Here is a 71853-nt window from a genome sequence, read left to right as displayed (position 1 = left end):
AGTGAGATCAGCGCCCTGGACATTGTCGGGGGCAGGCCCCCCCCCCCCCCCCCCCCCCCTCGCCTCATTGAAAGTCCTCACTAGTAGTGGGCCTAACAGATCCATGTACTTCCGGTAGAATTCCACCGAGAACCCATCCGGCCCCAGGGCCTTCCCTGCCTGCATGCTCCCAACCCCTTAACCAGCCCTTAACTCCTCCAGCCCAATCGGTGCCCCTAGCCCAACCACCTGCTCCTCCTCCACCCTCAGGAACCTCAGCCGATCCAAAAATCGCTCATCCCCTCCTCCCCCGTTGGGGGCTCTGACCTATACAGCTCCTCATAAAAGTCCCTGAATACCCCATTTATTCCCACCGCACTCCGAAATGTGTTCCCCCCTTTATCCCTAACTCCCCCAATCGCCCTCACTGCCTCCCGCTTCTGAAGCTGATGTGCCAGCATCCGGCTGGCCTTCTCCCCATATTCGTACACTGCCCCTTGCGCTTTCCTCCACTGCACCTCTGCCTTCCTGGTAGTCAACAGGTCAAATTCGGCCTCGAGGCTTCGTCGCTCCTTGAGTAATCCCTCCTCGGGGACCTCTGCATACCTCCTATCCACCCTTAAAATCTCCCCCACCAATCTCTCCCTCTCTCTCGTCTCCTTCCTCTCCTTATGGGCCCTAGCGGAGATTAGCTCTCCCCTGACCACCGCCTTCAGCGCCTCCCAGACCACCCCCACCTGCACCTCCCCATTGTCGTTAGCCTCTAAATATCTTTCAATGCACCCCCCGATCCGCTCGCTCACCTCCTCATCCGCCAACAGTCCCACATCGAGGTGCCACAGCGGATGCTGGTCCCTCACCTTTCCCAACTCCAGCTCCACCCAATGCAGGGCATGATCTGAGATAGCTATGGCCGAATATTCCATGCCCTCCACTCTCGGGATTAGTGCTCTACTCATAATGAAGAAATCTATCCGGAAGTAGGCTTTATGGATGTGGGAGAAAAAGGAAAATTACCTGGCCCCCAGCGTGGCAAACCTCCATGGGTCCACTCCCCCCATCTGGTCCATAAACCCCGAGCACCTTGGCCGCAGCCGGCCTCTTACCCATCCTGGACCTGGAGCGGTCCAATGCTGGGTCCAGCACCGTGTTGAAGTTCCCCCCCCCCCCCCCGCATTATCAAACTCCCTGTCTCCAGGTCCGGAATCCGACCCAACATGCGCCTCATGAATCCAGCATCGTCCCAATTCGGGGCGAATACATTCACCAGTACCACCCGCATCCCCTGCAACCTACCACTCACCATCACGTATCCATTATCTGCCACGATGTTCAGCGCCTCAAACGACACCCGCTTCCCCACCAAGATCGCCACCCCTCGATTCTTCGTGTCCAACCCTGAGTGTAAAACCTGCCCTACCCACCCCTTTCTCAGCCTAACCAGATCTGCCGCCCTGAAATACGTCTCCTGGAGCATAACCACATCTGCCTTCAGTCCCTTCAGGTGAGCGAATACATGGGCCCTCTTGACCGGCCCATTGAGGCCTCTCACATTCCAAGTTATCAGCCGGATCAGCGGGCTCTCCCCCCCCCCCCCCCCCCCCCCCCGCCCGCTGCCGACTAGCCATCTCCCTTTCTAGGCCAGCCACGTGCCCGCGTCTCCAGCACCCTCCAGTCCCCCAGGCGGCAGATCCCCGCCCGGACTCTCTCTCCGAACTCTCCTGGCGGTCAGCGGGCGCTCCTCTCCAACACCGCCCTTCCCCCCCGGCCATGCATCCTTCCTTCCCTAGCGTGGGAAAAAGCCTGCGCTTTCCACCAAGCCGGCCCCACCCTCTCTGGCGCAGCTCCCTTTTTGCAGCCTTATCTCAGCTCCCCACCTTGGGCCTCCCATTCCCCCTCCCCCTCCCCCTCGGCGTGGCCCCGTCCTTCCAACCACCGACGCCCACACTCTCACACAACCCCCACTTCGACCCATTTACCCAGCACCAAAGAAAACAGAACTGAACATCCCGCAAAACACAATAACCCCCCCTCGACACCCCCTCCCAACAAACCCTCAGTCCGTGTCCAACTTTTCGGCCTGGATAAAGGTCCACGCCTCCTCCGGCGTCTCAAAGTAATGGTGCTGGTCCTTAAACGTGACCCACAGTCGCACCGGCTGCAGCCTCCCGAATTTCACCCCCTTCCGATGCAGAACCGCCTTAGCCCGGTTGTACCCGGCCCTCTTCTTGGCCACCTCCGCGCTCCAGTCCTGGTATATACGGACCTCTGCATTCTCCCACCTGCTGCTCCGCTCCTTTTTAGCCCATCTCAGGACACACTCCCTGTCCACCAAGCGGTGGAACCGCACCAATACCACCCACAGCGGCTTGTTGGCCTTGGGCCTCCTCGCCAGGACTCGGTGAGCCCCATCCAGCTCCAGGGGCGTCGGGAAAGCTCCCGTGCCCATCAGCGTGTTCAGCATCGTGACCACGTATGCTCCAGCATCAGACCCCTCCACTCCCTCCGGGAGACCCAGAATCCGAAGGTTCTTCCTCCTCGACCGATTCTTCATGTCTTCAAACTTTTCCTGCCACTTCTTGTGCAGCGCCTCGTGCGCCTCCACCTTCACCGCCAGGCCCAAGATCTCGTCCTCGTTCTCCGAGGCCTTTTGCCGCACCTCCCGGATCGCCGCCCCTTGGGCCTCCTGGGTCTCGACCAGCTTATTGATCAATGCCTTCATCGGCTCCAGCAGCTCTGCCTTCAGGTCTGGAAAACAGCGCTTGAGGAACTCCTGCTGCTCCTGCGACATAGCGGCCTCGCTGCTTGGTCTTCCCCCGCCGCCATCTTGGTTTTCCTCCGTCGCACTTTTCGCTGCACCAAAATCACTTTTTTCACCGCTCCACTCCTGGTCCAATCCATACAGTGCCGGGAGAATCGTACTGTCGCCTTCCCACACTGGGAACCGTCGAACAAATGCCGCTGGGGCCCCTCAAAAGAGCCCAAAAGTCAGTTTCTTACGGGAGCTGCCGAACGTGCGACTTAGCTCCGCATAGCCGCAACCGGAAGTCCAAAATGACTGTACCTTCAATGTGAGCCCTTGTGTTTTCTCTCCTTCCAATGGGAATAATTTCCTCCCTCCTGCACTGTCCAGTGTGGTCAGCGTGGGCGCAATACACCATTCGAGACTGAAACAGTTTTAGTACGTAACTCCCTTGCTTTTGTACTTTGTGCCGCTATTGGTAAATACCAATTTGCAACCTGTCCTGCCACCTTCAATGATTTAAGCAATGCATAAACCAAGGTCCTCCTGTTCCTGTATCCTCTATAGAATTGCATCCTCTAATTTACATTGTATCTCTGTGTTCCTCCTACCAAACTTAATCTCTGCACATTTTTCTGCAATAAATTTCCCCTGCCCTACGTCTGCCCGCTAAACCAGCCCCTCTCTGTCCTTTTGAAGTTCCACACTGTCCTCCACAAGGTTCACAGTGCTCCCAGGTTTTGTATCGTTAGGGGGCACGGTAGCACAGTGGTTCGCACTGTGGCGTCACAGCTCCAGGGGCCCAGGTTTAATTCCCGGCTTGGGTCACTGTCTGTGTGGAGTTTGCACGTTCACCCCGTGTCTGCGTGGGTTTCCTCCGGATGCTCCGGTTCCCTCCCACTGTCCAAAGATGTGCAGGTTAGGTGGAATGGCCGTGCTAAATTGCCCTTAGTGTCCAAAGAAAAAAAGGTTAGGTGGGGTTGCTGGGTTACGGGGATAGGGTGGAGGTGTGGGTTTAGGTAGAGTGCTCTTTCCAAGGGCCGGTGCAGACTCAATGGGCTGAATGGCTGTGGTAAACCACTGTTGCACTTGTATTAGGTGATGTAAGGTAGGACCTGTACTACAGGTTCGCCGGTAGTCCCTGCCTGCTGGCTCCGCCCAGTAGGAGGAGTATAAATATGCGTGTCCTCCATCCAGCAGCCATTTTGCCAGCTGCTGTGGGAGGCCACACATCTTAGAGCAATAAAGCCTCAGTTGTATTCAACTGTAGTCTTTGTTCAATTGATCGTGCCTCAATTTATTGCTCTAAGATTTTCTATCAGATGGACCTCCGAATCAAACCGGATCGCCTGCAGCTGGATCCGCAATCATTGCAGTGCTAATGTAAGCCTACTTGTGACACTAATAAAGATTATTATTATTATCGTAAATATCCGGAAGAGCAGGGGTCCCAACACCCCGATCCCTGGGGAACTCCACCATAAACCTTTCTCCGGTCAGGAAGAACAAGTGTTCCTCGCTGCTCCATCTTCCCTCTCGGTTGGCCAAATTCTGCATCTGCATCATTGGCTGTCCCTTTTATTCAGGGAGCTCCAACCTTGCCGACGAGTCTGATGTGTGGCACCCTACCAAATGCCTTTGGAAGTCCATGTCCTCTGCGTCAACAGCATTATCAATCTCAGCAGAACAACCCCAGCAAGTGAGTGAGACGATCTTCCCCCTGAACGGGTCTATGGTGGCTTTCTTTAAATAACCCTCGTGGCTATTAATTTTTACCCTAAACTACTGTTTCTCAAAGCTTCCCCATCACCAAGGTTAAACTGCTGGGCCCCTGGTTTATCTTTACCTCCCCCCCCCCTTCTTTTTAAACAAACTATCAGCTAAGGTTTTGGTTGGGACCAATATAAAGTAACAGAAATAGGCAATAAAACACGCGTACACACACAGGATATCAGCTGGCACTTGGAGAGTTGTTTGCAAATGGTACGTGATGCTGTTCTGCTCACCTTCCTGTGGAACTTTCCTGCACTGATTAACTAGCGATTGATGATTGATGCCTGACGCCAGTTAAACATTCAGCCAACACTCCCAGCACCCCGGCTCACAGATCTGTCAATGTTCCTCCTTCTCCTTCACTGAAGACAGTTTTATCAATGCGGTTAAAATTAGACGGCCACACTCCCGCTGCCAATATTTAGATTGCTGCTGTAGCGTTTTTGGGAGCCAATTTTGAGACTTTTAAAAAAAAAAAAAAAGTCCTATTCAGAGTTGTCAGCCTTGGCACTGTTGATGGCAGTCTTGACGCTGGGTCTGAAGGTTCTGGGTTTGTTGGTAGTTCTTTTCCTCTTCAGTGAGATGTCAGACCAAGAAGACCCTGTCTGCCCTCCCAGGTGCATGTAAAGATTCCACCGGAACTGTTCGGAAAAGACAGGGGCATTCTCTCCGGCGTCCTGGGCCAGAATTTCCTCTCTAACAAAGACCCCAAAACATTGGACGTCACCACATTGCTGCTCGTGGGATCTTACTGTGCGTGAAGTTGAATGCCGAGCCTCGGATGTTACAACAGTGACAGCTGCCTGAGGAGGGGCAATAAATGACTCCCTTATCCGACTAATCCAAGTCTGACCAAAACAAGGCTTTCTGTGAGTTTGGCGGGAATGTGCTTTGCCAGTACTGCACGAGTCCCATTATGTATGTAATGATATGTAGGTAACTAAAGGGTTAATTATTCCATCTCAGTGTAACACAACCACTAGAGGGCACCACTGGACCCCACTATAAGTTAGAACACCAAGAGGATCTTGGTCTCTCTCTCTTCCAACCAGGAGTGACTAGACAGTAGAGTGTAAGATAGATAGATCATAGCATAGTTTAACACGTGTAGTTTGAAATAGTTTTTTTTTTCTTTTAAAAACAAATAAATTTAGAATATTAATATTTTCCAATTAAGGGGCAATTTTGCGTGGCCAATCCACTTACCCAGCACATCTTTGGGTTGTGGGGGTGAGACCCACGCAGACACGGGGAGAATGTGCAAACTCCACACGGACAGTGACCCAGGGCCAGGATTGAACCCGGGACCTCGGCGCCGTGAGGCACTAACCACTGCGCCACCGTGCTGCTCCTAGTTTGAAATAGTTAATATTTTAATATAAATTACCTGATTACTAGTTATAGTTCTGTGGAGTGTGCAAACTCAATATTAATCAATCGTTACTCAATAAATTAGTTTGCTTTAAGCGGGAGACTCGTGGTTTCTTCAGAATCACACCATCAGATCGTTCTGGATAAGAAGCAAAGAGTGACGCGATATATTACCAGAAGAGTAATATAACAATGTACACTTTCAAGAAGTAGCCAGGCAAGTTTCCTCAGTTTGAACAAAGAACAAGAAAGATTTATTGACACTACATCCTGAATTAACAAAAAACTGGGTAAATCGCAACCATCATTCACAGGTCACACAGGTTCCCTGGGCACCCGTACACACACACACACACACACGCACGCACACACTTGCACAGATGTTAGAGTAAGACTTAAAAGATCTTTTACAGTATTTGAAGAAGAAAAACAATCAAAGAGATAGTGGCTGGTCTCGATGCATCAATTCCACATTGAGGCCATTTTGTTCAGTTGTGTCCCTGGGCGTAAGCTGTATGGAGCAGATTTCCATATGTTACTCCCAAAAGGTCTTGGTTTACAGTAGGTTCCTCTTCTCAGGGTGGTTACTTGGCAAATCCTGGCACAATGCTTTAGAGAGGGGGGGGGGGGGGGGGCGTAGAGGGGCGGATTCTTTGTAGCCTTTCAGCGCAACATTTTGATCTCTCCTGGTGATCTTTGTGGCTGGGTAAAACAGCTCTTCAAAGCCCTGCAGGCTGTATATTCCAGAGGAATTTTCTTACCATCTCTGCCGCAGTCATTGTCATTTTGTAGACTGGCTAATTGCGTTCTGATGTCTCGGCTCAGGAAGGTTTGAGGAGTTCCAGGATAGTGTCGAAGCCAACAGGGCAAGGGGTCTTCCACACTCCTCAGGGAGATTTGGCTTGGGTGGAACGCAGATCGTACATTCTGGCTGACAGAATTTCATTGCCTTAACAGGATTACAGTTTATTGTTTTTTTGTTCAATCCAGTGCATAAAAAGAATTAGAAAGTGTTTTTTTTCCAAATAAAAGCATATCCTCATCGTAACTGTACGCTTCAAAGAGCTACATTGGTTGTAATGTGCTTTGGAATACCTTGAGGTGATGAAAGGTTCTATATAAATGCAAGTTATTCCTTCTTAGCCGTGCTCTGCCGATTTCTTTCTCTGGTTCACTCTCCAATGTAGGGAATTCGATAACTCAATCACATTGGAAGAGTCACTGTTGTTTTCGTTGGAAATATTTTTATTGTAATTTTTAACAATTTTTGTATGAAACATGCAATAACAGAGAATAACAACTAAACAGTAAGAATCCCCCACCCATTACTTTCCCTTACAGCACTATAACCTCACCACTAAACCCTCCCCACCCACCCACCCTATCACCCACCCCCTCCCCTAACAGCTAACAGTGACCAACTCTTTAAAGTGCATTATAAACAGCCGCCATCTACGGTAAAACCCTTTCACGGTGGGCAGCATGGTAGAACAGTGGTTAGCACTGTGGCTTCACAGCGCCAGGGTCCCAGGTTCGATTCCTGGCTTGGGTCACTGTCTGCGGAATCTGCACGTTCTCCCCGTGTCTGCGTGGGTTTCCTCCGGATGCTCCGGTTTCCTCCCACAGTCCAAAGATGTGCAGGTTAGGTGGATTGGCCGTGCTAAATTGCCCTTAGTGTCCAAAAAAAGGCTAGATGGGGTTATTGGGTTACGGGGATAGGGTGGAAGTGAGGGCTTAAGTGGGTCGGTGCAGACCCGATGGGCCGAATGGCCTCCTTCTGCACTGTATGTTCTATGTTCACCGACCCTCTCATGGTAAACGTGACCTTATCGAGGTGCAAAAACTCCATCAAGTCACCCAGCTATGCCAAGGCGCTTGGCGGTGTAATCGACCTCCAGACCAAGAGGATCGGTCTCCTTGCGACAAGCGAGGCAAAGGCCGACATGTCTGCCCCGTTCCCATCCAGAGCTCTGGCACATCCGAAACCCCCAAAATCACCAAGGCTCTGACCCAATGCCCAGGATCGCCAACACAGTGTCAGAAAAGGACCTCTAGAAGCTCACCAGCCTTGAGCCCGACCAGAACGTGTGCGCATGGTGCGCTGGCCCCCCTCGAACACCGAACACATCTATCCTCCACCCCATCGAAAAACCCACCCATTCTAGCCTCCCTGAGGTGTGCTCAGAACCCTACCTTTAGCTGGACGAGACGCAGCCTCACAGAGGACGAGGTCGCGTTCACCCTCCTCCGTGCCTCGCTCCAATCCTCCTCCTCCAAGATCGGCCCCAGCTCCTCTTCCCACTTTGCCTTCACATCCTCAGCCGAGCCCGTCTCCTCTCCCACTCTCCGCTGGCATAACCGCACTGGCCACCTCCGACCCTGAGCGGGATAGAATCGGCTCGCACGCGGCAGAAAGCTGCTTCGCCGGGAAGGGTGGACAAGTGCCTTTTGACCCGGCTATGCACCTGGAGATACCTGAACTCATCGGCGTCCGTAAGCCCAGATTTCTCCTTCAGCTCCCTGAGGCTAGCGAATCGACCCTCTAAAAGCAAATCTCCCACCTTCTCCAATCCCCTTTCCTTCCATTCCCTAAACCTCACATCCAGCCTACCCGTCCCAAATAGCTGGTTTGCATAGATGGGAGCTCGCCTCGAGGCAGCCTCCAAATTGAAATATTAACGGAGTTGCCCTCAAATTTTTTACATGGTTACCAGCGGTGTAGTCGAGTGTTTCTTCGGCACCATCGGGAGCGGAGCCGTTATGAACGCCCCCAGGTTGTCCCCACCCCCCCCCCCCCTCCCCCCAATCACAGACACTGCTCCCAGCCAGACCCACAGCCTCTCAGAACCCCCGCACCACTCCAGGACCTTCTCAGCATTGGCCGCCCAATAATAACATTGCAAGTTTGACAAATCTTGTCTCCCCCTCCTCTGGAGCACCGTCCTCCTGATCCTCGAGGCCTTGCCCACCCAAATAAATCCAGTCACCAGCCGGTCGATCTCTCTGAAAAACGCCTTAGGCAGGAACACCGGGAGGCACGGAAATAACAATAAAAATCTCGGCAGAATATTCATCTTAACCAATTGCACTCGGCCCGACATGGATAGTGAGAGGCCGTCCCATCTGTGCAGGGCTGCCTTAGCCTTCCCTACCAGACACGTGTAGTTGAACTGCCGGAAGGTCCCCCAGTCCCTTGCGATCTGCACCCCCAAATACCGAAACTAACCAAGCCCCACTTTCTGCCTCGGTATCCCGACCACAAAGAGATAGGGGATTTTTTATAATTTTATTGTCACAAGTAGGCTTACATTAACACTGCAATGAAGCTACGGTGAAAATCCCCTAGTCACCACATTCCGGCGCCCGTTCGGGTCCACGGAGGAAGAATTCAGAATGTCCAATTCACTCAACAGCACGTCTTTCAAGACCTGTGGGAGCGCCCGGACGAAACCTACACAGATACGGGGAGAACGTGCAGACTCCGCACAGACAGTGGCCCAAGCCGGGAATCGAACCCAGGACCCTGGCGCTGTGAAACAACAGTGCTAACGACCGTGCTACCATGCTGCTTTTCACAGTAACTTCATTGCAGTGTTAATGTAAGCCTATTTAGAACCATAGAATCATAGAAATTACAGTGCAGAAGGAGGCCATTCAGCCCATCGAGTCTGCATCGGCCCTTGGCAAGAGCATCCTACTTAAGCCCCCCGCCTTCACTCTATCCCCGTAACCCCACCTAACCTTTTTGGACACCAAGGGCAATTTAGCATGGCCAATCCACCCAATCTGCACATCTTTGGACTGTGGGAGGAAACCGGAGCACCCGGAGGAAACCCACGCACACACGGGGAGGATGTGCAGACTCCGCACAGACAGTGACCCAAGCCGGAATCGAACCTGGGACCCTGGAGCTGTGAAGCAACTGTGCTAACCATTATGGACCGTGCTGTCCTCGTGACAGTAAAGATTATTATTATGCTCCACACCTCCTCTAACTATTCCTTCCCAAGCTTTCGAAGTCCTCAGCGCCATGGCTAGTGTCTCTATTGCCAACTCAAACGGCAGAGGAGACATCGGACATCCCTGCCTAGTGCCCTGGTAAAGACGAAAGGCGTCGGATGTCACTCTGTTAGTACAAACACTGGCAAATGGGGCCACATACAACAGCCGTACCCTACGAAGCCCGGTCCAACCCAATTTTCCCTGGTATCGCGAACAGGTAGTTCCACTCTACCCGGTCGAACCAAGCAGAATTATGATCTCCGGAACTGGGCCCTCCCCCGGGGTCAGCACCGGGTTCAACAGCCGCCTGGAAGGGTCACTGCGAATGTATTTACACTCTTCCTTGTTCTTCACGTTGGTTGAGACAGCCTACCCTCTGCTGGTGAAGGGAGAACTACATCTGCTCATTCACTCCGATCTGATCGGCACCATTCATTAATCCTCCAAACTCATCAGCAGCACATTGTCGACTTTACGACTTTATTGAACAGTTTCCAGAATTTGCCCCTCTCTAGCCAGCTTTGTGATGAGCGAGACCACAACCACAAGGAGACAGACAGAATCATAGAATTGACAGTGCTACAGGAGGCCATTTGGCCCATCGAGTCTGCACCGGCCCTTGGAAAGAGCATCCTATCCCCGTAACCCCACTTAACCTTTTTGGACACTAAGGGCAATTTAGCCTGGTCAATGCACCTACCCTGCACTTCTTTGGGCTGTGGGGGTGAGACCCACGCAGCCACGGGGAGAATGTGCAGACTCCGCACAGACAGTGACCCAAGCCGGAATCGAACCTGGGACCCTGGAGCTGTGAAGCAATTGTGCTAATCGCTATGCTACCGTGCTGCCCACGTCCTCATGAAGACAAGTCCAATATCGTACATCCTCAGGACGGACGTCAGGCTGATCAGTTACTCGCTGCACAAAGTGAGTTTGCAGAAACTTCTCAAGAGGTTCCTCCTGTAGAATATCTAGAGAGCTCTACTTTGGAACAGAGACCAAAGACAGTGGTCATAGAATCATAGACTATAGAGTCACTACAGTGCAGAAGGAGGCCATTTGGCCCAGCAAGCCTGCACTGGGGTAGCAGCCTATCCCAGGCCACTTCCCTCGCCTTATCCCTGTAACCCCACCTAACCTGCACATCCCTGGACACTATAGGGCAATTGATCGTGGCCAATCCACCTAACCTGCACATCTTTGGATTGTTCCAATTCTGTTTCTGAGGATTTTTCAAAGCCTATCTTGACATATACTGAAATGACTCAAGAAGTGCCATCTTACAGAAAGGAATGAGGCCACTTACAATGTCACAAGTAACCAAATTCAACAACTCCAAACTCTACCAAAAAGGGATAGACATCTACCAGAGACTGTCTTATTGAATTGTATACATGTATAAAAATTATGCATGAGGAAATTTGTATAAATGTTAATTGCTGTTGTGGCACTAATGAAGTAATGGTGGTGGAGGGGGGGGGGGGGGGCGGGTGTTATGTATCAAGGAATACATTCCTGCTGGTTATGCATGATAAGAACATAAGAACTAGGAACAGGAGTAGGACATCTGGCCCCTCGAGCCTGCTCCACCATTCAATGAGATCATGGCTGATCTTTGTGGACTCAGCTCCACTTTCCGGCCCGAAAACCATAATCCTTAATCCCTTTATTCTTCAAAAAACTATCTTCATCGTTAAAACATTTAATGAAGGAGCCTCTACTGCTTCACTGGGCAAGGAATTCCATAGATTCACAACCCTTTGGGTGAAGAAGTTCCTCCTAAGCTCAGTCCTAAATCTACTTCCCCTTATTTTGAGGCTATGCCCTCTAGTTCTGCTTTCACCCGCCAGTGGAAACAACCTGCCCGCGTCTATCCTGTCTATTTCCTTCATAATTTTATATGTTTCTAGAAGATTCCCCCTCATCCTTCTAAATTCCAACGAGTACAGTCCCAGTCATGTGGTGTGTAGTGACAGCAGCAGCGTCTTTACCTGGGCTTTGAGCAGATCAATGTCTTGATGGTGAGAGCAACACCCTTAATCAACCTCTGATCGTGTTTTATAACTCTTAAAGAGTTTCTTTTCTCTTTGCGGCAACAAAGAGATATAACATTGTCAAAAAACATGGCTTCAGTAATTCACAACTTTCTTGGGAGGAATATAGAGTAGTAGGTGAAGAGGCAGGTTCGATCATCTATTAGCACCAGCAACAACAGCGCAGTTTCACGAGCAAGATTTATGTTCCTGGTGATGTTCTTCGATTAATATCGATGCAAGATAATTGATGAAAAGAAAAAGACACAGGCCGTTGAAGGTTTTTACCATGCGATCATCAGAACAGATGGGCAGCACGGTAGCATTGTGGATAGCACAAATGCTTCACAGCTCCAGGGTCCCAGGTTCGATTCCGGCTTGGGTCACTGCCTGTGCGGAGTCTGCACATCCTCCCCGTGTCTGCGTGGGTTTCCTCCGGGTGCTCCGGTTTCCTCCCACAGTCCAAAGATGTGCAGGTTAGGTGGATTGGCCATGCTAAATTGCCCATAGTGTCCAAAATTGCCCTTAGTGTTGGGTGGGGTTACTGAGTTATGGAGATAGGGTGGAGGTGTGGACCTTGGGTAGGGTGCTCCCGCCAAGAGCCGGTGCAGACTCGATGGGCTGAATGGCCTCCTTCTGCACTGTAAATTCTATTTGCAAGAAAACCAAATCTCAAAAGGGAATATATATTGCACAAGGAGAGGGTGCTGATTGATTGGCAAGTGGACTCCGATTGGTGCAAGCATTGCCATGGAGAATGAACCAGGGAACAGTTAACTGCCAAGCTCAGTGGGCTAGACAGCTGGTTTGTAATGCAGAACAAGGCCAGCAGCGCGGATTCAATTCCCATACTAGCTTACCTGAACAGGCGCCGGAACGTGACGACTAGGGACTTTTCACAGTAACTTCATACTTGTGGCAATAAAAGATTATTATTGTTTAAATTAAAACCGGACAAGTAGACTCTGATTGGTCAAAGCATTGTCATGGGGAATGAAGCAGGGAAGGGCTGTCCCCAAGCAGTTGCTTAGTTTAAAAAGGCGCAATGTGTGGACGTGGTCCATCTGTCTTCAACGGGCAGGGCCGTGTGTGTGAACATATGTAGCTTCTAGCACATGGAAATGAGCTGCACTGAAAGCCCAACTGACGATCCAACCTGGTGAGTGCAAGGCAAAAAGCTTCAACAGCATGTCTCTTTATTAAGCAATACTTTAGCTCTGCACTGCCAAGCAATTAACACAAGATAAGTAAGTTTCTGGAAGGTTGTGATGACTTTATAACATATAGGAGTGTTTCAATAATGTTGTGTTCTTGTCCTATTAATTTTATAATTTTTATGGCTTTGTTTCTGGGATGCATAATTTTAAGATAATATCCAATTTATTGCATTTAAGTCGCAAAATATTTATAGTTTCCATAAATTGTGATGTCCTGTTTTTCTTTGTGGTGGCCAGTGAGAACTGCTGGGGTAGGACCAGTAGGTGGCGCAGGAGATCATTCATCCTGCAGATGATAAAAGGAAGAACTATCGAGCTAAAGGCAAAGAGCATCAGGTTCTTTTGTGAAGTTCGTTACCCCTGGTCCCATACTGGTCAGTTTTGTGCCATATTGGTCAGTTTGGCCCCATACTGGTCAGTCTGCTCTCAAAAGGGCCCGACCTCCTTCCAAAAAAAGCGAAGCAGAGAGAAGGATCTGACATATGAAGGTGAAGTCAAACCGTCGACATTAATGGTGGGCGTCACACATTGAGATTTTCTTCAAGGCCCCAACGTTAATGGGTCTTCCTCTGGGGGAGGTGGACGAGTAATCCAAAGACCCCGTGCAATGCTCTGTGGACGCGGGTTCGAATCCCACCACAGCAGATGGTGAAATTTGAATTCAAAAACTGGAATGATGACGACGATGACATCTGTGAAACCATTGTCAATTGTTGTAAAATCCCATTGCTTTAGCAAAGGAAATCAGTCAACCTTTCCTGGTCTGGCCTGGACTACAGGTGACTCCAGACACTCTACAAACCACTCAGCTGAAGGGGTGGGCAATAAATGCTGGCCCAGCCCACATCCCATGAATGAATTAGAATCAGAGTTTAACAGCACAGAGGCCCTTCGGCCCAGCGTATATGCGGCAGGCATCCAGCACCTAGAACAAAGAACAGTTCTGCACAGGAACAGGCCCTTCGGCCACCCAAGCCTGTGCCAATCACGTATCCTATCGAGGCCAATCGCCTGTACCCTTCTATACCCCATCTGTTCATGTGTCTATCTAGATAAGGCTTAAAGGTCGCTAACGTATCTGCCTCAACCACCTCACTTGGCAGTACATTCCAGGCCACCACCACCCTGAGAAAAAAAAACTTCCCCGCACATCTCCACTGAACCTTTCCCCCACGTGATGTGCATCAATGTAAATACATGTAGGCTAGCTAGACACGAGAGGGAGCACCAGTGACATCTCACACACACTCAACCAATAGATCAAGTAGATAGGATAGACCAATAGACATTCACGATACACAAGGAGGTGACACGACCACAGGAGGGGGGCATTACACCAACCCATAAATAAAGGACACCACCCACATGATCTGCCTCTTTCCTGTGGAGACGGTCAGTGAGTACAGACACAGGGTTGATTCAATATTACACCCACCACGTGGATTGCAGTAACTGGTTAGTCAGTCTGGGTAGCTATAGTAGGATTAGCATTAGTGTCAAACCCACGTAATAGAAGTATAAATAGTTTAATAAACGTGTTGAAGTTATCTCCATGTCTGAACCTTCCTTTGTCACGTGCACCACAAGGAAGCCGCTTATGTTACACCTACAACATAACAAATCACCCCCCTCACCTTGAACTTGTGCCCCCTTGTATCCTGTTCCAATCCCATTCTCCAGCACTTGGTCCATAGCCTTGTGTGCTATGATGTTTCAAGTGGTCATCTAAATTCCCCTTCATTGCTGCGAGGGTTCCCGCCTCTACCACCCTTTAAGCGAGTGAGTCTCACACCACCGTCTGGGTGAAAAGGTTTGTCCTCAAATCTCCTGCCCCGACCTTAAATCTACACCCCCTGTTTATTGACCCCTCTACTAAGAGGAAAAGCTTCTTCCTGTCTACCCTATTAATGCCCCTCATAATTCTACGGAGCTTGATCAGGTCCCCCTTAGCCTTCTCTGCTCCAAGGAGAACAACCCCATCCTAACCAGCCTCTCTTCACAGCCGAAACTCTCCAGCCCAGGCAACACCCTGATGAATCTCCTCTGCACCCGCTCTCTAGTGCAGTCAAATCCTTCCTATGGTGTGGCGATCAGAAATGCACGCAATACTTTATTTTTTAAAAAAAGTTGAACTTTAATCTCTCCTTGGGATACATATTAATTATCCCTACAACAGTTACATAATACAAGCAGATAAAGTATATTAAAAATGTACTTAATTATTTTGAACAAACATTTACAGTGAGGGGATGACACCCCAGCCAGTAAACACATTGTACCTCTAACTGTACATTAAAAGCCAGTATCTAACAATCAAGGCAAATGATTAAAATTATACAGGCAGAGAGCAGCGAACACCACTTACAGTCACTGTGCAAGAGGACTGTAAACACTGTTGCAGAAACAGGAGTGGAGCTGTATCTTATCATGGTGAGGGAGCTCCCATCGTATTGTGGAGGTGAAGAAAAAGGGGGTGAACTCCATTGCAGAAGACTGGCGCATACCTCGGACACACAGGAGGCAGCAATTTCTCGCAACCCGCCTCTCACGCGGGGGCAACCCTGGAGTCAACCTAAAGCTGCTGTCCGCAGAATTGTTGGAGACAATTTTACTGCCGTATTGCACCTCTGGACTTTCCGCGAGAAAGGAATTATCATTGCCTTACTGGAAGTGTGTGTGTGTGTGTGTGTGTGTGTGTGTGAGTGTGAGTGTGTGTGCAAGTGTGTGAGTGTGTGTGCAAGTGTGTGAGTGTGTGTGCAAGTGTGTGAGTGTGTGTGCAAGTGTGTGTGTGCGAGTGTGAGTGTGTGTGTGCAAATGAGTGTGTGTGTGCAAATGAGTGTGTGTGTGCAAATGAGTGTGTGTGTGCAAATGAGTGTGTGTGCGCAAATGAGTGTGTGTGTGCAAATGAGTGTGTGTGTGCAAATGAGTGTGTGTGTGCAAATGAGTGTGTGTGTGCGCAAATGAGTGTGTGTGTGCAAATGAGTGTGTGTGTGCAAATGAGTGTGTGTGCGCAAATGAGTGTGTGTGCGCAAATGAGTGTGTGTGCGCAAATGAGTGTGTGTGCGCAAATGAGTGTGTGTGCGCAAATGAGTGTGTGTGCGCAAATGAGTGTGTGTGCGCAAATGAGTGTGTGTGTGCAAATGAGTGTGCGCATAAGAATGAATGCGTAAGAGTGAATGCCTGAGTGCATCAGGGAGGCGAAGAATTGATGAACCCACCTTCATGAACCCACCTTCAATTGGTAATTTGACCAATTGTTCCTCAACTTGGAGATTTCCAAATTTCAGAGTTTTGTTGTTACGATATAAAAAAACCTCGGGGGGGGGGTTGGTTGGTTGGTTGGGGGGGACATTGATACTCTGCAGGATAGCTCCAGTCATTAGCTGAACTGGCAGCCAACGAGCCAAACCTCCCCTGCGAAAGAATGACAGCTGCCTACTCAGCCACTGAGGGAATCCCAATGTCTAGGACCGGGAGAGGAATTTCTTTCTTCGCCCGTTTTCCGAGATGGGACACTTCTGACCATCGCAGGGTCAGCAAGGGTCACCGGCGGCAAGTTGGACCCTTTCCATGAATCAAGAAATGTACGGCCATCCCCACAACATCGCTGCCGGTAGGAGTCTGTAGTGATTGTTGGGGGTCTGTGCCATGCCACTGTGCCTACACAAGTATTGTCCAATACAAACTGCTCATGTACCGCTTTCAGTTAAAAAAACACCTTGAACACAAGAAAAATGCACTTTACCCATGTACATTTACTGAATATTTCTCACCATTCAGCAACAAGGAGATGAAGCATTCACACGAGGTTGAGAATACACATTTTGCCAACAAATGCATCGAAAGGTTAATGTGAATACACCATGCAACCAGGCATTGACATCACATGGCCAACAGGGTCTGTTACTCATTTGGTTTTACGCTGGCCAATGGAAGGACTGGTTTTAGGAGCACAAGCAAACAAATTGCATTGCCCTGGAGCTCAGCAGAGCTCAAGATGTTGTTTAAGAGATAGTCCAGGAATGTCTGGAATTTGCACTGGGAGACTCCCCACTGACCTGTCCAGTCATACGTCTTTGCAGGCTCTGTTGGATCATCAGGGGAGAGCAACGGAAATAAAATTGCCCCATAGTGGCCTTACAAGAGCACAAACAGTACTGGAGAAGCGCGATTGGGCAGCGCAGTGGCACAGTTATTGGTGCTGCTGTCTCTCAGTGTCAGGGACCCAGGTTCAATTCCGGCCTTGGGTCACTGTGTGGAGTCCGCACGTTCTCCCCGTGTCTGCGTGGGTTTCCTCCGGGTGCTCCGGTTTCCTCCCATAGTCCAAAGATGCGCGGGTTAGGTGGATTGGTCATGATCAATTACCCCTAGTGTCCAAGAAGTTTGGTGGGGTTAGGGGGATAGGGCGGGGGAGTGGGCCTAGGTTCGGGTGCCCTTTCGGAGGATTGGTGCAGACTCCGATGGGCTGAATGGCCTCCTTCTGCACTGTAGGGATTCTACGACACCAGGTGTCCGAGGAGGTGGGGGGTGGGAAGCACCTTGCCCCCTTGCCCCCCCCCCCCCCCCGGAATGGGGAGACGAGAAGAGGTTCGGTACATGAAACCCGCAGGTTAACCGACAAACGGGTGTACGGTACACGGAGGTGGGGAACAGACAACTTGGCACAGAAAAACCCTCAATGGACAAATCACAGAAGAACATTGAGCCAATTGCTGAAAACCAGCAGCCCAAACCGCCCCTGTTGCACAGAAGGTTAACACAGCAAATAGCAGCAGCACTGGGTTGTACGGGGAGTGAAAAGGGAATCCATGTCATGTGGATTAACCGACTGGCAGCACACAACGGTTGAACATGAAGTCACCCAGAAATTCAGGAAGAGATAGTCATGGGTCACAGGACTGGGACAGCTCACCCCCTTCCCCAGAGCCACACTCCCTCAGTGATAACTGAAGCAAAAAGACACCTCTACCTCGTCGCCTGCACATGGTGGTCACCCCCTTATACAAAGCACATCTCGAGTCCCCAATATACTCGCACGCCAATCACCAGGTACAGATCGGGAGCGTCTGTCCCAAGAAGTGGAGGACAATCGGTGCGCCTCTGTCCCCACAACATCCTTGGCCAACATTCAGCCTGGCATTGAGCTCCATCAAACCAGGGAGCAGCCTGATCCTGGGAGCACCCACAACTCTCCTTTGAAGTGAGGCACTGATGGTGGCAGGGAATGCAATCATTTCAGACACCCAGGGCGGGGTTTTCTGCGCAACCCGCCCACGTGTTTTGGCGGGCGGGATGGCCAATCCTTCGGCACCTAATCCTGGTCAGCAGTCTTCTGGACCCATTCCCTACTGATTGGACATGTCCACTCTGTACAGTAACTGCACGCTTTCGTGAAGGGCGAGGTTAGTACACTCCCCTTGACAAAGACAAGTTAAAACACGATTAACCACCCACACCAGTAGTGTCAATTGCAGGCGGACAAGATTGACCTTGGCATATATGGCCTCCTCTCTCCCCCCCCCCCCCCCCCCCCCCCCCACCCACCACCACCACCCCTACCCCACCCCCCAACACAGCGCAAAAACTACAACTCTCTTCTGCCTGGTGACCATTTTCCAAAATAGAACCCCTGGGTCCCACCATTACACTAAAAAGGAAGATTGCATTTTAGAAGAGGCTTTTTTATATATAATATATATATTATACACACTTACACACACTCTCTCACACGGACAACAAATCAAAAAAAGACAAGTCAGCTGCAAGTCCAGCAGTGGGCCTTGGCCCTTTGACTGAGCTCTACAAGTCATTCAGAACAGGAGGACAAGTCTTCAGTCATTCCATGATGCCTTCTAGATGCAAGGGAGAGTGAAGTCAGTTGACGCTGTGGAGGAAGGAGAAGAGAACCAAATTCACCAGGGTCAGCTCGGAGCAAAGCTAACTCGCTGCCAGAAGAAACGGGGAGGCCTCACATGAGCACGCACGGGCAGCCGCTGGACTCTCCTTTCGATGCCTTGGGTTGGGGGCTGGGCGGACTCTCAAGTTCCTGAAATTTCCTGCGGTGGGGGGGGGGGAAAAGAAATAAAAGGACCGTTAAAAGTGGAGAGAGGGGAACAGTTGAGGAAGGCAAGGGGGGACGATTTATGAGTACGGGGAAAAGGCAAGCAGAATGTTAGCGCACCAACTCAGGAAAAGGGAGGTGGTCGGGGAAATAGGGAAAGTAAAGAATAGAGGCGGGAATACTGTCCTGGACCCAGCGGGGTTGACGAGGTGTTTAAGGACTTTTATAGTAAATTATATGAGGCGGAACCCCCGGCTGGGGTGGAGGGAATGAGGCAGTTTTTGGATCAATTGAGGTTCCCGAGGGTAGATGAGGATCTGGTGGAGGGGCTGGGAGCCCCAATTGAGATTGAGGAAATAATCAAAGGGCTGGAGGGCATGTAGTCGGGCAAGGCCCCGGGGCCTGACGGCTACCCGGTGGAATTCTATAAGAAGTTTTCAGAGATATTGAGCCCACTGCTGGTGAGGACATTTAACAAAGCAAGAGAGAAGGGAGTCCTCCCCCCAACAATGTTGCAGGCCTCGATTTCATTGATCTGGAAACGGGAGAAGGATCCGGAGCAATGCGGGTCATACAGGCCAATTTCTCTACTGAATGTGGACGCCAAACTGCTGGCTAAGATACTGGCCACAAGGATAGAGGACTGTGTCCCGGGGGTGATAGGGGAAGACCAGGCGGGATTTGTAAAGGGCAGGCAACTCAAGACCAATGTTCGAAGGCTTTTAAATGTTATTATGATGCCTTCAGAAGGTGAGGAGGAGGTAGCGATGGATGCGGAGAAGGCTTTTGATTGGGTGGAGTAGAATTACTTGTGGGAGGCGCTGGGATGGTTTGGGTTCGGTGAGGGCTTTACTGACTGGGTGCGGTTGCTATCGGGAACCAGTAGCGAGTGTGCGTACGAACCGGCTGAGGTCGGGGTATTTTAACCTACACCGAGGGACGAGGCAAGGGTGCCCCCTCTCCCCGTTACTGTTTGCTCTGGCCATAGAGCCATTGGCCATGGCGTTAAGAGCCTCTAGGAACTGGAAAGGGCTGGTTCGGGGGGGGGGGGGCGGGGTGGGCACTGTGTCTTGCTCTATGCAGATGACCTGCTCTTGTATATTTCAGACCCATGTGAATCCTGGGGGAATTTGGTAATTTTTCGGGGTAGAAATTGAACATGGGGGAAAGTGAGATGTTCGCAATCCAAGCAAGAGGACAGGGGAAGAGACTGGGAGAGCTGCCGTTCAGAATGGTAGGGAAGAGCTTTCGGTATCTGGGAATCCAGGTGGCCCGGGAATGAGAGGCACTGCACAAGTTAAACCTATCCCGGCTGGTAGAACAAATGAAAGGGGACCTTAAGAGAGGGGGCTGGTTTAGCACACTGGGCTAAATCGCTGGCTTTGAAAGCAGACCAAGGAAGGCCAGCAGCACGGTTCGATTCCTGTACCAGCCTCCCCGAACAGGCGGCGGCGGAATGTGGGGACTAGGGGCTTTTCACAGTAACTTAATTTGAAGCCTACTTGTGACAATAAGCGATTTTTCATTTTTTCATTTTCATGGGGCATGCTCCAGCTATCACTGGCGGGGAGGGTACAGACCATGAAAATGACGGTCCTCCCCAGATTTCTGTTTGTCTTTCCGTGCCTCTCCATCTTCATCTCAAAGGCCTTTTTCAAGCGGGTGAATAAGGTTATTTTGGGCTTTGTGTGGGTGGGTAAACCCCCGCGAGTGAAGAAAGTGTTGCTGGAGCGCAGTCGGGGGGGGTTGGGGCTGCCGAACTTCTGCAATTACTACTGGGCGGCTAATATAGCCATGATTAGGAAGTGGGTAGTGGGGGAGGGGTCGGCATGGGAGCGGATGGAGACGGCGTCATGCAAAGGCACAAGTTTGGGAGCACTGATAACGGCTCCTCTTCCGTTCTCGCCGGCCTGATACTCCACAAGTCCGGTGGTGGTGGCGGCTCTGAGAATCTGGGGGCAATAGAGGAGGTATAAGAGAGTGGAGGGAGCATCGATTTGGACCCCGATTAATAATAATGATAGGTCTGTACCGGGTAGGCTAAACGGCGAGTTCCGGAGTTGGCAAAGGGCAGGAATTAGAAGGATGGGGGATCTATTTATAGACGGGAGCTTCCCCAGCTTGAAAGTCTTGGGAGGATAAATTTGAATTGCCAGCAGGGAATGGGTTTAGGTATTTGCAGGTATGAGATTTCCTGAGAAAGCCGGCTCCGGCCTTTCCGCTGCTGCAGCCACGGAGGGTACAGGACAGAGTAGTCACCAGTACCAGGGTGGGAGAGGGGAAGGTATCAGATTTTTACCAGGAGGTTTCGGAGGCGGAGGAAACTCCGGTGGAGGAGCTTAAGGGCAAGTAGGAGGACGAGCGAGGAGAGATAGAGGTGGGTCTGTGGGCGGATGCCCTAAGCAGGGTTAATACCTCATGTGCCAGGCTTAGTCACCAGGCACACATGACAGCGGCTAGGATGAGCACGTTTTTCAGGGTAGAGGACAGGTGTGCGAGATGCCCGGGAAGCCCAGCAAATCATGTCCACATGTTTTGGGCATGCCCGAAGTTGAGAGTGTTTTGGCAGGATTTTACGAAGGCAATGTCCACCGTACTAAAAACATGGGTGTGCCGAGTCCGGAGGTGGCGATCTTTGGGGTGTCGGAAGAGCCGGGAGTTCAGGGGGCAAAAGAGGCTGACGTCTTGGCCTTTGCCTCCCTGGTAGCCCGGAGACAGATCTTATTAATGTGGAAGGACTCGAAGCCCCCGAGTGTAGAGACCTGGGTTAGTGACATGGCTGGGTTTCTCAGTCTCGAGAAAATAAAGTTTGCCTTAAGAGGGTCAATGGTTGGGTGGTTGGGGTGCGTGAAGATTGGGATGGAGGGGGAAATGTTTATTATACCATGTTGATGTCATTGTTAATGTTATTATTATAAAAACTTTCAAATACCCAAATAAAAATATATATATATTTTTTTTTTTAAAGTGGAGAGAGGGAGCGTGAAAACGGGAGACGTGTTAATCTGAAACGCCAAAGTTCTACCAGTCTGCATCTTTAATACAGATCAACAAGAACCCAAGGCTCCTCAAGCTGAAGGAAGAGGAATACACAGCAACACTACTCAGAAACGTTCAGAGTTCGTCACATGCAAAGGATGCACTCGTATGTTTACCCACACAACAGTGGCTCAGTTTCATTGGCGATTGAATGGATGGGAGCTCTTGTGCAGAGGTGACATGAAGAACGTTGGCCTCTCTTACACTCTGCCCAATTCACATCCTGGTTTTCAAATCCCTCCTGATAACCGAGCCCCACAGCCCTGCATTAACCGAGCCCCACAGCCCTGCATTTCTCCAATCCTGCCCCATTGAGAATCCCCAATTTTAATCACTCCACCATCAGTGGCTTTAGCTGCCCAAGGAACCCCCCCCCCCAACCCCCCCAACCCCAACCCCCCCCCCCCCAACCCCCCCCCCCCCCCCCCCAACCCCCCCCCCCCAACTCTGGAATTTCCTCCCTGAACCTCTCTGCTCCTCTCACTCCCTTGAAGACGCTCCATAAAACACATACACTTTGACAAGCTTTTGCTCATCGGTGCACTTATCGCCTTTCGGTGTCTAAAAGTGGGTTGAGGACATTCAGGAGGCATCCTAGGATGTTTTACTAAGTTAAAGGCATTAATGCAACTTGTTGGATGTCACAAGTTTAATCCATTGGAAGTAACTGCTGGTATAGCTTCTTTCCGAGAGAGTGAATAAGTAGCTTTACCGTATCGCCCGCACCAAGTTGTGAAACGCATTGTCTACATTCAATCGGATTTTTGCAGAGGCCTCCAGGTAGGTCACTTTCAGCTGCCTTGCGAGATTGTCAGCCTCATCTTTTGTTACCTACAGTGAGAGCACAGGGCAAGGGGGTGGGGGGGTTATTTATTAAAACAGCAACCCCACCCCCCACCCACCCCACCCCCCCCAACCCACCCACGGACGGACCCCACTCACCTCACACCCCCCCCCCCCCACACACACACACACACTCGAACCTCGGCCCCACGCGAGACTCACCAGTCGCTGGTGCTCAAGGTCGGCCTTGTTCCCAATGAGGATCATGGGAAATTCATCTCGGTCCTTCACACGGAGAATCTGACGATGAAATTTACTGATCTCGTCGAAACTGAAAAAGAGAGGATGTATTTATTCATTTTTTTTAAATTTAGAGTAGCCAATTAATTTTTTCCAATCAAGGGGCAATTTAGCGTGTTCAATCCACCTACCTTGCACATCTTTGGGTTGTGGGAGCGAAATCCACGCAAACAATGGGGAGAATGTGCAAACTCCACACGGACAATGACCTAGAACTGGGATCGAACCCGGGACCTCTGCGCCGTGAGGCAGCAGTGCTAACCCACTGCGCCACCGTACTGCCCAAAAGAGAGGATTTATTATTGAATGGTTGCCGGCCGGGCATTTATCATCCACTAAGCTCGGGCGATGGTGGACCCCCTTGTAGCTGCTGCGAGTCTGGGTGGTGAAGGGAATCCAAGGACAACGAGGAATGTTGGACCTACAGGTGGCCAACTGCAAACAGAAGCCTTTTCAATCTTTGGTGGAACAATTAGACATTATCCCAAAGAACAACTTTTCCCAATCTCCCTCGCTTTGCTGAAGGCGCTCATTCCCAAGTCAGGTCCACGACGTCGCTCACTCTCCGGAATCTTACACAGCTAGCTGCCCTATGTGTACGAACGCTGGCAAATGAATTAGTAGAAAGGGTAGATGGAGGCGGCATCGCTCAACAAGCCCAATCCTGTCCTTGCCAAACATCACACGCAAAACACAGGCAGTGGAGATCAGTGGGTGGCAACTGGAACCACGGCAAGAGTGTGGAGCATGACTGGCGGTATACCGTCATGTGATTGGAAATGCTCACGCCATCGAGGAGGCCTCCAGGAATCTGGTCAACCAGAGTTGGGAACCTTAATAGAATAGATGTACAGAAGTGAGCCCATTTGGCAGTGCTGGCCCCTTTTGAAAGAGCAGCTTATGTTTAGCCCTACGCCCTCTTTGTTTAATCCGGTCAGTTCCTCATCCTCAGTAACTCTTTCAAAATTATTCGATGGGATGTGGACGTTGACGCCCCTGCCCAATTGCCCTCGGAACCAGCGGCTCGCTCGGCCATTTCAGAGAGCTGTATAGAATGAACCACGTCACGGTGGGTCTGGAGTCACGTGTAGGCCAGACCGGGTAAGGACGGCAGATTTCCTTCACCGAAGGGCGAGCCAGATGGGGTTTTGAGAACAATCAATGGCTGTTTCATGGCCACCGTTACGGAGGCTATCTTTTATATTTCAAGATTTATTCATTTAATTTAAATTCCACCAGCTGCGTGGTGGGATTTGAATTCTGGAGTCTCAAGCCTGGGCCTCTGGGTTACCAGCCCAGAGATGTGACCACCAGGCCACCATTTGCCCACCCCTTTTTTAATTATTCAGAGAATCAATAGAGGAGGCAGTGGCGCACTGGTATTCTGACTGGACTAGTAATCCAGTGACCCAGGGTAATGCTCTGGGGACATGGGTTCGAAACCCGCCACGGCAGATGTTGGAATTTGAATTCAATAAAACAAAAAAATAAACAAGGAATGAATCAAAAGACTAAACGATGACCATGAAACCATTGTGGATTGTTGTAAAAACCCGTTGGGTTCACCAATTTCCTTCAGGGAAGGAAATCTGCCGTCCCTACCCGGTCTGGCCTACACGTGACTCCAGACCCACAGCAAGGTTGACTCTTAACTGAGACTCAACGGCAATTAGGGACGGGCAACAAATGCTGGCCTCGCTTAGTGACGCCTGTACCCCATGAAAGAATTTCTAAAAATCTTCCAACACCTTTTCACACGGAGCATTATATATACTATTTTAATAAATTTAAGAGTATCCAATTTATTTTTCCCCCCAATTTAGCGTGGTCAATCCACCTACCCTGCACATCTCGTTGGGTTGTGGAGGCGAGACCCACGCAGACATGTGGAGAAGATGCAAACTCCCCACGGACAGTGACCCGGGGCCGGGAACGAACCTGGGTCTTCGGTGCCGTGAGACAACAGTGCTAACCACTGCGCCACCCCGCTAGATCCTGAGAAAATAACGGGGGCGGGGACATCTTGTTAACCCTCTCCATCCATCTCTACACAACAAGGGGGAAACTTTTAACGCCTTTAACTTAATCAGTAAAGTGGTCACCTCACTGGCCAAACAGGTCATTGGAGAAACTCGGTGTAACGTTTTTACAAAGATAGTTAACGAATGTCCTACCTCCCCCGATCATTGATGGCGAAAACGAGAAGGAAGCCTTCACCCGAACGCATGTACTGTTCCCTCATTGCTCCAAATTCCTCCTGCCCAGCAGTGTCCAAAACTTTAAAAACAAAGAGAGTAGGAAAGTGAGGGGGGGGGGAGAAAAAGAGGTCATCCAAGACGAGGTGAGCAGTAAAGGATATTCTCTCATTAGAAAATAATTGAACAGATTCACGTCTGCAGGATCCTTTGCACAAGTTTACACAGCTCATGGCCAGCACAGGCAAGTTTCAAACACAAGTTCCCATGGTTACAACCGAGGAAGTTACCCCATACTGACAGAATTAAAATTCTTTCATGGTTAAGCTATGCGTCGTGTGAGGAGGTGCTAGGACCACACCAGAACCTTCCTCGATGACTAACAGACTGTTGCCCAGTTGGGGGTTATAAACAAGTCTGAGCCCAAGTTCCTCGTTCAAATCTCTACATCTTGCTCGTTCGCTCGCTCCCACCCCTCCTCCTACCTCGAAGGCAGGATTTTCCTTCTTTCCCTCCTCCCTCAACTGTCTGCACGCCCCCTCCCCCCCCCCCAAACCTCTCCTTGCCCGAGGGCCAGAAGTTCTGCGGTGACCCATACACGTGGTCATTCATCCCGAGCAAGCCCATACAGAAACAGGTTCAGTAGTTGAGCCTGAATTAAACAGAAAGGCTGCCTGGAATCCAGAAAACAATTCCAGTAGAGTTTGGTTGCTTTTTGAAGGTACGGATGGGGGTGGGGGAGGAGAGCCAGAGCCAGAGCCAGAGCGAGACACAACTTGCATGCATAGACACGCTGGAATATAAATACCCCAGAGACCCACACTTAGACACCCCACTCAGGACTGTGCTTAGATTCCTTCCAAGGGCAGCATTAGAAATAATTGACCAAGTGTGTCCTCCAATCCTTCCATGAGATCTCTGCGTCCCTCCAAATCTTGGCCACTCGTGCAACACCCACTTCCTTCATCCTGACCGTTGCCAGTTGTGTAATCAGTTGCCGAGGACCCAAACTCTGGAGGTCTCCTCCACACCTCCCTGCCTCTCGCTCTCCTTCAACAAGTCTCTCTTTGGCCAAGCTCATCGCCCGTTCTCTCTTATGACCTGGCGTCAAATTATATTTGCCGACAGACCCACAATGTGCTTGGGGGGGGGGTTCGCTATGTAAAAGGTGCTATATAAATACCAATCGCTGTGGTTGGCGCGACCGGGGGAGTCACTGTTGTGAAAACATCTGACGCGGGTTGGGCAGTTGTGCCGGAGAGCTGTGCAGTCCGTACTCAGGCTAGCAAAGGGCTTATGCATCACAACGCGTACAACTTACTGTCTAGTCTTGCTGTCCGATCATCAATGACGCATTGCTTGGTGTAGGAGTCCTCAATGGTTGGGTCATAATCGGATACAAAATAGGACTGGAATCAAAAGAAAAACAGCAAATGAATTGAGCCCCATAGCAACAAGAAAACTCAAGCTTTGTAAAGAGAGAGAGGGAGAGGAGACCTCACACGACACTGCATTCAGATACCTCAGAAACCTGGACAATAAATAAAGTTCTGTGCAAGAAATGTGCCTTTGAAATGAACATGCTAAGATTCCCATGTCTAAAATTCCATTTCCACTCCATAAGACCAGCAAAGAACTGTTTGAAATCGCAAGAACAGAAAGAACTCTTTCATATCCAGAAAAGGAGACCTCAGTGTTCCAGCCACTTGGATCAGAGCTGGAAAGCGGCAGAGATCTCGGCTAGAGGGGAAAGTGGAGGCCGGTGGAAAGAGGGGTCAGCCTACGTGGGTTGGATGACGGGCGTCACAGGCCGATGGCAGACAAGCGACAGTGGGTGAGAGTGAGACAGATGAAGGCGACACATCCCGATAGCCGATCCCCTGGTTAGAAGGAGCTACCAACAGGGCAGGGGGAATGAGAGCCCATTGCGTTCCCCAGGACTGACTAGCTCATCATCGGTATCGTTCAGACATTCCGGACTAGTGACCCGACAGCAACATTTGACACAGCGATACTGGCCCATGCAACCAAGGTGTTAAAAATATCACGAAACGTGATCTCTCGTCCCAATTTCATACTTGATTCGCAAATGAATGGCTGCCATGTACTACTTGGATAAGAACGCCAGCTTCCGCACCCTGCCCGAGCACAAACAACAACACTTGCCAAACGGTACGATACATAGCACAGAGCGGAGCAAGCAAACATCTATTAAAGGAAGCTTGCATTTTTAAGCGCGCATTTCACAGACTCGAGTCAGCCTAAAGGGCGACACGGTAGCGCAGTGGTTAGCACTGTTGCTTCACAGCTCCAGGGTCAACTCCCGCCTTGGGTCACTTGTCTGTGTGCAGCCTGCACGCTCTCCCCGTGGGTTTCCTCCGGGTGCTCCGGTTTCCTCCCACAGTCCAAAGACGTGCAGGGTAGGTGGATTGGCCTTGCAAAATTGCCCTGAGTGTCCAGAAAGGTTAGGAGGGGTTATTGGGTTACAGGGATGGGGTGCAGGTGTGGGCTTAGGTAGGGTGCTCTTTCCAAGGGCCGGTGCAGAGTCGATGGGCCAAATGGCCTCCTTCTGCACTGTAATTCCATGATTCTAAAGGGCTGTTCAACCAATGAAGTACTCGAAGTTGTAATAGGAGGTAAACGCACAGCAAAATCCCACAAACAACAACAAGAAGAAGATTAGGCACCTATTTATTCGTAGGGCGGCACGTGGCGCAGTGGTTAGCACGGGGACTGCGGCGCTGAGCACCCGGGTTCGAATCCCGGCCCTGGGTCACTGTCCGTGTGGGGTTTGCACATTCTCCCCGTGTTTGCGTGGCATTCGCCCCCACAACCCAAAGATCTGCAGGCTAGGTGGATTGGCCACACTAAATTGCCCCTTCATTGAAAAAAAGAATTGGGTACTCTAAAATTATTTTTTTTAATCTATTTATTAGTGTTCTGGTTAAGGGTCATCTGCCTGCAGTGTGAACTCTATGGATGCTGCCTTGAGCGGCCCAGTAATTCCAGCGTTTTCGGATTTTATTCCAGAGTTCCAACGCCTGCAGTATTTTGCTTTGGGAGTGTTGCAGGTGGTTGGATAAATATTCGTGTGCGGTCCATTGACTAGGAGTGCCCTGGCACGTTTCACATTGAGACAGAGATAGTAAACGGGGTCTTCATTTCCACAATAGCAGCCGAAAACACGGCATCTCTGACAGGGCAGCACTACCTCAGCGCTGCACTGAGTGTAGTCAGGTTTCTAAAGTGGCGCTCAAACCCAAGTAGTAAGTGTGCTTCCCACTGAGCCGCCAGTGACATCTTGTCTCGGAATTGCAACATTTCTACTCTCGTTAGGTCACACAGAAAGCAGTGAGTAAATGATCCAAATTAAGAACAAGACTTCTGCAAGTGTTAAGGGCAGCTAATTTAGCAGCCGTTCCCAACATAGCCTTGCTGTCAACTAAATTACTATTAATACCACTGTGTGAATCTAAATTTCACTTTCAAATTTTCCAATTTCAACCCCTTTTGCCGACTCACTTCCTAGCGCTGGCTCGCAGCCAGAGTGACAGAGCGATACGTCAACAATTGGTCATTCCCCTTCCCCTCACGGACAATAGCCCGGCAGCTTAATGTGAGGAATTAAAACAACTTTCTTGAGGGTGGCGCTTTCTCCAGGGTGGGAACCATCCAGGGTGGGGGACCATCTTCTTAGCAGGAGTGACTGACTGACAACGGGAGCTAATACCTAAAGGAGGTCCGTTCAAAACATTTTTTTTAAAGGGAAACCCGTTCGCATTAGCGGAGGGTACCAGATGGCACAGATCGAAAGACTTCATTTAAAAAAACGCAGCAAGAGGTGACGATCTGGAACTCGCCGAGTGAGAGGGTGGCAGGAGGGGAGAGGGAGTCTTATGACGAAGAGGGAAATAAACTTGCAGAGTTACGGGAATTGAAAGAAGAATTGGCCCCAATTGGATTGCACTACAGAAAGCGGGCACGTATTCAATGGGCCAAATGGCCTCCTTGTGTGCTGTCAATGACTCTGTCTCTACACACCAGAGACCCAACACACCAGAGACCCAACACACCAGAGACCCAACACACCAGAGACCCAACACACCAGAGACCCAACACACCAGAGACCCAACACACCAGAGACCCAACACACCAGAGACCCAACACACCAGAGACCCAACACACCAGAGACCCAACACACCAGAGACCCAACACACCAGAGACCCAACACACCAGAGACCCAACACACCAGAGACCCAACACACCAGAGACCCAACACACCAGAGACCCAACACAGACAAACAATCTGGTCCACTTAACCTTTTTAAAATAAATTTAGAGTTTACCCAATTATTTTTTTCCAATTAAGGGGCAACTTAGCATGGCCAATCCATTTACTCTGCACATCTTTTGGGTTGTGGGGGCAAATTGGGTACCCTTTCAAAAAAATTTTTTTTAGAAAAGGAGGTGACAGTGAGAACTTTAGGGAAGAAAATGCAGAGGTGGGGGCCTGGGGGGAAAAAAAAAAAGGTGCCATAAGACAGGAGCAGAAGGCGGCCATTCAGCCCATCGAATCTGCTCCACTGGTCAATCCGATCATGACAGATGGTTCCCGGGCTGGTTTCCAGAGAGACAGGAGGAATTCTGATCTTGAGAATTGTAAACTCTAAAAAGTTACTGGAGCCAATCAGCAGGCTCAAACCTGATCAGTGAACGGAACTTGGTGCAAGTTAGGAAAAATAAGGCAGCAGAGCTCCAGATGGTTCAAGTTTATGGACGGGATGCATTTTTAGTTTGATGCAACTTGTTTGCACTAGATATCAGAAACTCTACTTCCTGTTAGGCTCACCAGGGTTTGAGGTTACAGTTGCTGTACTGGCACCGGTATACATTGACACACAGGGTTTCACAACACCACAGGGTGGGGAAGAGTGTACAAAGGAGCACCTTTTCCTGCCTGCAGCTCATAGCATGCCCCAACAGGTTGGACCCCAGAGCCCTTCCAAACAGGCCCACCTCACTCTGCCTGCCCACAAAGTGCCTTGGCAAAACTGCCATCTCTATAAAAGGCGAAGAGAGCTGAAAAACGCTCTTGTTTGTCAACACGTTACTCAATTCCAGGCAAGGCCCTAGCTGCTGCTCGGGGAGTCACTCTCACGTCTGGGGCAGAAGGTTTGGGGGTGCGAGCTCCACTCCAGAGATTAGGGCTTCTAATCTAGGCCGACACTCCAGTGAAGTACCAAGGGAGTGCTGCGCTGCCACAGATGCAGTCTTTCCTGTGAGATGCTTACGAGTGGCCCTAGCTTCTTTCTCAAATGCAAAATGATCCCATGGCATGTTCAAAGTAGAGGAAGACAAGTCATCATGTCCCCCCCCCCCACAACTTGTCCAGGGCCAATATTTGTCCATAAAAAACCACCACAACGCTAATTTATCTCATTATCGTTTCTGGGATCTTGCCGTGTACAAACTGGCAACCTTTCCTTGCATCCCAGTGACTACACTTCATTCACTGGCGAAGAGGTATTCTGGAATACCCAGAGACCATGAAACTGCGACAGAAATGAAATTCCTTCCCTTACAAGCCAAAAGGTAGGATAGGAATTTCCCCAGGAATGTCAGACACTATGCTAACAGGCCAAGACTCGTCAGAGACTGGAAACAAAATGAGACTGGAAGACATTTAAAAAATAAGACACATGGTCGAACCACGACATCATGCTCTTAAAACAAAATGCAAAATCACAAAGTGGTATTTCCAGGGAACACAAGAGGAAATCCAAATACACATGGAAATGGATCAAGATTCCCAATGTAATCTACCAGCACCTCCTTCGGAATCATACTCGCATTCAACACCAGTGAAGGCTGACCGGACGGATTCTCGGATGGCAGGATTGTCATGTGAGGGAGGGTTGGGGCGGCTAGGCCTGTATTCCCGGAGGTTTAGAAGAATTGGGGCGGGGGGGGTGGCTAATTGAAACGTATAAAATTGTGAAGGGCTAAGCAGACTGGACGCAGGGATGGTGCTTCCTCTGGCTGGGGATCGAGAACATGGGGTGGGATTCTCTGATCCTGAGGCCAAGTGTTGACGCCGTCATAAACGCCGTCTTCAACATGGCTTCAGGATCAGCAATCCTGACCCCTACAGGCAGATGGGCGCCGCTTGTCCACGCATGCCCAGTGGGGCCCGGCGCGACTTCCGCGCATGCGCGGTGTCTCCCTTCTCCCTGCCGGCCCCGACACAACACGGCGCAGGGCTACAGGGGCCGGCGAGAACGAAGGATGCCCCCAGCCAGAGAGGCCGGCCCGCCGCTCGGTGGGCCCCGATCGCGGGCCAGGCCACAGCGGAGCCCCCCCCCCCCCCCGGGTCAGACCACCCCTCCTCCCCCCCCCCCACCCGGAGGGGTCGGACCATCCCTCCACCCCCTCCCTTCCCAGCCTCCGAGCCCTCCACTAGGACTTCTGCCACCCGGGGGTAACTCGCTTTTTCCACTTTATCAAGACCCGCAACCTGACCTACTCCATCGAGGACAGCCACCAGGGACTGCCAAATCTGCGCGGAGTGCAAACCGCACTTTTACCGGCCAGAGAGTGCGCACCTGATAAAGGCTTCCCGTCCCTTTGAATGCCTCAGCATGGACTTCAAAGGCCCCCTCACCTCCACCGACCGCAACACGTACTTCCTGAACGTGATTATGGAGTACTCCCGGTTCCCATTCGCCATCCCTTGCCCAGACATGACCGCAACTACCGTCATCAAGGCCCTCCATAGCATCTTTGCACTGTTCGGGTTCCCCGCTTACATACATAGTGACAGGGGGTCCTCCTTTATGAGCGACGAACTGCGTCAATTCCTGCTCAGCAAGGGCATCGCCTCGAGCAGGACGACCAGTTACAACCCCCGGGGTAACGGACAGGTAGAGAGGGAGAACGGAATGGTCTGGAAGACCGTCCTACTGGCCCTACGGTTCAGGAATCTCCCAGTCTCCCACTGGCAGGAAGTCCTCCCGGATGCCCTCCACTCCAGCCGGTCACTGCTTTGTACCACCACCAACCAGACACCTCACGAACGTCTCCTGGTCTTCCCCAGGAAGTCCTCCTCTGGGACCTCGCTCCCGACCTGGCTGGCAGCACCCGGACCCATCCTGCTCCGAAAACACGTGCGGGCGCACAAGTCGGACCCGTTGTTCGAGAGGGTCCATCTTCTCCACGCTAACCCCCAGTACGCCTACGTGGCGTACCCCGACGGCCGACAAGATACGGTCTCCCTATGAGACCTGGCGCCCGCCGGAGCCCCACGCACACCCCAGCCACCTGTCCCATCCTCCCCTCCATCAGGCCACCTTACAGGGGGATCGGTCCTTCCACCGGCCCCGTCTAGGCCCCCCCACCCACCGACACACCCCGCAGGCACTCCCTTCCCAGATCAACCGTTTTCCCAACCAGCGCCGTCTAGGGGTGTCAAAGCTGCCATGGAGATCGAAGCCACCCTCCCGGAGTCACAGACGCCCGAGCCTCCACCGGAATTACCACCGAAGCTCAGACGATGACAGAGGACAACCCGATCGACTGATTGCTTCATTTTAAATTGTAAACTGTAAATTTAAATCATCAATTGTAAATAGTTATTAGAATTGTAAATAGTTACAAAACTCTGTACGGAGGTATTGCGGTACCTCCATAACTAATTCTACCATGTTGCCATGTTTGTAGTATCAGGCCACCACCCCCGCCGGACTCTTTTTTAACAGGGGGTGAATGTGGTAGTAGATGTATTATGGTACCTGGTATGTAGGAGCACCATTGGTGGAAACTATATGCTTTCTATTGGTTAAGATGGATGGTAGCTCCACCCTGCTAGGCGGGGTACAAGAGCCCGTGCCGCCCCAGCAGCCTTCATTCTGTACCTGAGCTGCTGGGGGAAACATCGAGCTTATTAAAGCCTTCAGTTGGACTCCAACCTCACTTTAGTGGTCACTGATCGTGCATCACAGACCCTTCTGCCCTCCCCCAAACACACAGACCTACAAATCCTTCTACCCCCCAAACATACTGACCTACAGACCCCACCATTGGGCACTTAACATGCCCACCGTCAAGGCACCAACAATTAGAAAGCTAACAAATTCCCAATTGAATGTCAATCAAACAACCTTTTGTAACCAGTTAGAATAAAAGATTAAGATAAAAATATTTGTTTTCCTTAAACCTATCGTTGATTGTTCCCAGGTTTCTCACATAGCTTTGTCCCGAATCCCTGGAGAATCCTGGGGATTCAACAAGGCCACCTCCGATCGCGAAGTAATGAGCTCTATTGCCATGTCCCCACCATGGGAGTTACCGAGTGTCCAGACCCAGTGAGGTTCAATAACTCGAGGAGGGCAGCACAGTAGCCTTGTGGATAGCACAATTGCTTCACAGCTCCAGGGTCCCAGGTTCGATTCCCGGCTTGGGTCACTGTCTGTGCGGAGTCTGCACATCCTCCCAGTGTGTGCGTGGGTTTCCTCCGGGTGCTCCGGTTTCCTCCTACAGTCCAAAGATGTGCAGGTTAGGTGGATTGGCCATGATAAATTGCCCTTAGCGTCCAAAATTGCCCTTAGTGTTGGGTGGGGTTACTGAGTTACGGGGATAGGGTGGAGGCGTGGACCTTGGGTAGGGTGCTCTTTCCAAGAGCCAGTGCAGACTCGATGGGCCGAATGGCCTCCTTCTGCACTGTAAATTCTATGAAAAATTCTATGAGAGGAGGGCGGAAAAATAAGGGTTGTAAGGAATACCCGCCAGTATTGAAGAACAAGTCGTGGTGGAGGAACCACTACAAAAAGCAGCTCAGGGAAATGGATGTGTTAACCGAAAGCTCTTTAAGAAACACTACACCTATCACACATCATAGATTCTCTGCAGTGCAGAAGGAGGCCATTCAGCCCATTGAGTCTGCACTGACCATCCAAAAGGGCACTCTACTGCCCCCCCCTATCCCAGTAGCCCCATGCATTGATCAAGGCCAATCCGCCTAACATGCACATTTTTGGACTGTGGGAGGAAACCAGAGGAAACCCACGCAGACACAGGGAGAACGTGCAAACTCCCACACTGTGATACAGTCACCCAAAGCCAGAATTGAACCCGGGTCCCTGGCACTGAGGCAGCAGTGCTAACCACTGTGTCAAATCAAATAGAGCCAGAGCCTGACTTTAGCCAGAAGGAGATTTTTACATTCCTGAACCAACCAATAGACACCAACTCATTGGAGGACTGAAACCAGTGATAACTGCATCGTCTGGAGTTGCGAGGGACTAGACCCAAGTTCAAATCCCACCTTGGCAAGTTGACTTTTAAAAGAAAATGGAAATAAAGACCTGATTGTCAATAAGAGTGAGCATTAAATTGTCAAATGGTTGTCAAATGTTTCTTGCGGTCCTGGGCCGAGCAGTTGCCGTACCAGGCTGTGATGCAGCCAGATAGGATGCTTTCTATGGTGCATCTGTAAAAGTTGGTCCACATTAACTCTTACCAACTTTTACAGATGCACCATAGAAAGCATCCTATCAGGCTGCATCACAGCCTGGTATGGCAACTGCTCGGCCCAGGACCGCAAGAAACTACAGAGAGCCGTGAACACCGCCCAGTCCATCACACAAATCTGCCACCCATGCATTGACTCTGCCTACACCTCCCGCTGCCTGGGGAAAGCGGGCAGCATAATCAAAGACCCCTCACACCCGGCTTACTCACTCTTCCAACTTCTTCCATCGGGCAGGAGATACAAAGTTCTGAGAACACGCACGAGCAGACTCAAAAACAGCTTCTTCCCCGCTGTCACCAGACTCCTAAACGACCCTCTTATGGACTGACCTCATTAACACCACACCCTGTATGCTTCACCCGATGCCGGTGTCTATGTAGTTACATTGTGTTGCCCTATTATGTATTTTCTTTTTATTTTATTTTCATGTATTTAATGATCTGTTGAGCTGCTCGCAGAAAAATACTTTTCACTGTACCTCAGTACACGTGACAATGCACAAAATCCAAATGCAACTGGGTCATTAATGCCTTGACCAGGGGTGGAAAATTAATGACCTTATCTGCACTGGGTCCAAGGGAGATGGATGAACACTTGAAAGGCCAAAAAAGATTATTGGGTCTGGTAGAAAGGAAAGGATAAGGAAGTGAGAGAATCGTTGGAAGCACTAAAGAGCTGGCCCAATGGTCCCCGCGTGCTACATCATTCGATGATTGAGTGGAACGGGACTGGAGTCACGTACAGTACAACTGGGACTAAGAGCCCTCTAGCGCGGCCTTGCAAGAAAGTAGCTGATATTAAGCCGGTACGGAGCAGACCGGGGGTGGGGGGGGGGGGGGGGGGGGGGACACGACCTCCCCCATTGCCTCAGGGCCAACTACGGCCTCCCGTCCCCCCAGCAAAGTCCATGGCCCCAGCAGAAAAAGGGAAACAGAGTTTGACGGCTGTAGCGAGGCCATAATGCCGTCAGCCACAACGCACCAATCTGAACAAGCAGTGCGCGTGGACAGATTATCACCCACTCGTGCTGCGCACGCAACTTTGCTGGTGAGCAGGGAGGTTTGTGCCTGTGAGGGGATCAAAACTGGGAACCATAAAATATGAGATAATCAGAAATAAATCCGAGGGGGAATTCAGGAGGAACTTCACTACCCAGAGAGTGGAGCTCACCGCCACACCGCCACATGGGGTAATTGGTGATTGTCTAGCTTCCATTATCAAGGGAGAGGGGTTACAACGATGTACCGATCGATGAAGCAGAAGGACCAGCACAGACCAGTCGGGCAGAAAGGCCTAGTCTGGAAATATTTGGCAGTGATGCAATACTAGAGCATCCTGGGCGTGAAACAGAGGCATCTTTTATGTTGTTATAGGAACAGGATAATCCACAGCATTTAGCGAGCAGGTAACTAACATCTAAACATTGAGAAATAAAATCCAGATCACACAGAAAGGTCATGCATACACACATGTACGCACAGGAATACCGACAGCAGGTTTCACGTACAATCCAAGAGTTTCAGAAGGGACTTTAAACCCCGGCATGGATGTAAAAGGTCCTTTGGAGCTGTGGCGAGGAGCATTTCTCCCAAGGCAGTCAGTCCTGACAAACATGTAACCTTCAACTTACACCGCAAAAATATATGATTCGGTCATCACCACATGACCTTTCATGGGAGCTTGCTGTGCACCACTGGCTGTCGCACTTTCTGCAACGGTGACTACACTGCAGCTAATTAAGCCGTCCTGAAGTTGTGAAAGGCGCTATAGAAATGCAAGTTCTTCCCTTCGAAGAAAGGCCAATTGGGAAAGCCATCAAGAGCAATGGATCCCCATCACAGCAGAGGTCAGTTTGGTTTGGTTGGGTGCGGCTTGGGAAGGCAAGATGATTTTGGAAGTGTTTAGGGCAGCACGGTGGCGCAGTGGGTTAGCCCTGCTGCCTCACGGCGCCGAGGTCCCAGGTTTGATCCCGGCTCTGGGTCACTGTCCGTGTGGAGTTTGCACGTTCTCCCCGTGTTTGTTTGGGTTTTGCCCCCACAACCCAAAAGATGTGCAGGGTAGGTGGACTGGCCACGCTAAATTGCCCCTTAATTGGAAAAAAATAATTACGTGCTCCAAACTTACTAGAAAAAAAACAAACATGAACTTTATAGGCCACCCGCCCCGGAGATCTGCTCACTAACTCAATACCATCGTGATTGATCTTCAACCTCAATCCATTCTGCTCCCCACTCCCCAAATCCCACAATTCTATCAGTGTGCAAAAAAAAAAACTATTACATTTAGCCTTGAACATACTCAACAAACCTCCTCAACTCTCTCTGGTAGAAAATTCCAAAGATACACCTCAGCCTGAGGCAAAAAACTTTCTCATCTCATCTTTCTTGTATGTAAAGAAACTTAAGAGTTCCCAATTATTTTTTTTCCCCCAATTAAGGGGCACTTTAGCATGGGCAATCCACCTATCCTGCACATCCTTTTGGGTTGTGGGGGTGAGACCCACGCAGACACAGGGAGAATGTGCAAACTCCACACGGGCAGTGACCCGGAGCCGGGATCGAACCTGGGTCCTCGGCGCCGTGAGGCAGCGGTGCTAACCACACCTCATCTTAATATTCCCTGCTTGCCCAGAGCCGGTGTGTCTATGTTCTAGGCTCCCAGGCAAAGGGACACAACCGTCATGTCTACCATGTCAAGCCCCTTTAGAATCCTGCAGGTGTCAAAGAACAAAGAGCACAGGAACAGGCCCTTCGGCCCACCAAGCCTGTACCAGTCATGATACCACCGTGGCCAAAACCTTCAGCACTTCCTTGTGCCGTATCCCTCTATACCCATCCTATCCTGGTGTTTGTCAAGATGCCTTTTGAACGTCGTTAATATATCTGCTTCCACAACCTCCCCTGGCAACGCGTTCCAGGCACTCACCACCCTCCGTGTAAAAAAAACCTGCCTCGCACATCTCCTCTAAACTTTGCCCCATGGACCTTAACCTATCCCCCTGGTGACTGACCCCCTCCACCCTGGGAAACAATAGCTGCTCATTCACTCTATCCATGGTCCTCAAAATCTTGTAGACCTCTATCAGGTCACCCCTCAACCTCCACCATTCTAATGAAAACTGTCCAAGTCTATTCAGCCTCTCCGCATAGCTAACATCCTCCAGACCAGGCAACATCCCGGTAAACCTCCTCTGCGCAATATTCCAAGTGCGACCGTACCAAGGTTCTGTACAACTGGAGCATGACTTGCCAGTTTTTATACTTGATGCCCGGGCCAATGAAGGTAAGCATTCCGTATGCTTTCTTGACTACCTTGTCCACTTGTGTTGCCACTTTCAAAGATCTGTAGACCTGCACACCCAGATCTCTGACTTTCTATATTCCTAAGAGTTTTGCCATTTACGGTATATATTTCCTTTAGGTCAGCCTTCTAAATGCCAGAGGATAGAGGCCCATTCCACTCAATATCCCATCACAGGGCAACCCCGCCACTCCAGGGAGGAATCGAGTGAACCTTTGCTACCTTTCCTTAGACATGGACGAACAAAACTTGACAGCGTACTCCAAGTGTGCTCTCAAAGCCCAATACAACAGGACTTCCTTATAATGCTGCAAGGAGGGATCCCTGAGGGTAAGGTGGAGTCATCTAACCAAGTGGTTAGCACTGCTGCCTCAGAGCAGGAGGGTCCCAGGCTCAATACCAGCCTTAGGTGACTGCCTGTGTGGAGTTTGCAAGTTCTCCCGGGTGTCCTCCGGGTGCTTCGATTTCCAATCATAGTGCAAAGATGTGCAGGTTAGGTGGATTAGTCATGCTAAAATCGCCCATTAGTGTTTAAAGATGTGCAGGTAAGGTGGGGTTACAGATAAAGGTGGGGGAAGTGGGCCTGAGTGGGGTGCTGGTTCAGAGGGTCGGTGCAGACTTGATGGGCCAAATGGCCTCCTTCTGCACTGTAGAGATTCGATGGAATTCTATGGAATAAGTTATACTTTTTTTTTTAAATAAATTTAGAGTACCCAATTAAATTTTTTTCCAATTAAGAGGCAATTTAGCGTGGCCAATCCAACTAACCTGCACATCTTTGGGTTGTGGAGGTGGTGAAGCCCACGCAGACACGGGGAGAATGTGCAAATTCCACACAGACAGTGACCCGGCACGATAGCATTGTGGATAGCACAATTGCTTCACAGCTCCAGGGTCCCAGGTTCGATTCCCGGCTTGGGTCACTGTCTGTGCGGAGTCTGCACATCCTCCCCGTGTGTGCGTGGGTTTCCTCCGGGTGCTCCGGTTTCCTCCCACAGTCCAAAGATGTGCAGGTTAGGTGGGTTGGCCATGCTAAATTGCCCTTAAGTGTCCAAAATTGCCCTTAGTGTTGGGTGGGGTTACTGGGTTATGGGGATAGGGTGGAGGTGTGGACCTTGGGTAGGGTGCTCTTTCCGGGAGCCGGTGCAGACTCGATGGGCCGAATGGCCTCCTTCTGCACTGTAAATTCTATCAATTTCTATGACCCAGGGCCGGGATTCGAACCCGGGTCCTCAGCGCCGTAGTCCCAGTGCCAACCACTGTGCCACATGCCGCCCTGGAATAAGTTATACTTGACTCATGTACTTGGATGTTGACGCTGGGCATTACATAGTTAAGAACATTCCCGCCATTCAACACCCCTCCAATGAAGAACTGAAATGCAAAAACAGAAGAAAAAAAAAGCCACGAGCTGCCTGAATGATCCCGGTCGGATAACTTTTCCAGAGGGCCCCCCCGTACAAGCACGCAAGTCATTCTTCAATGGCTCATTATGGCAGCACTTGTCAGGGAATGGCCAGCATGTGTTAAACGGATAAACCTCAAAAAGTTTCATTATGAGGTACAGAGCCAATGTGGTCACGTCAGGTTCTCGAGATTGAAGAACTTGGTTTCTAACTGCAACTGAGAGACACCCGGAAGTCATGAGTGATGGCAAACTATGATGTGTGCCCGCTCACCATAGAGTGGGTTGCACATATTCAGTTGGTTTGACTGACTGGCATTGCTGAGGAGTAGACCCACTTTTCCATCTAGAGTGGGCAACAGAATTGTAATCATTAATCTGAAGCTTTTTTCACTCACTTACAAGCACGGAGAGTGTAGCTCCAACAACACTGAAGAAGCTCAACCCCATGCAGTAACTCACCAAGGTTCCTCAGGCCGCACCTTCCAAACCCACGACCTCTACTATCTAGAAGGACGAGGGCAGACGATACCGGTGAACCCCACCACCTGGAGGTTCCCCTCCAAGTCACTCACCATCCTGACTTGTAAATATGTCGGCCATTCCTTCACTGTCGCTGGGTCGAAACCCTGGAATTCTCCCTCCCCCCCCCCCCCCCCCCCCGCCCCCAACAAAACTGTGCGTATACCTTTTTTTAAATCATGTTTATTGTCACAAGTCGGCGTACATTAACACCGCAATGAAGTTACAGTGAAAATCCCCTCGTCGCCACATTCCGGCACCTGTTCGGGTACACAGAGGGAGAATTCAGAATGTCCAAATTACCTAACAGGCACGTCATTCGGGATTTGTGGGAAGAAACCTGAACACCTACACCACCTGGACTGCAGCGGGTTCAAGAAGGCAGCTCACCACCACCTTCTCACGGGGCAATTAGGGATGGGCAGTAAATACCGACCTCGCCAGCGAAGCCCACGTCCCATAAATTAATTTTTAAAAATGTATTCCCCCCACATCCACCAAATGCAGAAAATAATGCCAGTCCCGACAGATCTAGGAAATGCAAAGTGTGGATTGGGTACAGAAGGGAACAGATTCAGGGATGAGGGATTACAGCTATGAGCACATACTAGAGAAATGTTCTCCTCAAGAGCAGAGAAAGTTAAGGGGAGATTTGACCGAGGTATTCAAAACCAATGAGAGAAATCAATGGGAGAATCTAGAACTAGAGGGTCGCTCTTTAAAAATAAACGGCCGTCCATTTCAGAGGGAGACGGGAAGGCATTTCTTTCCCCCTCTAGCAAGTCTCTGGGACTCCCGTCCGCAAAAAGGCGGTGGAAGCAGAGTCCCTGAACGCTTTCAAGGCCAAGCCAAATGGATTCTTGATCAACAAGGGGGTGAAAGGTTGTTAGGAATAGGCGGGAGGCTAGAACCAGATCAGCCATGATCTCATTGAATGGCGGAGGAGGCTCGAAGGGGCCGAGTGGCCTGTCCCTAACTCGCACGTTTGAGCTGCGTCCTCAGCGGGAACGGGAAAATCAAACCCACCCGATTGCCGTTATTCTGTACCGCACACCAGCCGGTCAACCCATCCCGGATTAGCCGAGAAATAAAGAGAAACTAGTTCCCAATGACTGAAGGGTTGATGACCAGAGGGCACAAAAATCAAAGACAACAATTTGGTACAATTAGTGGTTAGGATTTGGAACGCACTTCCTGAGAGCAGCAAGGATCCAGATGCAATACAAACCTTTGGATAAATATTTAGAGATAAAGATTGCAGACCGTCGGGAAGAGGGATGGAACGGAAGAGGGATGGGATTAATTGACTTGCTTTGGAGCTTGTTGGGTCAAATGGTCTCTTTCTGTTCCAGAACATTCTACGTTATTTCCAAATGTTACATTTTAATTCACATCTTATGTGCCTTTTCAATTATTTCTTTTTCAGCTACGCCGCAGATTTCAATGAATGGACACTGCTCTTCCCTCGTCCTTTGTCCCCAGGTTCAGTAGCATTAATGATGCTCCCCACTTTCCCGTTCTGAGCCACGACAACTGCACAAAACAAAAAGGGGTGGAGCTGTTTGGTGTGGGGCACAGACAGACACCCCCACCTTCCGACTGAGGTGGGGCCGGGTCTCCAAGCCAAAGCCTACAAGTCAAAGATCATGCATGCTGGTCTAGCCCAGGGGGCACAGCGGTTAGCACTGCTGCCTCACAGCACCAGGGACCTGGGTTCAATTTCGGCCTTGGGTGACTGTGCGGAGTTTGCACGTTCTCCCAGAGTCTGCGTGGGTTTCCTCCGGGTGCTCCGGTTTCCCCTCTCAGTCCAAAGATGTGCAGGTCTGGGGGATTGGTCATGATAAAATTGTCCCTTAGTGCCCTCCGGTTCGGTGGGGTTACCTGGGGGCCGGGCAGCAGAGTGGCCTAGATTAGGGTGCTCTTTCGGAGGGGAATAGGAGCCTCTCCCATCACTCTTTATAGGTCCCGACTACAACATGGTGTCAACAGCACAGGTTTCGATTGCTGTTCTGGTTGGGGTGGATTCTAGACCCTTCTCCTCACCCCACCAGTGGTGGAGATCATGGCGCTGCAGGTCCAACCTCCCTTTTGGTCAGAGAACCAAAGGAGGAAACCAGCTCCCGATGGCCTGGACCCCCCCACCTCTGTCCCCTTCCATCCCATTAACTTGTGGAAGCGTATTGCCCCCCCTTCCCCCATCAGAGAGAGCCCGAGGGAGAGAGAAACTACACAAGAGAGGAAAAGCAAGAGATAAAAGGAAAACTGAGCATTCCCACACCCAGCGAATAGAAGCTCGGTGTGGGAATCTCCCAGTCATTAGAGATTCGCGAGAAGAGTGGAGTAGAGAGAAACACACTCCTGTCTGTCTCCACCTTCAAATTGTTAACACGTGAAGAGAGATTAGTGTGCAGCTCAGGAGCTTTGGACACAGCAGTGTTTCAAGCCTCCAGACTGGTTGTAAGAATTCATTTTCGGAGGCACCTTGTCACAGCGGCAGTAAGAGGAATAAACAAGTCGGTCAAAAGGCTCAGTAACTCATCACAGTCAGTCAGCCTACTGGGACAGTACCGCCGACTTAATGTACACCCATCAACACAAAAAAGGAGCCATTTTCAAAATGCAGGAGATTTACGAGTATAGAGCTCTGCCTTTAACAGCCGCAGTGTTAAAGGCTGATGGAACAGGTGGGCTTGAATGGGCCACAGAGACTTGGGATGGTGCCAAGGGAACCACGGTTTCTACCAGTGGCAGGGCAGGTTTTATTCTCCAGATGGGTATTCCCTGACCCCATGGACAGCGACAGCAAGGGCACGTGCAGTGGAAGCAAGTGGGTCAACTGCGATGCCTTCCGTGGTCGAACAGTCAGTTCAGGGATCAAGCATACGGCATGCTTGCCTTCATTGGCCGGGGCATTGAGTATAAGAATTGGCAAGTCATGTTGCAGCTGTATAGAACCTTAGTTAGGCCACACTTGGAGTATAGTGTTCAATTCTGGTCGCCACACTACCAGAAGGATGTGGAGGCTTTAGAGAGGGTGCAGAAGAGATTTACCAGACTGTTGCCTGGTATGGAGGGCATAAGCTATGAGGAGCGATTGAATAAACTCGGTTTGTTCTCACTGGAACGAAGGAGGTTGAGGGGCGACCTGATAGAGGTATACAAAATTATGAGGGGCATAGACAGAGTGGATAGTCAGAGGCTTTTCCCCAGGGTAGAGGGGTCAATTACTAGGGGGCATAGGTTTAAGGTGAGAGGGGCAAGGTTTAGAGTAGATGTACGAGGCAAGTTTTTTACGCAGAGGGTAGTGGGTGCCTGGAACTCACTACCGGAGGAGGTAGTGGAAGCAGGGATGATAGGGACATTTAAGGGGCATCTTGACAAATATATGAATAGGATGGGAATAGAAGGATACGGACCCAGGAAGTGTAGAAGATTGTAGTTTAGTCGGGCAGTATGGTCGGCACGGGCTTGGAGGGCCGAAGGGCCTGTTCCTGTGCTGTACATTTCTTTGTTCTTTGTTCTTTTTGTTCAGCTCACCCACAAATTATTCCCTTTAGGTGGAGCTGCATCCCCAGTCGGGGGCACAATCCTCAGCAGAGATGGGGCCTGGGGGGGGGGGGGGGGGGTGGATTCTCCGGAACGTCACGGGGTACAGTCCTGAATTCCTGCACGAGTGTCTGTATGACCCCCCTCCTCTCCCCGAGTTACGTCCCAAACACCTCACAGCCAACGGAGCATTTTTCTTTGAAAGTGCAGTCACTGTTCTAATGTAAGGAAACATGGCCACTAATCTGCAGTGGGGTGGGGACGTTAACAAAGTATTTAATCAAGGATCCTAGGCATAAAAGAGTACAGAGGTCAGGGATGCACAATAATGGATGCGTCAAGTAAAAGCAAATTACTGTGAATGCTGGAATCTGAAACAAAAAACAGAAAATGCTGGTCGGACAACATCAGCAGAGAGAGAGAGAACGAACGTAGTTAACGCTGGGGTCTGGGTGACTCTTTGTCAAAGATACGCAAGAGACTGGCTGGAGGAATGTCCAGTTCTGGGCTCCCCACTCCAAGGAAGGATATGGTGACTTTGCCGAGGGTGCAAAAGGGTTCCGAACGAGGGATGACTGTCCCAAAGACCATAAGACTATAAAGGAGCAGAATTAGGCCACTCGGCCCATCGAGTCTGCTCCGCCACTCAATCATGGCTGATATTTTTCTCATCCCCATTCTCCTGCCTTCTCCCCATAACCCCTGATCCCCTTATTAATCAAGAACCTATCTATCTCTGTCTTAAAGACACTCAGTGATTTGGCCTCCACAGCCTTCTGCGGCAAAGAGTTCCACAGATTCACCACCCTCTGGCTGAAGAAATTCCTCCTCATCTCTGTTTTGAAGGATCGCCCCTTTAGTCTGAGATGGTGTCCTCTGGTTCTAATTTCTCCTACAAGTGGAAACATCCTCTCCACGTCCACTCTATCCAGGCCACGCAGTATACGGTAAGTTTCAATAAGATCCCTCCTCATCCTTCTAAACTCCAACGAGTACAGACCCAGAGTCCTCAACCATTCCTCATACGACAAGTTCTTCATTTCAGGGATCATTCTTGTGAACCTCCTCTGGACCCTTTCCAAGGCAGCACATCCTTCCTTAGATACGGGGCCCAAAACTGCTCACAATACGCCAAATGGGGTCTGACCAGAGCCTTACACAGCCTCAGAAGTACATCCCTGCTCTTGTATTCTAGCCCTCTCGACATAAATGCTAACATTGCATTTGCCTTCCTAACTGCCGACTGAACCTGCACATTAACCTTAATCCCACAAGAGAGTGGGGAAGCTGGGGCCGTCCTCTGAGCATAGAAGGCTAAGAGGGGATTGGATGGAGGTGCTCAAAATCATGAAGGCATTCGACAAGAGTGAATTTTTTTTTTTTTAAATTTAAAAGCGAGAGAGTTTCCAACGGCTGAAGGATCAAAAAGAGGAGGGCACCAGGAGGCAAAGATTGCTGGGATAGGGCAGCGGAGTGGTCTTGGCTAGGGTGTTCTTAGGAGGGTCGGTGCAGACGCGATGGGGCTGAATGACCTCTTCCCGTACTGTAGGCATTCTATGACAACCGGAGAAAAAAATCTTATTTCCATGCAATGAGCGATTAGCATTTGGAACTTCCTGATAGTGTGCAATGGGTGCAAATTCAATTAGGAATTGGGCAAACAATTACAGGGTTATGGGGAGGGGGTGCGGGACAGACAGGTAACAACACAGACTCAATGGGCAGCGTGGCCTCCCATGCGGAGCTATTCTATAATTCTATGAGGATTGAGAGATTAACAACTTTTTTCTTATAAAAGGGGAAAGTAAAGCAGGAATGGGTCCCGATTAGACGTGGTGGGTTTGGATGGAACAGGATAATCACACATGGGCACTGGGAGGAGGGAGTTCAATGAGATGACTGGCCATTTACTTCGCATTCTTGAGGGCAGCACGGTAGCATTGTGGATAGCACAATTGCTTCACAGCTCCAGGGTCCCAGGTTCGATTCCGGCTTGGGTCACTGTCTGTGCGGAGTCTGCACGTCCTCCCCGTGTCTGCGTGGGTTTCCCCCGGGTGCTCCGGTTTCCTCCCACAGTCCAAAGATGTGCGGGTTAGGTGAATTGGCCAATGATAGATTGCCCTTAATGTCCAAATTGCCCTGAAAGTGTTGGGTGGGGTTACTGGGTTATAGGAATAGGATGGAGGTGTTGACCTTGGGGAAGGTGCTCTTTCCAAGAGCCGGTGCAGACTCGATGGGCCGAATGGCTTCCTTCTGCACTGTAAATTCTATGATATTCAGGGTTGGACAGCACCGCCCCCCCCCCCCCCCCCCCCCAAAAAGGATGTGGGCAATTCCCCTATCCCGAACTGCTCCCAGAAGAAGGCTTTTCATCTTACAACCACACAGTAGGTTTGATGCAACTTGGGTGACCTGCTTGGCCGATTCAGACGGCCGTTTGGGAGTCAACTAACTTGGGCGTGGGGCTGGAGTCACAAAAGGCCGGACGGAGGAAAGACAATTCGTTTTCCTCGTTTCGCTTCCCTAAAAAACAAAAGAGGACAGGACTTGTTCCTCTTTAAACCAGCTTCACAGCCGCTTTTGATAATCAATTTTCAATTTTTCCTTAAACGAGATTCAAATTCTCAAACTGCGGGTCTGCAATTTTATCCGTGTTTAGTCAAAGTGGCCGAATTTCAAGTGCATGAAAGTGAGGTGCTGCATCCTAGCGGATCGGAGTCTGAAAGGCCTTCGGAGTAGCCGTCGAGCAGCTTTCGACAGTTATTACTGTGTGGGGCGAGATTCTCCGGCCTCCCCTCGATGGGTTTCTCGGCAGTGGGATCCCCTGATCTCGCCGCTGTCAGTGGGGTTTCCTATTGGATCCACTGCACCAGGAAACCTGCCAACGGGGTGACGCGAACATCCCTCCAGCGGAGTTACTAACAGCAAGAGGCTCGGGTCAAGAAAGTCAAACAACGGTCCATAGCGAGCTGCCAGGTCGACGAGGCCTTCAGCGAGTGTTTGGCCTGGGCTGAGCTTTGAGTCATCAAGACTCCCACTCACACACACACCCCCGCCCCCCCCCACGCGTTCCACTTCCAGAAGGGGACAGTCATGCACACGGTTGCCAGGCCAACCAAGGACAAGGCCAGCCATGGGTCAATGGGCGGCATTCCCCACTCCGGAGTCAGAAAGCTGTGGCTTCAAGTCCCACTCCTGGACTGGAGCACAAAATCCAGGCTGACTGCGTTCGGAAGGACATGCAGCCTTTCAGGGATCCACCTCCTGCAGGGGTGGGAAGGGTGGAAGATGCCACAGCTACTATATTTTTCCCTCCCAATTAAGGGGCAATTTAACGTGGCCAATCAACCTACCCTGCGTGTCTTTGGCTTGTGGGGGTGAGACCCACGCAGACACGGGGAGAATGTGCAAACTCCACACGGACAGTTGCCCAGGGCCGGGAGCGAACCCGGGTCCTCGGCACCGTGAGACGGCAGTGCTAACCACTGCGCCACCCTGCCACCTCACAGCTACTATTTCAAGTGTTAGTCCTGTGGCCTGGCCAATAACGTTTCCCTTAAATCAACAATTAAAAATAGATCATTAAATAGGCAGGAGTATTATGGGGTTTGTGTGGGCGAATAAGACCCCGAGGGTAAGGAGGGGGTTCCTGGAACGCAGTAGGGACCGAGGAGGGTTGGCGCTGCCAAACCTAGGGAGCTACTACTGGGCAGCAAATGTGGCGATGATCCGCAAGTGGGTTATGGAGGGAGAGGGGGCGGCATGGAAGAGGATGGAGATGGCGTCCTGTAAAGGAACAAGCCTGGGGGCGTTGATGACGGCACCGCTGCCGCTCTCGCCGACAAAGTGTACCACGAGCCCGGTGGTGGCCGCAACACTAAGGATCTGGGGCCAGTGGAGACGGCACCGGGGTGCAATGGGAGCCTCGGTGTGCTCCCCGATCAGGGGTAACCACTGGTTTGTCCCGGGGAAGATGGACGGGGGGTTTCCAGGGCTGGCATCGGGCGGGGATTAGAAGAATGGGGGACCTGTTCATTGACGGGACATTTGCGAGCCTAGGGGCACTGGAGGGGAAGTTTGAGTTACCCCCGGGAAATGCATTTAGATATATGCAGGTGAGGGCTTTTGTGAGGCGACAGGTCAGGGAATTCCCGTTGCTCCCGGCACAAGAAATTCAAGACAGGGTGATCTCGGGTGTATGGGTCGGGGAGGGCAAGGTTTCGGCAAGACACCAAGAGATGAAAGAAGAGGGGGAAGCGCTAGCAAAAGAGTTGAAGGGTAAATGGGAGGAGGAGCTGGGGGAGGAGATAGAGGAAGGTTTGTGGGCTGATGCCCTGGGTAGGGTTAATTCCTCCTCCTCGTGTGCCAGGCTCAGCCTGATACAATTTAAGGTGGTTCACAGAGCGCACTTGACGGGAGCGAGGTTGAGTAGGTTCTTTGGGGTAGAAGACAGATGTGGAAGGTGTTCAGGGAGTCCGACGAACCATGTCCATATGTTTTGGTCATGTCCGGCACTGGCGGGGTTCTGGAGAGGAGTGGCGGGAGCAATATCTCAGGTGGTGAAAGTCCGGGTCAAGCCAAGCTGGGGGCTAGCAATATTTGGAGTAGTGGACGAGCCGGGAGTGCAAGAGGCGAAAGAGGCCGGCATTCTGGCCTTTGCGTCCCTAGTAGCCCGGCGAGGAATCTTGCTAATGTGGAAGGAGGCGAAGCCCCCTAGCCTGGAGGTCTGGATAAACGACATGGCTGGGTTCATAAAGCTGGAGAGGATTAAGTTTCCCTTGAGAGTGTCTGCGCAGGGGTTCTACAGGCGGTGGCAACCGTTCCTAGACTATCTCGCGGAGCGTTAGAGGAAGGTCGGTCAGCAGCAACCCGGGGGGGGGGTTTGCCATGTATACATCTTGCTCAGTGCGATTTAGTGTTATTTTGTTACCCGGGGGGGGGGGGGGGGGGGGGCTATTGTTTATAAGGGGAAAAAATTGTATTGGTAAAAAAAACTTTAATAAATATATATATTTTTTTAAAATAGATCATTAACACACTGCTGTCTGTGGGAGCTTACTGTGTTGGGTTTCCATCATTATAACAAACTTTAGGACTTCCTGGGATCATAGAATCCCTACACTGGAGAAGGAAGCCATTTGGCCCATCGTATCTGCACCGACCCTCCGCAAAAGTACCCGACCCAGATACAAATTCCGCCCTATCCCTGTAATCTTTTAGACACTAAGTGGCAATTTAGCATGGCCAATCCACCTAACTTATACCTCTTTCAGACTGTGGGAGGAAACCGGAACACCCGGAGGAAACCCACGCAGACACGGAAAGTGCAAACTCCACACACAGTCACCCAAGACCAGAACGCAGCTTGGATTAAATGGCCCATTTCAATGCGCAGTTGAGAGTCAACCAGACCGGGTAATGACGGCAGATTTCCTTCCCTAAAGGACATTAGTGAGCCAGATGTGCATTTACCACAATGGCCACTCATCGAGAAACCTAGAGGGTGCAAATCGTCAGCCTCCCCTTCAAACAGATTTTCCACCTCGTGTGCTGGGCTTCCTCACAAAATTGACCCTTGTGAATCTTTAACCATTTGGACCTTGCACTAGCCGACAGCAACAACACTGTGTCTCTATGTGAAGTTAAAACATCCCCACGGGGCTTCACATGGGTTATTCTTTTTTTTTTCTTCATTAATTTAAAGTACCCAGTTCATTTTTTCCAATTAAGGGGCAATTTAGCGCGGCCAATCCACCTACCCTGCACATCTTTGAGTCGTGGGGGCGAAACCCACGCAAACACGGGGAGAATGTGCAAACTCCACACGGACAGTGGCCCAGCGCCGGGATTCGAACCCAGGTCCTCAGCGCCGTGAGGCAGCAGTGCTAACCACTGTGCCACCGTGCTGCCCTAACGTGGGTTATTCTCAAACAACATTCGATGGCGAGCCACAGAAGAAGATATTAGGGAGACAGGTGACCAAATGCCTGGCCAAGGAGTGAAAGGTAGAGAGGTTTAGAAAAAGAATTCCAGAGCTTAGGATCCAGGCAACAGAAGACAGGTTCATCAATGATGGAGCGGTGGAAATTGGGGATGCAGGGGAGGCCAGAGGTGGTGTGCAGAGATTCGAGGGTTGTTGGGCTGGAGGAAGTTGTAGAAAAAAGGGAGAAACTAGGAGCGGGAGTCGGCAATCCAGCCCCTCGATCCCGCTCCACCGCTCAATGTGATCACGGCTGGTCCCCCCTCAGACTCAACTCCACTTTCCCACCCGTTCCCCAGATTAAAAATATGTCCATCCCCTTCTCAAATCTGCCCAACGGCTCCACAGATTCACGGCTCTTTGAAAGAAGTAATTTCCCCTCGTCACCGTTTGAAATCCGCTACACCTTATCCTGAGACTTTGGCCTCTCGATCTAGATCGCCCCGCAAGAGGAGTGCAGAGACGGGAGCATCTGAAAACTGGGACCAAAGCTTAACAATGAATCACAGAACCTACAGTGCAGGAGGCGGCTTTTCGGCCCATCAAGTCTGCACCAGCCCCTGAAAGAGCACCCTAACCTACGCCCACACCTCCACCCCAACAACCTAACCCAGCAACTCGACCCAACGTTTGGGGCAATTTAGCGTGACCAATCCGCCTAACCCGTACATCTTTGAACTTGTGAAACCGGAGCACCCGGAGGAAACCCACGCCGACATGGGGAGAACGTGCAGACTCCGCACAGACACTGACCCAAGCCAGGAATCGAACCTGGGTCCCTGGAGCTGTGAAGCAACAGTGCTAACCACTGTGCTACCATGTTTCTGGGTCAGGAGGTCCGTACGCACGGGGCTGGACTTGGTGCGTTCCCGCAGGAGGGCTGTAGAGTTACCACAAACCTTATTCTGTATAAGTCGCAATGCTGTGAACATTAGGGTGCGTGATGGGGGACTGGGGGGGGGGGGGGGGGGGCAAGAAACAGGCCCAAATCCAGCTATCACATTCTAAAGAGATGAACAGATCACCTCAACAATGTCCGACCTGCAGCAAACAGTCTTCCACGTCAAGAACCGCAGCAAAAACACGAAGGGCAGAGCTTATAATTGCACCGTTGGGTGGATTCAGCTTTTGAGTGAGGCATGACCATTTCACAACCAACTATTACACTAGACTGTGACAAGACGTTGCCTCTGCTGCTCTCGCCTCCCGGCTAGGTGTTGAGAACCTTTGCTTACTCACTGCCAGAGCAAACCTTCCCCACCCAAAGCCCAACACATGAACCCAGCCTCCTGGAAGCCTGCCACAATTTGAAGCGACAACAGGCCCAGATCCTGCATGGGTCAAGGGTCACAGGCAGAGTGACCTAACCGTGTGTGTGTGTATAGAATCGGCATTCAAAAATATAGATTTATATTTAAAAAGAAATACAGGAAATATACAGCCATTCTGAAAGTGAGCCCAGGACTGATCTGGTGTTTTAGGGTGGCGACCATTCCTCTGAATAGTTTTTTTTTAAAAAAGTTTTGCAAGAGATTTTCTGCAACGTGACTGAGGTAATTGCAGTTTCACAAGCATGAAAAATAAAGAGAATCCTGCATAGACGGAGTCTCCACCCAAAATATTAAACCTGCCTGTTCTCGCTCAGCTGCTCTTCAACATCCTGTGTTTTTTTTTTGAGGTTGTGCTAGATCACCCAGCATGTCCTGTTGTTTCAGTCTCACCTTATTGGTAACACAACACTTTGCCTACTGGTTAAAAACACGGCCAACCCCAGCCCGCTGGCCCAGAATCGATTAGCAGCAGCTCATCGGTCAAAATCAACTTGCGTTTATATAGCGCCTTTGTCACCGGGAAAGAACATCTCCAAGGTGCTTTGCAGACTTTCAAACAAATGTTAAATGGGGCAGCACGGTAGCATTGTGGATAGCATAATTGCTTCACAGCTCCAGGGTCCCAGGTTCGATTCCAGCTTGGGTCACTGCCTGTGCGGAGTCTGCACATCCTCCCCGTGTGTGCGTGGGTTTCCTCCGGGTGCTCCGCATTCCTCCCACAGTCCAAAGATGTGCAGGTCAGGTGGATTGGCCATGATAAATTGCCCTTAGTGTCCAAAATTGCCCTTAGTGTTGGGTGGGGTTTCTTCGGTTATGGAGATAGGGTGGAGGTGTTGACCTTGGGTAGGGTGCTCTTTCCAAGAGCCGGTGCAGACTCGATGGGCTGAATGGCCTTTTCTGCACTGTAAATTCTATGATCTATGATTAACGCCAAGCCTCAAAACAAATTATTAGAATTTACAATGCAGGATGCCATCTCGGCCCATCGAGTCTGCAACAGCCCATGGAAAGAGCATCCTATCTAACCCCATATTTCCACTCCATCCCTGTAACCCAGTAACCCCACCTAATCTTTTTTTTTTTGGACACTTTAGCATGTCCAATCCACCTAACCTGTACATCTTTGGACTGTGGGAGGAAACCGGAGCACCCGGAAGAAACCCACGCAGACACAAGGAGAACGTGCAGACTCCGCACAGACAGTGACCCAAGCCGGGAATCGAACCTGGGACCCAGGCGCTATGAAGCCATAGTGCTAACCACTGGGCTACCGTGCTGCTCATATTGGACCGAGCGAGCGAGGACGAGACCGAGCGCACGAGGCCGAGAGCGAGCTGCAGGTGACTGCGGATCGAGAAAGAGAGGGAGAGATTCGGGGTGTGCGACGGAGGGAGCGAGGGAGAGAGATTAAGGAGTAAGACAAAGAGAGAGGCAGAGAGATTATGGGGAGGAGACTGAGGGAGTGATTATGAGGCAAAAGAGATGGAGAGAGGAGAGAGATTGAGAAAGATAATGGAAAGAGAGTCTGAGAGGGAGGGAGAGATTAAGGGGTGAGATCTTGAGAGAAAGCAGAGCGCGAGAGGCATATCCAAAATTCAGGCGCCAAATGGCCGAGCAATTAAAACCAAGGGATGCACAAAGGACCAGAATGGGAGGAACACAGGGGTTTTGGTTATATGGTGACAGAAATATCTTTCCATCGGTGGATTCTGCAACTCCGGGAGTACAAATGCCAACTGGACCAGTTGGTTGGCAGTGCCCCCTCCAGAACATCAAGTGTCGCTCTGACATTGTTCATTCAATCAGCCATGCAATTCACCCCCCAAAAGAAAGTTTGCAAATAAACTGTAATCAAAGATGGGAAGGAGAAATCCCCAACATTAATCCCACCCCACATACATACACACACACACACACACACACACACAATTTGGGGGGGGGGGGGGGTGAAAATAACATTTCAATCCACCCAAATCTCACACATCCCAAAGCAGCCTTGCCCCCCCCCCAAAAAAAATAAAGTTATTGTTGCCACTCGCAACCCTGAATTTAAAAAATAAAATCTGAGAGAGGATGAGGGGGGCGGGGGGGACATGAAACCTCTAAAATCTCAACTCTGTCCACAAGAGGAGCTGACAGACCCCCAGAGGAGGGAGGGGAGAGGGGGAGGGAGAAAGAGAAACTTTAAATCCCCCTCCCCAGGTTTAAAAATGATCTCTGAGAGTCAGCACTAAATCTGTGTGTGTGGTGAATTTTAAACTCGGTGTTAATGAAAGACGGGGGGGGGGGGGGGGCTGCTTCCTCCCATCCCGAACGTCGCCACAAATCAAACTTTCCTCCAAACTTTTTTTTTTTGCCACAAACCTTTTTGTCTTAAAACTTTTTGTGAAAAGTTGAGGAAAAAGTTGTGTGGAAAGTTGAGGAAAAAGTTGTGTGGAAAGTTGAGGAAAAAGTTTTGTGGAAACTTCCCCCTCTCCCCCCCCTCCCTTCACCACCCGCCCTTCTGCCCCCCTCCCTGTTACCTGGATGAACTGGATGGTGAGGGCACTCTTGCCCACCCCGCCGCCCCCCACCACCACCAGTTTGAACTTCTCCTGCGAGCCGCCGTCTTTGCTGCTCATCGTCCCGGCCAAGTGCTGCTGCTGGAACCGGGGCCGCTGCTTCCTCTGGGGCTGGGCTCAGCCTCGAACTCCAGGCAGCCTCCCCAGCCTTAATCTATGTTAATCTGTCTATGCATATTCATCACCTCCCCCTCCCGTCACTTCCCTTATTTGGTGAGTTTCTCAATAGGAAGACTGGGAGCCTTCCTCTGGGTCCTAAAGACTCCAATTCAACTATTATTATTTGTCTCTGTCTCTCTCCCCTGGGCAGGGGTTAGCTTGTGGTGCAGTGGTTAGCAATGGGACTGCGGTGCTGAGGACCTGGGTTTGAATCCTGGCCCTGGGCCATTGTCCGTGTGGAGTTTGCATATTCTTGCCATTACTGCGTGGGTTTCACCCCACAACCCAAAGGTGTGCAGGTTAGGTGGATTGGCCACGCTAAATTGCCCCTTAGTTGGAAAAGAAAAATAATTGGCTACTCTTAAAAAAAAAAATTAAAAATCCACCTAACCTGCACATCCCTGGACGCTAAGGGGCAATTTATCATGGCCAATCCACATAACCTGCGCATCTTTGGACTGTGGGAGGAAACCGGAGCACCCGGAGGAAACCCACGCAGACGCGGGGAGAACGTGCAGACTCCACACGGACAGTGACCGGGACAGGTTCCTTGGCACCGTGAGGCAGCAGCGCTAATCACTGCGCCACCGTGCCGCCCCCTATGGGGTTGACTCTTTACTGCACTCTGAAATGGCCTAGCTGTAGTCAGCAATGTCCTGATCCCCAGAGTGAATAAAAGAAAGCGCCACTTCGCTCTACCCCTGCAAATCTTTCCCTTTCTCTTATACACCCAATCCACCTTTAAAAGTGATTCACTCTGTTTCCAGCACTCTTACAACAACAAGAACTGGCATTTATATAAAACCTTTAACATAGTAAACCGGGGTGTCACAGTGACGCAATGCCCTCAATTTCTCACACCAGCCATTCTCAAGTCAGGAAATGTATCATTTTATTGCCCATTGATGTTATCCACTAGGACATCGCAAAGGGCTCAAACCCATCAGAAACAGAGTTAGGACTTCCCCAACAACATTGCATCCTTAATGGCATCAACTCTGAGCCAAAATGTCACGGGTTCTATTCTAGAAACTTGAGCAGAAAATCCAGGTTGGCCCTCCCAGTGCAGTAGTAGGGAGTGCTGCACTGTCAGAGGTGCTTCTTTCCGTTGAGACTTTAAAACTAAGGCTCGACAAGTGGTTACACTGCTGCCTTGCAGCGCCAGGGACCCAGGGTTTGATTTCGGCCTTGGGTGACTGTCTGTGCAGAGTCTGCACGTTCTCCCCGTGTCTGCGTGGGTTTCCTCCGGATGCTCCGGTTTCCTCCCACACTCCAAAGATGTGCGGGTTGGGAGAATTGGCCAGGCTAAATTGCCCTTAGTGTCCAAATGTTAGGTGAAGTTACGGACATAGGGCAGAGACATGGGCCTAGGTTAGGATGCTCTTTCGGAGGCTCGATGAAGACGTGATGGGCCACATGGCCTCTTTCCACACTATAGGGATTCTATGAGTTGGCTACAAATGAGGCCTTAACCATATTTTATTTTTATTTTTTTACATTTAGATTATCCAATTCATTTTTTCCAATTAAGGGGCAATTTAGAGTGGCCATTTAACCTATGCACATCTTTGGGTTGTGGGGATGAAATCCATGCAGACACGGGGAGAATGTGCAAACTCCACACGGACAGTGACCCAGAGCCGGGATCGAACCCGGGACCTCGGCGCCGTGAGGCAGCAGGGCTAACCCACTGCGCCACCGTGCTGCCCTGCCATAACCATATTTTGAGGAAAAGTGTCTTGACCAATATTTAATCTTCAACCAACATCGCTGTGTACGTTGCTGTGAGAGATAGAACATAGAACATTACAGCGCAGTACAGGCCCTTCGGCCCTCGATGTTGCACCGACCTGTGAAACCACTTTAAAGCCCATCTACACTATTCCCTTATCGTCCATATGTCTATCCAATGACCATTTGAATGCCCTTAGCGTTGGCGAGTCCACTACTGTTGCAGGCTGGGCATTCCACGCCCTTACTACTCTCTGAGTAAAGAACCTACCTCTGACATCTGTCTTATATCTATCTCCCCTCAATTTAAAGCTATGTCTCCTCGTGCGAGACATCACCATCCAAGGAAAAAGGCTCTCACGGTCCACCCTATCCAATCCTCTGATCATCTTGTATGCCTCAATTAAGTCACCTCTTAACCTTCTTCTCTCTAATGAAAACAGCCTCAAGTCCCTCAGCCTTTCCTCATAAGATCTTCCCTCCATACCAGGCAACATTCTGGAAAATCTCCTCTGCACCCTTTCCAATGCTTCCACATCCTTCCTATAATGCAGCGACCAGAATTGCACGCTGTTATAACCTGCCTACTTACCATTGGCTGGGGACTAATGACAATCCCACAATCCTGTGGGAGTATGAGCTTCCCCAATGAGGGTGGGCGGAGAAACCATTAGTAAACTCCTAGTATAAATAAAGCTGGCCAGTAAAGGAACCAGCAGGAAGGAGTGTATATATATATATATATATATATATATATAAAATATTGTAAATAAATGTTATTACTTTGTATCCTTAAAACTCGTGCTGGATTCTTCGTGGCCCTCAAAAAACTGGCGACGAAGGTAAAAGTGAATAGCTGTCTACACTGCTGAAGCCACCTCCCTGGATTTTTGTTGGATACAGGTTGGAAGTTGTTTTCTATTATACCATGCCTCTGTATGGACGTTTGGATGTTTTTGATGCTGCGCTGGAAAGCTGGAACCAGTACGCACAACGGATGCGTTACTATTTCCGGGAAAACCATATCACCGAAAACGAGTGCCAGGTGGTCATATTGCTCACCGCCTGCGGCCCGCATACGTTTGGGGTGATTAGGAGCCTTACGTACCCAGCTGCACCGGACACCAAAATGTTTGATGAACTTGTGAATATAGTGGGGCAACATTTTAACCCAACCCCGTCCACGATAGTCCAGCGTTACGGGTTTAATATCGCTGAGAGGACCCCTGGAGAATCCCTTGCCGATTTTCTATCCAGGCTACGAAGGATTGCGGAGTACTGTGACTATGGTGAGACCTTGTCAGAAATGTTACGTGACCGTCTGGTTTGAGGTATTAACAATGCAGCCACCCAGAGAAAGTTGTTAGCTGAGCCAACATTGACTTTTCAACAGGCCATTCAAATAGTATTGTCCCGAGAGAGCGCAGAACGAGGAGTGCAGGAGCTACAGGGAATGGAAGTGCATGCCTTGGGGCGCAACCCCTTCCATCCGAAAACGTCCCCCCGCACTCTTGCGGTACCTTGGGCGAGGCAACGTCCGGACCGACACCAGTGGCCGTCGGACATTCCTCCCCGAAGGGAGCCTTCTCCAGAACCAATGGATGAGGAGCCATGTCCGTGTCAGACTTGTAGGAGCCGACCCCGTCGCGGACGGCGGTCCTGGGGGCGCCAGAGGCGCCGTCGTTCCGACCGAAACTGGGACCAGCCCAGGGGCCGTAACTGGGACCAGCCCAAGGGCCGTACCTTCCATGTGGATGAACCTGCGGCGGCTACTCCTGAGGACGTGGAGACGGAGGACGACTGCCTGCAGCTGCATTGTGTGGCAGCTCCCCGTGTGGCCCCCATTAAGGTGACAGTACGGATCAATGGCCACCCGCTTGAGATGGAGTTGGACACTGGCGCAGCGGTCTCCGTGATCGCCCAGAGGACATTCGACCGCATCAAGCAGGGTATACAGACCCTTACATTAACCGACTCACAGGCCAGGTTGGCCACCTACACGGGGGAATCACTGGACATTGCAGGAACTACAATGACCCCTGTTGTTTATGGACGCCAGGAGGGGCGTTTCCCACTTATCGTGGTGCGCGGCCATGGGCCCAGCCTGTTGGGTCGGGACTGGTTGCGCCATTTGTGGTTGCAATGGCAGCACATCCTCCAAACAGTTTCTGAAGGGTTGACTGAGGTGCTAGCACATTGACTGCAGCGGAGAAAAAGTACGCGCAGATCAAGAAGGAGGGCCTGGCAGTGGTTTTTGTGGTGAAACGCTTCCACCAGTGCGTGTATGGCCGCCATTTCACTATCGTGACTGATCATAAGCCTCTGCTGGGACTTTTCAGAGAGGATAAGCCAATACCGCCCATTGCTTCTGCACGGATCCAGCGCTGGGCTTTGTTGCTTGCTGCATACGAGTATTCTCTGGAGCACAAACCAGGTACGCAGATAGCAAATGCCGACGCACTGAGCCAATTGCCTTTATCGACCGGCCCCATGTCGACCCCCACGACCGGTGAGGTGGTTGCAACCCTAAATTTTATGGACACCTTGCCTGTCACGGCATCACAGATCCGTGAGTGGACCCAGACGGAGCCAGTCCTGTCAAAGGTTCGGCACATAGTCCTGTATGGTGGGCAGCATAGACAGCTCCCAGGCGAGTTGCGGGCATTTTCCTCCAAGCTGTCAGAATTCAGCGTGGAAGACAGCATCCTCTTGTGGGGGACGCGTGTGATTGTCCCGGAAAAAGGCCAGGAGCTGATACTAACAGACTTGCACAATGGGCATCCAGGTGTGACCAAAATGAAAATGTTGGCTCGGAGTTATGTCTGGTGGCCAGGCCTCGACACCGACATTGAGAAGGTGGCCCAAAACTGCTCCATTTGCCAGGAGCATCAGAAGCTTCCGCCGGCCGGGCCCCTACATCACTGGGAATGGCCAGGGCAGCCTTGGGCACGCTTGCATGCAGATTTCGCAGGCCCTTTTCAAGGATCCATGTTCCTTTTATTAATTGACGCCCAGTCTAAATGGCTAGAGGTGCATAAGATGCAGGGGACAACGTCCTGCGCAACAATTGAAAAGATGCGTTTGTCGTTTAGTACGCATGGCCTCCCCGAGGTGCTGGTCACGGATAACGGCACTCCATTCACGAGTGAGGAGTTTGCGAGGTTCACGAAGATGAACGGCATACGCCATATCCGCACTGCCCCTTACCACCTAGCTTCAAATGGGTTGGCAGAGCGCGCAGTGCAGACATTCAAAAGAGGCCTAAAGAAGCAGTCTTCCGGATCAATGGACACGAGACTGGCTCGCTTTTTGTTTACGTACAGGACCACCCCCCATGCAGTGACTGGGGTAGCTCCCGCAGAACTCCTAATGGGCCGGAGACTTCGCACCCGCCTTAGTATGGTTTTCCCGGACATTGGCGCAAAAGTACGCCGCACACAAGAACGGCGGGGACAGGGATTTTCTCGGCATCGGCCGATTCGGCAGTTTGCGCCCGGTGACCCAGTGTTCGTTCGGAATTTTGCTGGTGGTGCCCAATGGGTTCCTGGTGTAATCTTTCGCCAAACTGGCCCTATATCTTACTAGGTGCAAGCCCAGGGTCGTCTCCAGCGCAAACATGTAGACCACGTTCGGTCCAGAAGACTATCCCCTCAAAAGATTCCCCGCCCCCGGAGCTCATTTCTACAGCCGCAGAGACCAGAGACAAGGGAAGGTAGTCCTCACAATCTTCCACTGGTGCCTCACTCGAAGCCTGAGCAGGTCATTACAGAACCGAATGGAGATAGAGACGCTGACATGACGGAGGCAGCAGACTCTGACTCCGAGATAGAGACACAGGATGCAACAGAGGGGGAATCCTCGGGTCCACGGGCCGTGGATGTACAACCGTTGCGCCGTTCATCACAGAAGCGCCGGTCTCCGTCTCGTTTCATGCCGCCTGATCCAGCGCTGCATGCAAATGGTGTCCGGCCTGCGGCCAAATGAGTCGGACGCCCTCCTTCGCCAGGGTCTTCGGTAGATTCCTTGGACTTTGGGGGGGTAGGGATGTTATAACCTGCCTACTTACCATTGGCTGGGGACTAATGACAATCCCACAATCCTGTGGGAGTATGAGCTTCCCCAATGAGGGAGTCGGAGAAACCATTAGTAAACTCCTAGTATAAATAAAGCTGGCCAGTTCAGGAACCAGCAGGAAGGAGTGTGCAGCAAGGGAAATTGCTGCTGCTGTTATATATATATGATATTGTAAATAAATGTTATTAGTTTGTATCCTTAAAACTCGTGCTGGATTCTTCGTGGCCCTCACAAAACACACAATACTCCAAATGCGGCCGCACCAGAGTTTTGTACAGCTGCAACATGACCTCATGGCTCCGAAACTCAATCCCTCTACCAATAAAAGCTAACACCGGACGCCTTCTTAACAACCCTCTCAAACCTGGGTTCCTACGTTACAAGGGTGACTTTTTAGAAATTCTTCCACGGGATGTGGGCGTTGCTTGCTTGGCCAGCATTTATTGCCCCTCCCTAATTGCCCTTGAACTGAGCATCTCGCTCGGCCATTTCGGATGGGGGGGGCAGTCCAGACTCAACCGCATCGCAGTGTGGGTCTGGAGTCACATGTCGGCCAGGGGGGGCCAGACCGGGTAAGGATGGCAGATTTCCTTCCCTGAAGGGACGTCATTGAACCAGATGGGTTTTGACAACAATTGATGAGCGTTGTCATGGTCACCTTTACTGAGACTACCTTTGTATTTGGTAATTGAATTTAAATTCCGCCAATTGCCACAATGGGATTTGAACTCGAGTCCCCAGATCATGTCCCTGGGGTACCAGTCCGGTGACAATACCACTACATCACCATTTCACCTGAACCGCACTGCACTTCAAAGATACCGAATTAGCTGTAAAGCGTTTTGGGATATCCTAAGGCTCTGACTGGTGCTATATAAAGGCAAGCCTTTCTTCATTCATTTTAAATGCACCTGGAACCAGGGTTTTGAAGTTGAATCATAGATCATAGAATCTACAGTGCAGAAGGAGACCATTCGGCCCATCGAGTCTGCACCGGCCCTTGGAAAGAGCAGCCTACCCAAACCCACACCTCCACCCTATCCCCGTAACCCAGTAACCACACCCAACCTTTTTGGACACTAAGGGCAATTTATCATGGCCAATCCACCTAACCTGCACATCTTTGGACTGTGGGAGGAAACCGGAGCACCCGGAGGAAACCCACGCCGACACGGGGAGAACGTGCAGACTCTGCACAGACAGTGACCCAAGCCGGGAAGCGGACCTGGGACCCTGGAGCTGTGTAGCAACTGTGCTAACCACTGTGCTACCGTGCCTCCCTGAAAGTACAGATCGCTGATCCACTCCAAATCTAATCCCTGCTCGAAAGCGAAACCTGCGGCCTCCGCCCGGAATATAAATCTTGTTTCTAAATTGTTGGAAGATTAATGCTGGGGTGGTTGGTGGAGGTTTGCGGGGATTTCCATTCCAATTCTCGTCCGGCACTAAGACAGACTTTCACCCATTTCCGTCGCGAGTAATTCCCGGAACAGGTCGCCAGTCTGTCGCCAGGGGGCTTATAGCTTGAGGGCACCGCTCCCCATCACGTTGGGAGGATTTTTCACGTTGACACTCGACCTGCTGGGCCGCGTTACCAATGCACCTTCCTTGGCCATTGGGTCCTGGGGCGGGACCCGAAGCCGGAGATTCGGGGCCTGAGACAGGGGGGCGAACCCACTGCGCCACAAGACCCTCCTGCTGGTGCGAAGCTGTTCGTCCCAATTACTGAGAGACGATCTGGACGGTAAAGAGTTAAAATTTCAATTTGATTCGGAGTATTTGCTGGCTGCAGGAGATGAAGGTGAGTCAGGATCATTTCCTGCTTACAAATTCCTGGTTAAATGCTGGTCACCAGATTCTTTGAGAGCTGGGATTAGCTGGAATTTCACACTCTGGTATCCATCTTACAGAAGTGTTCATTGAACACAATCAGTCACCAACAGCTTTAACAACATTGTCCATCCCGGCTCCGCTCTCCGTGATTACGTTTCCTTGTTCCCTCCCTTTTCTCGGCCCCCTTACCAGACTCCCCTGCACCCCCATCCCTCCTTCAGCAAATGTATAACAGCGCAGCATTAAATCATCAATTGAGCAGTTCTTGTTTACAAATTTAGAGTACACAATTCTTTTTTTTCAATTAAGGGGCAATTTAGCGTGGCCAATCCACCTACCCTGCACACCTTTGAAACCCACGCAGGCAGGGGGAGAAAGTGCAAACTCCAAATGGACAGTGACCCAGAGCTGGGATCGAACCTGGGACCTCGGCCCCGTGAGGCAGCAGTGCTAACCACTGAGCCACCGTGCTGCCCCTCTCACAATTCTAAACTCCAGCGGATTAATGTAAATGTGACCACGGGTGCCAGAGGACCATGGGGTGCTCTGCCCTTTGAGAGCTGACATGTGGTGGTTAAACCCGAGGGTCACCATCCTCCAGGCAAGGGGCACGGTTCAGAAGGTGGGGCCTTCGTTAATAACCTCAGCCGGCACGGGCGTTGATCCCCGCTGTTTGCGTCGCTCTGCTCTACGAACCTGACGCCCAGCCACCTGATCCAGACACAGGCTCAAACCTTTCCTCATAAGAACTTCGCAACTAGCAAGGGAGGCACGGTGGCTCAGTGGTTAGCCCTGCTGCCTCACCGGGCCGAGGTCCCAGGTTCGATCCCAGCTCTGGGTCACTGTCCATGTGGAGTTTGCACATTCCCCCCCCCCCCGTGGCTGCGTGGGTTTCGCCCCCACAAACCTGCCTATTTCTCTGGGGAGCAACATGTCAGTTTTTCAGTCTGAACCTGACACTTTTTCAGGAAAACTCCGCCCTTTGAATATTTTGTTTCTTTATTTTCTGATTTATAAATTCCTGACCAGCAAGGGGAGGGGGGGTGAAAGGTTATTGGGGATTGGGGGGGGGGTGGTTAGACGCAGGAGGAAAGAGTGTCAGGTCGAGGTCACGATCAGATCAGTCGCGGCCTTTTTGAAGCTCGCGAGCAGGCCCGAGGGGCTGAGTGGCCTTCACCCGCTCCTGATTAGAATTTTGGCACGTCTAGTGCAGCTTTATAAAAATTTGTTCTTGGGACGTGGGCGTCGCCGGCTGGGCCAGCATTTGTTGCCCGTCCCTAATTGCCTTTGAACCGAGTGTCTCGCTGGACCCCCAAAGCATTACCCTGGGGCTCTGGTTTACTGGTCCAGTGACAATACCACTAGCCACTGTAGCCATCGGGGATGGCCACTTACAATAAGGAACATGGGCGGTCGCAAAGCATAACGGGAAAAATGGCCAATGTAAGGTTCAGGCAGGCTCAGAGCCTGAATGTATATTTGTGAGCGAAGCCTACAGACGGTATCAAAACCCCCAGCCGATTAGCATTTTGATGGCCCATCTCCGTCAGACAAAGGACTGATACTTGAGCGGCCGATACAATCGCAGACATTTCGGCGCCACTCCCTGTACTCGGGAAGCGTAAACAACAGGGTCAATGACCGCCGAGGACACGCCCAGCCATCAAGGCACCCGCCCCTTTATTGGTTCGAATCGAACACAGTGATCAAGAATTACCCAATTAGTGGGGTCCAAACTGAAGGACCACCCAAAAGAGCGCAAAAACCCCCAAGGATAAAAAGAGAGAGACCACCATGTGTTCGGCCTCTCTTGGACCTGGCGCTCCGGCAACATCTACCTCCAATCGCAGCGCCACCAGAAGCAAGGTCAAGTTCAACGCCCGCTACCAGACCGATGAGCCCAGCTGGGCAGCAGTTACTTCTCCAGACCGATAGATCCAGATTCGAACAAAGGCCCCTGTTCCTCTGACCTAAGCCGAAGTTAAGTACAGGTTGTCATAGTTGATAGGTGTAGTTTAACTAGTAGTGTTTATGTTGCGTGATTAATGGTGTGTAAATAAAGTACCCTTGACCTTGAACTAACTAACTGGTATTTGGCTCTTTGATCGATATCCGGTTGAACCTTGTGGTGGTATCATTCGATACCTGGCGACTCTGAGCAATATAATATTGATATCCAAAGAAAGAAGGGCAACCTTATTGATTGCCACATTCATAGCAGGTAAAAAAGGCAACACCACCACCTCCCCTATGACGAGCTGCTCATAGATGTAGCTGATGTGGCACGCCAATCCTGGTAAATGCAGAGCACTGCCTCTGGCGACCTCTTGTCTAATGTGCTTTTTACCCCCTCAAAGCCAGCCCGAGGTGGATTGGGTGGCGTTGCCGGTTGGCCCTTGAGAGGGTAGTTTCCAGCACTGACTATTGTCGGAGAATGATCACCCACTCGTGTTTCTTCTCTGTGAACTGAGAACCCCCCGGCTTTGCTGAGGAGGTTGTGGAGGCGTTGGTGATGATCTTTCAGGAATCACTGGAGACAGGGAAGGTCCCAGAGGACTGGAAAGTGGCTAACGTAACTGTGATGAACGGTTACTGCCTTATCATCATGTAAGGTGATGTCCCCTTTAAGACCGGGCTTGGAACCCTGGGGACTCCGCCTCTGGCTCCGCCCATCTGGGAGCCATGCATAAAGGGCTGCCCCATGGGCTGTGCAGCAGTCAGCTCTCGTCTCTAGCTGTAGCATAGTTATTAGTCTAATAAAGCCTTCTTTACAGTTTAATCTCTAAGCGTCATTATTGAGGGTACCTCAATTTATTAGACTAAACTAGATTCAGGATGGACGCAGGCCTAAAACCAGAGAAGCTCAATCTGGAAGCACGAATGGCGGATGCGAAGGAAATTTTTAAATACTGGCTGCGGTGATACGAGGCCTACCTGGACTCCGCAGAGACTCCCATCCTGGGGCCACGCAAGCTGCGTCTACTCCACGCCAGGGTGAGTCACGGAATCTCCGCCACGCTCGAAAAGGCGACGACTTATGAGGATGCGATCGAGTTGCTCCGCAAGCGGTTTGTCAAACCCATCAATGAGGTGCACGCCCGGCATCTGCTCTCTACCTGCCGGCAGCGCTCGGGGGAATCGCTCGACGAGTTTGTTGAAAACCTCACCGCGCTTGCCAGGGACTGTGACCACCAGGATGTGACAGGGGAAGTCCATATGAACCTGCGCATCAGAGATGCTTTCATGTCCAGCATCCGCTCGACCTACATCCGGCAGCGGCTGCTCGAAAACGGGGCAAAAGACCTCCAGGAGACGCTAACGCTCGCCTCCTCGCTGGCCCAACATAACTTAGGTACGTACCCCGCGGACTCTGCCAGCCCCCCCCGGACTTCCTCAGACTCAACCGTATTACAGGCCTGCGCCACGCGACGACCCGCTCACCATGGGGGCACACCGTGCTACTTCTGCGGACAGGGCCAGCACCTATGCCCACGCTGCCCAGCCCGCTCCGCGATCTGCAGCGACTGCGGGAAGAAAGGGCACTTTGCGAGGGTCTGCCTGGCCAGACCCAGGGGCCAGAAAAACAAAGAACAGCCGGCCCGAAAATCAGGCTCTTGGGCCCGCAGGCCTCGCAATGCTGCTGCGCACCGACCCGACACGCCCTCTTCTGACGCGTCATCAGCCTCGTGTGAATCATGGGAGCGGCCATCTTGTCGGCGGCCATCTTCTCGACCCGACACGCGCAGCCGGCGGCGGTGGCCATTTTATGAGTCCGACTCGGCTGAGGACTCCGACTACCCGCGACTGGGTGCGATCACCCTCGATCAAAGTCGGCCAAAACACCTGCAGAACTCCATGATGCAGGCCCAGGTCAACGGGCACGACACTGCATGTCTCTTCGACACCGGGAGCACGGAGAGCTTTATCCACCCTGAAACGGTAAGGCGCTGCTCCCTACGCACCCATCCCGCATCCCAAACCATAGCCCTCCCATCTGGGTCCCACTCGGTACAAATCACGGGGTACTGTATTGTGGATCTCTCGATCCAGGGTGCCAAATACACCCGTTTCAAATTTTATATCCTCCCTCACCTCTGTGCCCCCCTGCTGCTCGGACTGGATTTCCAGTGCAGCCACCGAAGCCTGACACTGAAGTTCGGCGGACCCTTGCCCCCCCCTCACGGTATGCTGCCTTGCGACACTGAAAGTCGCACCCCCCTCGCTATTCGCGAACCTCACTCCTGACTGTAAGCCCGTCGCCACCTGGAGCCGCGGTACAGTGCCCAAGATTTGGCTTTTATCAAGTCAGAGGTCCAGCGTTTACTGGGAGAGGGGGTCATCGAGGCTAGCAACAGGCCTTGGAGAGCGCAAGTGGTGGTAGTCCGGTCCGGGGAGAAGAAACGGATGGTCGTGGATTATAGCCAGACCATAAACCGATTCACGCAGCTTGATGCGTACCCCCTTCCTCGCATCGCGGAAATGGTAAATTGGATCACCCAATACCGAGTCTTTTCCACGGTCGACCTCAAATCCAGCTCCCCATCCGACCAAAAGACCGCCCCTATACTGCCTTCGAAGCAGCCGGCCGGCTCTTCCACTTCCTCATGGTCCCCTTTGGTGTCACAAATGAGGTCTCCGTCTTTCAAAGGGCGATGGACCAAATGGTGGACTAGTACGGTTTGCGGGCTACATACACGTACTTGGACAATGTCACCATCTGCAGCCATGATCAGCAGGACCATGACGCTAACCTCAAAAGGTTCCTCCAGACCGCCCGAGCCCTTAACCTGACCTATAACGAGGGCAAATGCATTTTCCACACCACCCGGCTGGCCATTCTCGGCTATGTCGTGGAAGACGGGGTCCTAGGTCCCGACCCCAACCGCATGCGCCCCCTTAAGGAACTCCCCCTCCCCCGCAGCCTCAAGGCCCTCAAACGGTGCTTGGGGCTTTTCTCCTATTACGCCCAGTGGGTCCCCAAGTATGCGGACAAAGCCCGCCCACTCCTAAAGACCACCACTTTTCCCCTCTCGGCTGAGGCTCAATTGGCCTTTAACTGCATCAAGGCCGACATCATCAAGGCCGCCATGCACACGGTGGACGAAACCATCCCTTTCCAGGTAGAGAGCGATGCATCAGACATCGCCCTGGCTGCTACCCTCAATCAAGGAGGCAGACCTGTAGCGTTCCTCTCCCGAACACTCACCGCCTCCGAGGTTCGACACTCTGCAGTCGAAAAGGAGGCACAAGCCATTGTGGAGGCTGTACGGCGCTGGAGACACTAACTAGCCGGTAGGAGGTTTACCCTCGTCACCGACCAACGGTCGGTCGTCTATATGTTCGATAACACGCAACGGGGCAAAAGAAAAAACGATAACATTTTGAGGTGAAGGATCGAACTCTCCACCTACTCGTACGATATCAAGTATCGTCCAGGGGAGCTCAACGAGCCCCCAGATGCCCTGTCCCGCGGCACATGCGCCAACGCGCAGGAGGACCGCCTGCAAGCCATCCACAATGACCTCTGCCACCCGGGGGTTACCCGGCTCGTCCATTTCATCAAGTCCCGTAACCTACCTTACTCAACCAAGGAGGTCAAGGCCATGACCAGGGCCTGCCAAGTCTGTGTGGAGTGCAAACCGCACTTCTATCGGCCAGACAAGGTTCGGCTCGTGAAGGCCTCGGGCCCCTTTGAGCGACTGAGCGTGGACTTCAAGGGGCCCCTCCCGTCCACCAACCGTTATGCCTATTTCCTCACCGTGATCGATGAGTTCTCCCGTTTCCCATTCGCCATTCCCTGCACCGACATGACCTCAGCCACGGTGATTAAGGCACTGCACAGCATCTTCACCCTGTTCGGTTTCCCTGCTTATATCCACAGAGACCGGGGTACATCGTTCATGAGCGATGAACTGCGTCAGTATCTGCTCAGCAAAGGCATCGCCTCGAGCAGAACGACCAGTTATAACCCGCGGGGAAACGGGCAGGTGGAGAGGGAGAACGCGACCGTGTGGAAGGCTGTCCTTCTGGCCCTGCGGTCGGGAAATCTCCCAACCACCCGCTGGCAGGAGGTCATACCCGATGCCCTACATTCCATTCGGTCACTCCTCTGCACGGCCACGAGTGAGACCCCTCACGACCGATTGTTTCTCTTCCCCAGGAAGTCTACCTCCGGGGTCTCACTTCCACCTTGGCTGATGGCTCCGGGACCTGTTCTTCTCCGGAGGCACGCGAGGAGCCATAAAGCGGACCCCCTAGTTGAAAAGGTCCGACTGCTCCACGCCAACCCCAGTTACGCCTACGTGGAGTACCCTGACGGCAGGCAAGATATGGTTTCCCTCCGGGATCTGGCACCCGCTGGAGCCTCCACCACAGCCGCCCCTTCCCGCGCCGCTCCCCTGCAGGACCCGTCGCCCCCTACAACACACCCCCTTCCGGCCCTATCACCCGTTGGTGAGCCCCTACTGTGCCCCCTTTACACACCCCGCCGGCGCCGGCACCGCTACCCCCGGCCCTGCCTAGTTTACCTGCCCCGACCCGGACCGAAGCTCCGACTGCTGTGCTCCCGGATGTGCCCTCAACCGGGACGTCCGTGCCCGCCGCACCACCGCCTGAATTGAGGAAGTCGAGGAGGACGATCCGGCCACCGAGCCGGATGGACCTATGATGGCACTTCACCCCCGCCGGACACTTTTTTTAAACAGGGGGTGAATGTGATGAACGGCTACTGCCTTATCATCATGTAAGGTGATGTCCCCTTTAAGACTGGGCTTGGAACCCTGGGGACTCCGCCTCTGGCTCCGCCCAGCTGGGAGCCATACATAAAGTGCTGCATCATGGGCTGTGTAGCAGTCAGCTCTCGTCTCTAGCTCTAGCATAGTTATTAGTCTAATAAAGCCTTCTTTACAGTTTAATCTCTAAGCGTCAGTATTGAGGGTACCTCAGTAACACCGCTGTTTAAGAAGGGAGGGAGGCAGAAGACAGGAAATTATAGGCCGGTTAGCCTGACTTCGGTTATTGGTAAGATTAAAGATGAGATCGCACGGGGCATGACGGTGGCGCAATGGTTAGCACTGCCGTCTCACAGCGTCGAGGTCCCACGTTCGATCCCGGCTCTGGGTCACTGTCCATGTGGTGTTTGCACATTCTCCCCGTGTTTGCGTGGGTTTCGCCCCCACAACCCAAAGATGTGCATGCTCGGTGGATCGGCCGCGCTAAATTGCCCCTCAATTGGAAAAAATGAATTGGGTACTCCAAATTAAAACAAAAGAGATGGTGGCCGCTATTCTCCCGTCGGGGGTCTAAGTGCCCACGCCGGAGTTAAAACCAGAGTGCTTCAATCCGGCGTCGGAGCCCGCTCCCAGCCCCCTATTGTCCCGCCCCGGGGGGCTAGGAGTGGCGTCGCGTCATTTACGCCGCCGGGCCTTGGCGCCGCGTAAAAGCGGCGCCGCATAAATGACGCGGCCGGCGCCACGTAACTGACGTCACCCGCGCATGCCGTCCTCCCCGAGGCCGCCCCACAGGAAGATGTCGGGTGGATCTTGCGGGGCGGCGGAGGAAAGGAGGCCCTCCTTCAGAGAGGCCAACCCGCCGATCGGTGGACACCGATCACGGGCCAGACCCCCCCCCCCCCCCCCCCCCCCCGGGTGCAGGAACCCCCCTCCCCCTCCACAGGCCAACCCCCCCCCACCCCCCAGCGTTCCCGCGCTGTTCCCACCGGCAGCGACCAGGTGTGGACGGCGTCGGTGGGAACCCATCGTATTGGGCAGGCCGCTCGGCCCATCCGGGCCGGAGAATCGCCACTCGCCCGTTGCAAACGGTGAGCGGCGATTCTCCCAGCGGCCAGCCGTGATTCTCGCCGCGCCGGTTTGGAGGGGTGGGAGAATCGTGTGCGGGCGTCGGGGCGGCATGGCGGGATACGCGTGGCGCCCCGGCGATTCTCCCACCCGGCGTGGGGGGCGGGGGGGGGGGGAGGGGGGGGGAGAATTCCGCCCGAGATCACACAGTACTTGGAAGTGCATGATAAAATAGGACGGCTTCATCAAGGCGAGGTCATGTCTGAAAAATCTGTTCAAGTTCTTTGAGGAAGTAACAAGGAAGTTAGACGAAGGAGAACCAGTGGACGTGATTTATTTAGATTTCCAGAAGGCCTTTGACAAGGTGCTGCATAGGAGACTGTTAAATAAGTTAAGAGCCCATGGTGTTAAAGGTAAGATCCCGGCATGGATAGAGGATTGGCTGACTGGCAGAAGGCAGAGAGTGGGGATAAAGGGGTATTTTTCAGGATGGCAGCCGGAGACTAGTGGTGTGCCTCAGGGGTCTGTGCTGGGATCATAACTTTTCGCAATATACATTAATTATCTGGAAGAAGGAACTGAAGGCACTGTTGCTAAGTTTGCAGATGATACAAAGATATGCAGAGGGACAGGTAGTATTGAGGAAGCAAGGGGGCTGCAGAAGGACTCGGACAGGCTAGGAGAGTGGGCAAAGAAGTGGAAGATGGAATACAATGTGGAAAAGTGTGAGGTTATGCACTTTGGAGGGAGGAATGAAGGTATAAACTATTTTCTAAATGGGGAAATGCTTAGGAAGTCAGAAGCACAAAGGGACTTAAGATCCTTGTTCAGGATTCTCTGAAGGCTACTGTGCAGGTTCAGTTGGCAGTTAGGAAGGCAAATGCAATGTTAGCAGTCATGTCGAGAGGACTAGAATACAAGAGCAGGGATGTTCTTCTGAGGCTGTATAAAGATGTGGTCAGATCCCATTTGGAGTTTTGGGCCCCATATCTAAGGAAGGATGCGCTGGCCTTGGAAAGGGTCCAGAGGAGGTTCACAAGAATGATCCCCGGAGTGAAGAGCTTGTCGTATGAGGAACGTTTGAGAACTCTGGGTCTGTACTCGATGGAGTTTAGAAGGAAGAGAGGGGATCTTATTGAAACTTATAAGATACTGCGAGGCCTGGATAGAGTGGACGTGAAGAGGATGTTTCCATTTGTATGAAAAGCTAGAAGCAGAGGGCACAATCTCAGACTAAAGGGACGATCCTTTAAAACAGAGATGAGGAGGAATTTCTTCAGCCAGAAGCTGGTGGATCTGTGAACCCTTTGCCACAGAAGGCTGTGGAGGCCAAATCACTGAGTGTCTTTAAGACAGAGGTCGTGGGCAGCACGGTGGCGCAGTGGTTAGCACTGCAGCCTCACGGCGCCGAGGTCCCAGGTTCGATCCCGGCTCTGGGTCACTGTCCGCGTGGAGTTTGCACATTCTCCCCATGTTTGCGTGGGTTTCACCCCCACAACCCAAAGATGTGCAGGGTAGGTGGATTGGCCACGCTAAATTGCCCCTTAATTGGAAAAAATGAATTGGACACTCCAAATTTATTTTTAAAAAGACAGAGATCGATAGGTTCTTGATTAATAAGGGGATCAGGGGTTATGGGGAGAAGGCAGGAGAATGGGAATGAGAAAATAAAACAGCCATAATTGAATGGCGGAGCAGACTCGATGGGCCGAATGGCCTAATTCTGCTCCTATACCTTATGGTCTTAGCGAAAGTATGCTTCCAGGCAATGAGGCGAATTTGAAGTGTAGTCACAGTTGTGATGTAGGAAGCACAGTAAGATCCCACAAACGGCAATGTGATAATGAGCAGAGAGTCTGTTTGCGGGATGATGGTTGTGAGATAAATATTGTCCCCAGGGCACCGTGGATAACAGCCCTGAACTTATTTCAATCGTGTCACAAGACCTTTTACATCCATCTGAAGAGGCCTCTTGGTTTAATGCCTCACTTGATTTTGTACTCTAGTCTTTGAAATGGGGCTTATATCCACACCCACCTGGTTCAGAGGCCCACTGAACTATGGCTGACACCATCAGGAGGTCATTCATGGAATCCCTGCAGCGTAGATGGAGGCCCTTCGGCCCATCAAGTCTGCACCAACGTTCCGAAAGAGCACTCTATCCAGCTCCACTCCCCCATCTGCCCCACCGTGTCCCATAACCTCTTAACCGACCGGCTTCCTTTGCTCTGTAGATCAGAGCATGATGCCTGCTCCAGGCATGTCCCATGTTCCCTTCACTGTGCCAGACGGGCGGCACGGTGGCACAGAGATCAGCACCCACTGCGCCAGAGACCCGGGTTCAATTCCAGCCTTGGGAGAGAGACTTTCCGTGTGGAGTTTGCACGTTCTCCCCGTGGCTGCATGGGTTTCCTCCGGGTGCTCCGGTTTCCTCCCACAGTCCAAAGATGTGCCGGTTAGGTGGATTGGCCGTGATAAATTGCCCCTTAGTGTCCAAAAGGGTAGGTGGGGTTATGGGGTCACAGGCATAGGGAAGGGGAGAGGGCCTAGGTAGGGCGTAGAGGGTCGGTGTAGACTCTTTGGGCCGAAGGCC

At 51.4% G+C, this 71853-nt stretch overlaps 1 protein-coding gene across 1 annotated transcript; it reads right to left on the bottom strand.

Annotated features, from left to right (window-relative positions):
- Positions 1-15227: 15227 nt before the first annotated feature.
- LOC140404046 (ras-related protein R-Ras2-like) lies at positions 15228-53820 on the bottom strand. The gene is made up of 6 exons (XM_072492400.1): positions 53629-53820; positions 26818-26905; positions 25476-25578; positions 23224-23332; positions 22931-23049; positions 15228-19174 (listed from the first exon to the last, which is right to left on the bottom strand). Exons 1-6 carry the CDS (start codon positions 53725-53727, stop codon positions 19087-19089), a joined length of 606 nt encoding a protein of 201 aa, XP_072348501.1. The 5' UTR covers positions 53728-53820; the 3' UTR covers positions 15228-19086.
- Positions 53821-71853: the final 18033 nt, after the last annotated feature.

Source organism: Scyliorhinus torazame, chromosome 29 (assembly GCF_047496885.1).
Source record: "Scyliorhinus torazame isolate Kashiwa2021f chromosome 29, sScyTor2.1, whole genome shotgun sequence".
NCBI classification, from domain to species: Eukaryota; Metazoa; Chordata; class Chondrichthyes; order Carcharhiniformes; family Scyliorhinidae; genus Scyliorhinus; species Scyliorhinus torazame.
The sequence above is the reverse complement of the archived record's forward strand: the minus strand, read 5'-3'. Positions and strand labels throughout refer to the sequence as shown.

Coding starts and splice junctions, on each gene's coding strand:
- LOC140404046 (XM_072492400.1), bottom strand. CDS start 53,727: ATGAGCAGCAAAGACGGCGGCTCGCAGGAGAAGTTCAAACTGGTGGTG. Junction 23,333..25,475: donor GCCATCAATGATCGGGGGAG/GTAGGACATTCG, acceptor TCTCTTTTTCAG/TTTCGACGAGATCAGTAAAT. Junction 23,050..23,223: donor ACCTTGAGCACCAGCGACTG/GTGAGTCTCGCG, acceptor CTCTCACTGTAG/GTAACAAAAGATGAGGCTGA.